This window comes from Coturnix japonica, chromosome 1 (assembly GCF_054131305.1).
Source record: "Coturnix japonica strain WE chromosome 1, WE-NBRP24, whole genome shotgun sequence".
Lineage (NCBI taxonomy): Eukaryota > Metazoa > Chordata > Aves > Galliformes > Phasianidae > Coturnix > Coturnix japonica.
Genome location: NC_140663.1, coordinates 34,003,310 through 34,074,671, shown reverse-complemented (window position 1 = coordinate 34,074,671; position 71,362 = coordinate 34,003,310). Strand labels below are relative to the sequence as shown.

The following is a 71,362-nucleotide window of genomic DNA, read 5'->3' as shown; positions in this document are numbered from 1 at the left end:
TCCTTCCTTCCTTCCTTCCTTCCTTCCTTCCTTCCTTCCTTCCTTCCTTCCTTCCTTCCTTCCTTCCTTCCTTCCTTCCTTCCTTCCTTCCTTCCTTCCTTCCTTCCTTCCTTCCTTCCTTCCTTCCTTCCTTCCTTCCTTCCTTCCTTCCTTCCTTCCTTCCTTCCTTCCTTCCTTCCTTCCTTCCTTCTTTGTTGTTTCTCCAGATAGATGTTACTCCTGCAGCTCATCTTGTCGAAGTTTCCTCCTATAAGAGTGGACAGACTGTGCAAGCTGCTTGCATTGTGGATCCCACACTGGAAGTGGTTTCTCATGTGGGGACATGTGGATATGCAGCTGTAAAAAAAAGGAACATAAACAAAACCTGAAGTCCAATAACTTTCTCTGTACTTAATTTTCAGACACTGTGTGGCTGTGGACAATTATGTAACAGAACATTTTTTCCATTGACAAGGTATAAAAAAGATCTGAAGAAACATGAGTGAATAGCAAAAGCAGTGACCTGTGAGAGTTTAAAGGAAGGACCTGCTCAGTGTGATGATATCCTGACTTTAAGGGCTGAATGCCCATTTTATTTCAGTTGCTCCAGTTTTTTTTCTTGAATAGTTCTATTGCAAATCCTTCTTCTTACCTTTCTTTAGTTCTCACATAAGGCCGTGAATTCCATTATATAATTAAGAGGCTTTGATTTCCTCATCCTTTCCAGGATAGGATGTTCCTTTGAGCAGAAACAGGTACCACATCTCCTTCCCACAACCCCCGTTCCTGTCAACTGTTTTTTAATTAAAAACTGAAATATTTAGAGGCTTGGCTTTCCAAACCCTGCTAAAATCATATTAAATTAAAAATACATATTGAATAGTATCTAAATTCAAAGTGAAGGCAACTCATTCCCTCCTACTCCCCATAAACAAGTTATGTGTTTGCCTTGAATGCCTGGGGGAAGATTCACTCCTAAGGACCCTCTGATCCCTGGGACTTTGGGCTGAGAGAGTCTTCAGGCCATGAACACCCCTTCCCAAAGAGCTGTGTTGTTCTGGGCAGAGGAGAGAGGGTTTGTGGTGTGAGCATTCCTCTGGAATGTCTCTGCTGCTGAATTGGGAATGAAGATAAAACCTTTGCACTGAGGATCCTTCCTGCACCAGCAAGAGTCAACACCTTGTCTGGCTCACCCCACCAGGAGTCCCATCTGCACCAAGGCCTAGTGGCTAAGTGGATCTCATAAAGAGTTTTTACACTGGCAACATCGGGCCCCATTTTTTGCTCATCTGCAGCTTAGTGCTATTCAGTAGCCAAGAAGTAGCCTAAGAAACCCAAATTTAAGCTACTAAAGACAGAATCTGTTTTTTTGTTTGTTAGTTTATCGCTATGTTTGAATTAATTGTAATCCAGCCAGATAAACTAGATATCAGTTTTCTCTTTTATTTTCACCCTCACATTGTTTTCTGGCTTTTCATCTATATTTTCTTCATTCATCTACGTACTACCCCTTTCACCACCTTTTCCTTCCACCATCACGTCTCATTTCACTTGTAACTCAAAAACTTGTAGTTGCTCTCCTTGATCTTTGCTTCTCGCACCAGAAAGAAAACATTTTTGTTCTTCTGAAACTTACTGAATCATAGAATTGCTTGGGTTAGAAGGGACCTCAAGGATCATAAAGCTCCAACCCCCCCGTCACAGGCAGGGCCACCAACCTCCACACTTAATACTGGACCAGGCTGCCCAGGACCCCATCCAACCTGGCCTTGAACACCTCCAGGGACGGGGCATTCACAGCATCACTGGGCAGCCTGTGTCAGCTCCGCACCACTCTCTCTGTAAAGAACTTCTCTCTGGCATCCAACCTAAATCTTAACTCCTTCAACTTAGAACCATTTCCCCTTGTCCTGCTGTTATCTGCCCTTCCAAAGAGTTGACTCCCCTCCTGTTTGTAGGTTCTGTTCAGGCACTAAAAGGCTGCAATGAGGTCACCCCGCAACCTTCTCTTCTCCAGGCTGAACAAGCCCAGCTTCCTCAGCCCATCTTCATAGGGAAGATGCTTCAGCCCAGGTTATGAATCTTGCAAAATGGGACACACGGTTATGAGAAAAATATGACAAAAACTGATAATGTTTCCCTACTGTCTTTTTAAAAGGGTTGGAGTTGTCTTATCTGCTATACATTTTGAGCTCTCCTTGCAGAAAAACATGATACATCTTCCTTATTCCAGAAATTTTTAACTTTTTATGAAGATGGGATCTATTTTCATTCTGAGCGACCAGAGAAGGCAAAACTGGACTTAAAGCTGAGTCAGCCTGAAGAGCACACAGTGCTATGTGTTCCTTAGCCTCCTTTCTGTCACTGTATTTGAATTAACAGGAAGATGACCTGGTTATTGTCAGGTCAAACCCTCCTCGTAGGTGTTAGCCATAGTGAGGCCATGTTAAATCCACAAAGATATTCTCAACAGAAATACATGAAAAATATGGATACACATATTAAAAAGTAGTAATAAATAAAGCACGAAAGCAAAGATCTTGGAGGATTCACATTTTCTAATGAACAGTTGTTTCATTGGAAAATTCCAGATCAGTCATAGCATATGGAAAGACAAGGTCACCATGACCCAGTGTTGTCATCTCCTGCTCTTTGGAGGATTAATATGGATCAGTAATAACTGCAGCAACCAGAACAATTAATAATTGAAAAGGTGCTAATGAGCGCATCAATGAAGTCAGCAGAGTCAGAAATTTCTTACCCATAGCATTTTTGTCTCTTTTTGATCCTTTTCAAACCATGTGTTTAGGAAAAACAAAACAAACAAGTTTTACTGCTTATAAGATCCAGCCATCCTTTAGTTAACGGAATTACGTTTGATGGTACAGTGACTGCAAGTATCTGCCTGGCCATTAAAATCCTGCCTGAGTTTCCCATCTAACTGCAACCTGTGCTTCTCTTTTGAAGTTCCATGCAGTTCATTACACTTAGGGATCTGAGACCATCCGTAGTCTGGGCATTACTTTATCCATGAACTATGCAAGTCATCAAGGAGGAGTAACTGCACTTTCACTGTGCATGGCTTCCTTCTTCCCTCAGGCTGAGCAGTGCTTTAAGCCCTTTACAGTGCTTCTGTGGCACCAGTAAGATCATGAGCAGACAGAAACCCTACTCTATGCTCATTTACTAACTTCACCTCTGATGTGAAGTCAGCTTGAGCTGTAATCCAGAAAATCCTTGCTAGATGCTCAGACAGATGCTCTGTGTGGTCCTTCTCTACTGAAGGCTCTGAGCTGGATGCTGTCCTAATGAAATGACTGTGCTTAATAGGGGATCTCCTGCTTCTCAGATTCATGCTGCAAGGGGACAGAATAAGCTACATGACAAGTACTGAATTGCTATTTAAGGGCATAATAAGGAATGGTAAGGCAAAAGAAAATCAAGAACAAGGAAGCAGTTTCATTTTCACAGCAGCCTCATCCTTTCCCTTCAGAAAACCTTGATAACATTATTCGTTTTACCCAAAATATCTATAGGGTTTAACTGGAGATACCTTAAAATTGAGTTTGCCTCTTGTATATTTTTCACCATCGTGCATTCCATTTATGGCACCAGCAAAACGACCCTTGTTTTTCACAGATAACCTGAATGTAAAGTACACATTAAATGCAGGATCAAGAGACTTCTAGAAACAGAACAGTTCTAGGAAACTGTTGAAAAAGCATGTCATGCTCATTGAGTTAATAAAGGAATACACAGCCTATATACAAAAAATCAGGGTGGCCATTAGTAGCCACTTGTCTACCTGATGACCTTCTGAGGCATACCAGGATACTGAGGAAAGGAGGAGGAGACAGGAGCAGTGTCGGCTGAAGTCAACAGAGCTACAAGCAGGACATTTTATTTCCAGCAGGGAAAAAAAACAATTTATTGAAATAAGCTATTATATAAGGTAACACATAATGTCTCCTGGTAAACAGAAACACTGGAGCAGAGCAGCACTTGTGATCTCCTGCCCACAAAGATAAGTGCATCATCATAGTCAATATGGGAGAGAACTGCGAAGGACTGTGTGTGAGTAGCTGATGCCATTACTTAGTAAGGTGCAGTGCTTTTCTGCTCCAAGTGACCCACTTAATGACTGTGTACTGCCAGCAAACATGACTAAAGCAGATGAGGCAGATAAAACAAACATAACCGTACTAAGGAAGAAAAAACTTCAATTATATTATTCAGTGGCATTAAACAGTGGCTGCATATGGCTGAGCACCACACAGTTGTTCACTCACTCTTCTCCTTCCCAGTGAGATGGGAGAGAGAATGATGCACCACTTTCTCCTTTGCAAGGCATCTTCTGCCTCCTGCTTGCTGTCAGCCTCTGACAAATTAAAGTTCCCTTTAAAAAGTGTTGCTGTCCTGTGCCATGTGTGTTTACCCCACTGTCAGAGTGGGAAAGTGCCATGCTGTATCCCCAGGCTCCTGGGTGAGCTTTAATTCTCGAGGATTTAGTCCCTGTGCAATGGCTGTGTGGGATGTTCGGTGCTGCCTTTTTTGCAGACACCTCTCCTGGCCCATCAGCCAGTCCTGACAGTATCACACCTGGCTGAAAGCAACACGGGAACAACATTTTACAGTTCAGGAGCCAGCTTCATTAATTTTTTTTGCTGAGCAACGTACAAAGAAGGACAGCAAACCTACAATCATCCATCACCGCCTGTGCTTCACCATTTTTTCCAGAACACTCTGAAGGCAAAAGAACAACAAAACAAACAAACAAGTAACCCCACAAAGCGCAGTGATGAGTAAGGCACTGAGAGTAAAGAACGTATTTATATGCACATAGGGTGCAAGTAGTAGTTGCAGCTAGTGAATTAAAATTCAGGAGGCCACACGTTTTTACTTCCAGAGAAGCTCTTCTCCCATTTTAGCTAAGTCTAATGTGCCTTTTATTATGACTACTGAAGAACCAGGCAGTAATTTCCAATGTTTAAATACTTGTGCTGCTGTCTGACAACCTGTGGGAGCTTCAGGATGGGCATTTTCCACTGGAATCATTTCTTGTGAATACCACGTGTGCTGCCTGCTGCCAACTGGGAGTGCTGGGAGGGGCGGTTACTACCTGATTGTGTTGGTGTAGTGGCAGCAGAGGTGCTCTCTGCACTGCCTGCTGCTCTCAGGAGAAAATAATTCATGTACTATGAAGAAGCAAGCACTTCTGTGAGAAGATACCTTGCCTTGCTCCCAAAACAGGAGACAAAAGGGCTAGTAAAGAGATTCAAACAGAGGACGGTTATTGTTCTCATGTTATATAATACTGCACATCTTTGCTCACAGCCCACAAGTCCCTGAAGATGCACTTCAATGCCTCGGCCTTCCCAGCCTCCATCTAGCAGATGTTTTCAGTTTGACTGTAGGACTATAAACTATGTGTAATTGTAATGAGGTAGTCAGACCTTGGAAAACTAATTTGTTATTGATTAGAGGAACTGAAGGCCAACTGTATTTGGAGCTATGTGTCGAGATGGACCAAGCTGCAGTGCAGAACCAAAGCCAGCCCCTTGGGACAAAGGTCTGAGCTGGATCTCAGCTGTGGCCACCCCAAATTCAGTGGCACCACAGATTAAGAGCAAAGCAAGACTGAGCTCAAAGGCCAAACCAAGACCTGGAGTCGCATCAGCCTGTGTTGCACATTTTGTTCCTAGACAAAATGCTGCCAGGGCTGGGCTCAGAGCACTGGTTAGGAGTGGGAATGTGAGCAAAAAGAACAGGAAAGTGGCTGGTGTGCTCACAGCTAATGAGATCCTCAGAGACTGGGAAGCGTCCAGGTGGCGGGCTACAGCCTGGCTGCCTCCTGGGATTCGGGAGCAATAGATGGAGATTCAGATATTTTTGGAGTAAGAAATAGCAGACTCAATTTAATGAAGCAGGATTCCTCCAGTTCATTGAATGTCAAGAATATACATTTGCAAAGCAGTGTTTTGTCAATTTTTACCATTCAGACTGAACTAGGGCTGGGGGCATTCTAGACATCTATAAGTATTTGGAGCAGCGCATGCCTATGAATTTATATCCCATTAACATGTGGTTTATTTATTGTATTGCTATCGCTCTAACACAAATAATTCCACTTTGATGTTGTAAACCATTCTGTAATGTGACACATCTGCAATATTCATAACTAAATATCAATAGGGAACAAGGTAAAAAAAATAAAGTACTGTAAGGCGGCATGATAACATGTACAGCATATAGAAGTTTGTAGCAGTGCATGTTTATGTTACTATTTTATTGTATCTAATATATCAATCTATGGAATGCCACTGCTTGCATAGTTACAGATAACATTAAAATAAGACGTTAGTTTAAGTATCACAGCTCAGGAATGCAATTTATTTCATAAAACAGATAAATAGATTAGAAACTAAAAGAAAAAATCTCTATATTTCTGGAATTTACTGAAGACTCGTCACATAATTCATTTCTATAATCCTGCATTTACAGAGAACATCTCACTTTTATAGAACAAATTTCATTATGCCTGTCCCTTCCTAAATCGAAGGTGGGAATCATTCTTAACTACGGCTGTATTGTTAGTGATGGCTGGTGCTTATAAATTATGTATGTTGAAATCAGATTATTATTCGCTGTGCATTAGCAGTGAATTCATGACCGGCTGATCAGCTATTAGGGAGTAATCAGAGAATTGGTACTCAGGCTTTTGACACAAAGGAAAAGTTTCTTTCAGAATCCCTTTAGGGATTTACAGAAAATCACTTTTCACCACTTTGGAGTTCCTTGTTATTTTACCCACAATCGCTTATTCCTTTGGAGTTGGAAAACAAGCCTTTGCAAAATGATTTTTTCTTTCAATAAGTTTTTGTAACAAGTACCTATTTGGATTATCAGGTCTGGCTGATGTCTTTTCTCTCTGCATAGCTTCACTGCTGGATCAGACCACCTGTTGGCCTCTGTGGCACCTCATTTGGATGAATTCTCCATGCTTTAATGATGCTATATAACAAAGTTTTCCTAGCTAACTACAGCATGCTCCCCCCCAAATCACATACTCTCTACAGCAGCCAAAGGCTGTCTTCTAACCCTTTTGGGAACCTTGGCCATCTTTCTTGCCTTGTCCAAACCCGAGCCAAACAATTGGATGCCATATATTCTCCTAGCATTTCAGATCCAGGCACCACTTTAGAAGATACAAAGGAACAAACAGCACTAGCAAATAGCATGCAAAATACAAATAGTGGGTGACCTGAAACAACTGCGTTCCAGATGCTGTGTGGCACCACACTGTAGGCACGAGCTCTGACAAGTACAAACCACCCAGCCTGTTCCTGCTGTTTGGCTTCCTTTTCTTTTCAGGTGTTCAAAACACTGCTAGAAGATTTGTGTAGATTCAGTAAATGTGCATACATCTATTTGAGCCGGTCTTCTGTATTGTTAGTAGGCAGAAGGAGGCATTTCTAGTGCACAAGTCATCTCACTTTCAAGAGGAAAACTAGAACAGGTCAGGTGAATGGCACTGTATGAGAGCTTATCTTCATCCACTATTAAGACCAGCCAAGGAAGCTGCAATACTGTACCTGAGGACATCTGAAATTAGCTGGAATTAATTCCACTCCTTATTTTTCAAGGCATTTCTTACTGTGGGTAGCAAATCCCAGAGAACTCATCAAACTTCCTCTCCTTTGCTCTTCATCCATCCTGCGCAACTTCCCTGTATTTTGCTGCCTCATTTCTGCCCTTCATCTTTTTTCATCTGATGTAGCAATACCGCGGAGTTTTTAAGACTGGCAGGTCTGTTTATCAGACTGGAAGACGCAGAAAGATGAAAAGTAAAAGCAGCAACATTAGGCAACAAAGCAAGACCACACATAAACCAGTTTCATCCATACTTTTAGATGGTTATGCTTTGTAAGAAAACTGCCGAAATGAGCCTATGTATATGACACAAAATGCACAGAGATGATAAGATTAAATGGCGCAGAAGCAATCTGCTCTTTTGCAGAACACAGAAGTGCTGTATTTATAACTAGAAGCCAGCACTTCTTTAAAATAAATAAATATGCAGCAGACAATGTGGCCAACTTTCACTTCCCCAGATAGGAAGACTTTTTGTCTCCATGCAAATCTGCCATGCAAATCATGGGGAATAATTTAGGTCTGCCTTCTATGTGAACATTTTGTAATTACTCAGGCAGATGTGTGAGTGCTGTTTATGTTATACGTGCTGTGTCACTGTTGTAGCAGTTTAATCTTAATGGCATTACATTGCATTTTTCATTGCAATTTAACTGGGGTGTTTTCCATAGCTTCTTAACCTTACCTTCCCAAACAGCAAATGCAACAAAGCTTTTCTGTAAATATCACAGAAAAGTCAGGTCTGGAAGGGAACTTGGAAGAGTTTCCTTGAAGCTGGTACAGCCAGAAAAAGCTGCTGCAGGCTGTGTCCAATTGGGATATCAATGTTTTCACAATTGGAGACTCCATAATCCCTCTGGTCAACCTCTTCTAGTGTTGGATCACTCTTAGAGTGAAGAAGTTCTTCAGATGTTTAAGTGGAATTTCCCTTTCTTCAATTGGCGTCCATTACCTCTCTTCTTTTTACTGAGTGCTTTTGAGAAGAGTCTGGTCTATTTCCATCTTACATTCACAGACTTCGATAAGATTACTCCCAAGCCTTCTCTAGGCTACACAAACTGAACGTTCAGCCTTTCCTCCCAGGAGAGACACTTCAGTCCCTAGCCTTCTTTGTGGCTCTTTACTGGACCTGATCCACTATGTCTATGTCCTTCTTGTACTGGAGACGCCAGAACTGGACTCACCACTCCAGCCAAGACAGGCTAAGCAGAGAGGAAGAACCACTTCCCTTCCCCTGCTGGCCATATTTTCCCTAATGCCATGCAGAGGCTGCTGGCCGTTTTTGTGGTAAGGGCCCACCAGGACCCCCAGTTCCTTTCCTGCAAAGCTGCTTTCCAGCCTGCTGTCCCCAGGCTTGCCCTTGCACATAGGGTTATTCCTTCCCAGAGACAGGACTTTACATCTCCCTCTATTGAACTTCACAAGGTTCCTGCCAACCCATTTTTTCCAGCTTCCCAAGGTCTCTCTTAATGGCAGTATTACCATCTGGTTCAACAGCCGGCACTCTGAGTTTTGTATTAAGATCTGCACATTTGCCAAGGCTGCATTCTGTCCTACCACCCAGGTCATTAATGAAGACATTAAACAGTATTGGACACGGTGTTGACCCCTGAGGTTCACCACTAGTGACTGGCTCCTAGTAGGACTTTGTGCTGTTTGCAGTCTTCCGGGTCCAGCCATTCAGCTCATTTTCAGCAAATATCGGTGCCTATGTGTTTGATCATCAGTCATCAGCTGTCAACTGTGTTTTCAAAATACTAAGTAAAAATAGATAACATAGACTACTCTCCCTACATTCTCCGAGTCAGTCATTTCATCATAGAAGGCTACTGGGATGGGAAGGTACAACACCTTTGTAAATTCATTCTGGTTACTTCCAACCACCTTCTTGTCTCATAAGTTTGCAAATGGTTCCCAAGAGGATTTGCTCCATTAGCTTCCCAGGAAACAAGGTGAGGCTATAGTTCCCTGCATCTTCCTCCTTGCCTTTACTGACCATGAATGATGTATGCCTTCTTTCAGTCCCGAGAAACCTTTCCCAATTGCCACATCCCTTCAAAGATGATTGAGAGTGAGCTCACAACACTCCACTAAGGTCTTCATGTCCTTATTAAGCAATGCTTAATAAACTCCAGGTCTCCCCAGTAACATCATTGGTGAGCAACAGAAAATAGTTTGACTGTCAGACCTCAATAGCATCCTGGATCTGAGAATCACCAAGCAGCAAACCTCCCTAGACATGAGGTCAGGTCACTACACTGGGCCTTTTCTGCCCAAGGATTGAAGCAACAGGGTGGGATGGATCAAGCAGAGAGAATGCCAGATACTGCAATGTTGACAAAAACTCTTAGACCTTTAGCTGAATACTCTTCCCTTTCCTCTTTCTACCATCCAACTCCAGCCTAAGGTCAATGATATAGAGGAAGCCAAGCAAGATTAAAGATAGAAAATGATGTTACAAAGATTTAAATATCTACCTCCTCTTACAAATATACTTCAACATAATGGAGCTGGTTCATATCTTTTCTTTGACATTCTTCAGACAGCTTTAGGTATGTGAGTGATCAGTCTTTGAATGTCAGCCACCTGAAGTGCGGCAGCGTTTCCAACTATAATTTTGAGACACTAAATTATATAAAGCCTTAAGATTTTTGCTGACTGAAGTTGAGTAGCTGCAATCCTTTCAACCTGTACTCTGTGATGTTTTGTGATGTTTAGTCTTCGGGCATAAATATTGTCTGTGTTGATGAAAACAAACCCAAAGTCTTAGAAAAATATACTGGGAAAAGAAAGTAGCCTGTTTTTGTGTCTGTGTTTACTAAAATTCACCATCTTCTGAGAAATCAAGTTGCCAGGGAGAAAGGAACCAACTCTCCTGTGTCAGATCGTGCTGACTAGAGCTGCTGAGAATCTTCTTATTGAAGGGCAAGGTCAGAGATTAAACTGGTAATTGCCAATTCATTGAAAATGAAATTGCTCATCCAAAAGAGTTGGTCTTGGTGAGTGTTTCAACTATATTAAAAAAGCAGCGTGGGACAAAGTGTCCTAAAATTGTCAGGCTGACATTTTGACTTTTAAAAATAATAAAATGCAAGATTTGGGATTTATCTTGATGTTTAATTGCTAAGACTGAATTAATGCAAGCAAAGGCACATTGAAGTGGTAAAAAATCAAAATAAAGCAATCAAAGTTGATATAAATAGAATGTTTAGATTTGTACCATCTGTGATTTTGTGGAGGGAAAGGGAAGGGAAGGATCACAGTCCACAGATTGGGATATTGTCTTCTCCTCCCTTCTTGGAACGCTACTTTTCCCATAGGGCTCAGAACTGTTCATGGCACAGGAAAGCCATTTCTTGCCCAAACCGGAGCTGAATATATATATCTCATTCCTGCCAGGGGTTGCTTCTGTGGGCATTTTTAGCAGTAACAGAGAGTTCTGGCAGTGGAAAGCACACTCTGCTACCCTGGAAAAAAAGAAAAAAAAAGAAAGAAAAAAAAGAACTCCAAACCATCAAATCTACAGACACCAAAGAACCAGAGAACTTTAAGGGAGTGACCTTGAGCTTTTCATTTATAAGGTAACCACGGGGAAGTTGTGCAGCCTTTGGGCAATATATCACATCTTTACAAGACCACGGCAAAACAATCACTATGTGAGACTTCATGGCATTTTATCAAGTGAAGTAACCAATGACACTGGAAAAAATCAGCTGTCTGAACAGAGTTTCGCTGTCATGTTATAGTTAGATACGTTAAGGCTGGCCACAAGAACTATAAGAGACTACATTCTTATACTTAATGTCTTTTATGTAATGATTTAACTAATTTATATGCATTATGAAAAGATTTGCTCCAATATAATAAATTAATAATTTATCAGCTTCCACATACAACTTATTAAATAAAAAGTCAATTCTACAGTAATATTTCATTGAGTAGCACTGTGTATTTTTCTCCTCTCCTCTCCTCTCCTCTCCTCTCCTCTCCTCTCCTCTCCTCTCCTCTCCTCTCCTCTCCTCTCCTCTCCTCTCCTCTCCTCTCCTCTCCTCTCCTCTCCTCTCCTCTCCTCTCCTCTCCTCTCCTCTCCTCTCCTCTCCTCTCCTCTCCTCTCCTCTCCTCTCCTCTCCTCTCCTCTCCTCCCCTCTCCTCCCTTCTCCTCCCCTCCCCTCCCCTCCCCTCCCCTCCCCTCCCCTCCCCTCCCCTCCCCTCCCCTCCCCTCCCCTCCCCTCCCCTCCTTTCTTCTGTCAGAATTATTTCATGGTGACCAAAATTAATAATAATAATAGCAGTAATTCTCAGCCCCCAGCAATGGCCCTAAAAACACCAGGTACGCTGTACTTGACATTTTAACTTCTGTAGTAGCTCTGAAGTACTTGTCCATCCACATTGTCACTGATTTCAATATATCTCTACCATTTACCCTTTTCCCACAGTTTATCACTGCACACTGTACCCCTATTTCATCGGCTGTCTTGTGGGTTTTTTTTCCTGCTACTTTTGATTTATACCCACTGGATCTATGAGCAATCCCTATAATGTAAGACAAGAGTCACGATTTAATCCCTGGAGAGTTAAAAATATTAAGGAATGAAAGGTGCTCAAGGTTTATTATGTCAAAAAGCGCATCATCACATTTCAGCACTTGATTTTTTTCCAAACCGTGTCATTTTTATTTGCCATTTATTACAGCATCTCAGACGTTACCTACAATGGATTTCTTCAGTAGTGCATGGGGATAGGAATAAGGGTAATGGGATGAAAGTACAGCATGGGAAGTTCCGCACAAATGTGCGGAAGAACTTCTTTACAGTGAGGGTGACGGAGCACTGGAACAGGCTGCCCTGGGAGGTGGTGGAGTCTCCTTCTCTGGAGATATTTAAGACCCGCCTGGACGCCTACCTGTGTGACGTGGTGTAGGGAGCCTGCTTTGGCAGGGGGGTTGGACTCGATGATCTCTAGAGGTCCCTTCCAACCCCTACAGTTCTGTGATTCTGTGATTCAGTTTGCCGCTACCCTGCTGGAAAATACATTCCCTAGGGAAAAAAAACTTGCTCTCGTTTCACAAAAGCAGAAGTGAGTGCAAAACAGAACTCAGTGAGAGGTGTTCGCTCAGCTCTGCGCGGGGATTTGCATGACTCGCAATGTGACAGCTCAGCAGAACTTTCTATGCTGGCTGTGGCACTGTTTAAAAGCTATCACTTGCTTTCTGGGCTTACGTATTTTCCTTTACAAAACAAGTAGTTCCTCAAAGAAATGAAAGATACATGGAAGAGATAACAACAGCTTTGTACCGTGTCATTTATTGGTTAGCCATGTAATTTGGAATTGTCATACTCTAAGAGCTGAAAAAAATGCTTCTTGCAATCCAGTGTTTTATAAGTACTATTTTGGATTCACTGTTCTCATTGTGCACTGATAAATCTAGTACTTCTGCACCACATTTGTGTGTTGGGTTTGAAATGGTACTGAGGAAAAGGCATTTCTTTGTGGCACTTGGGGAACCTTAGGCTTTTTGCTCTGTAAATAGTTCAGTGAGCGCATTCTCATTTCCAGTGGCTGCTGATAAATTCCATGGCCATCATAACTAAACCAGATGCCACAGACAGAAGCAGAAAAGGAGCACTCCCACCGTCCCTCACTGTAACTCCGTACTCACATGAGGTGCACTGCCAGCTGGTTTCCAGAGAGGGTAACCTTGGGCAATCTGTGCTGTGTAGAACTGTTGGGGTGAGCTGATCTGAAATCAGCTAAGGTCAGAAGTGAACATGTGCTCACAGCCTTTCCTGCATCTCAAGTTTTCAGTGCTGAGCAGGGCCCCAGTCCTGCAAAACTGAGCCTTCATTGGGTGCCCCAACGTATCCATGTAATCAGATCCGGGTCCATGCTAAAGAACTTCGCGTATTTCTAATATGAGGGGCTGAAAACAGGTTAAATGATAAACAGGCCCCTGTCACAAGGGAGTTATTGATAAGAAGCACACCGAGCTCCATGACCTGCACATTTTCCCTAGCCAAAGCAGTGTAGCTTTAGCTTTGCTATAGCCTAGTATAGCCTGCTATAGTTCAAGGACACAGGATGCATGCTGTGCTCAGGAGGACTGAGCCTGGATGTGTCAAACCCATTTCTAGTGACAGACTGTTACACAAATGCTGATGGCCTTCTGCAAAAGCTTCAGAGCTTGATATTCTCCAGGCCCCTCCAGGTACAAACCCACACTCACGCTCTGTCCCCAAGAGTTCTCATGGTCTCCGCCTAGAGACAAGTGCTGCTCTAAGCCTCTACCCACAGCAAACGTGCAAGTCAGCGATGCAAGCTGCAGAGGGAAGAGCTCAAAAGTGAGCACAACTGATAAGGTCTGTGTACTCAAGGGACAGATCAGATTCCCTGCTATTTAATAGCTCCATGAGTAAGATACTCAAGCAGTGTGTGGATGAGACAGCTCAAACTCCTCTTCTGATTGGCACCAGAGATTTCACCTCCAGTCACTATCCCCAGGAGTCCTGCTCTAGCAGCCACACTGTGGGGAGTGTCTCTCACCAAAGCTTTTTGAGTCTGTGAAAATCGCTGTGTCTTTGTTCATCCAATGCGTGTTTCCTACTGATATGTATTAAAGCTTTAAAAAAAGTTTACTTACAAGACATAAGAAAACCCTCACTGGCATCTCAGGTGATTTGAATTCCTTTCCCTTTTTTGTCTTTTAGTGCAATACTAAGACAATACTCAGCTTTGAATTTTGGATGAAAAGGCCTTTCCCTCCAGCCTAGAGGTAAGTTTGAATCTCTTTTGAGGGCTCAGACTTGTCCTTACTCCTTGACCTCTGCTGTCAGCTAAGCTTAACCTCCTCTCAATGCTTCTGGCTTTTGTGCATCTCATCTCTAATTCACCCCACTCCTTAGAGGGGTCACTGGGGCTCACCTCAGTGCTCTGCAAGTCACGAGGTGCAGGCTGCTGGAAAACAAGCCAGGCTGGCCTTCCTGTGAATCTAACCCTTCCTGCATCGCTTGTTTGCAGCTGATTGCCACTTTAGCTGATTGCATAAAGGCAATGTCTGCAATGAAACATAATCAGTGTTGCAATAAATACCAATCAATTGCTTGTTTTTTATTAAATGCCTTCCGTTCGTCTCTGTTCTCTTCATATTAATAAGCACTGGACACCTCAGACAAGCAAATTAGCAACTGGCATGGTTTTAACACTGGAGATACAAGAGGCTACAGGTACTTTTATATTAGAACCACGTGTTATCTGAATCTCTTGCTTAGACTATGCTGCACAACCTTTTGCCTGGATCCTTCCTCTGACTCCTTCCCTTTCTGTGGTTTCTTCCTATGGCAAACTGTGCGCTGTTACTGTCTCCCCTCAGACTCACTGCGCCAGGGAGCAGCACCTTCTGCACGACCTTGCCCTTGAAGATTAGATATATATATTTTTATTTTAACCACAGAGACGTCTGCTTTTGGGGCCTGAGATTTCACTGGAATACACTTCAGCAAAACTGGTGTGGCAGTGAAGAAAGGATTCCTCATCTTTTGCAATGGTTACCACAGATGGCACTGTAGCTATCAGGCACATCCAGGACTTTCTCTTCTTTTGCTGTCTGTTGCAACTTCCAGTATTTCCAAATCTCTGCTTAGACTGCAAACCAGACAGGTGCCAGAATTCAGTACAGCATAGGGACAACACGTTAAGCATCTGATAAGTGATTTATCCTTACAGTTCTTGTGCCATCGCCCTGTGCGTTCATCCATCCTGACTTCTAGTAATTACTTCTAGTAATTACAGAATGACCCGGGTTGGAAGGGACCTCAAGGATCATGTAGTTCCAACCCCCCTGCCTGGCAGGGCCACCAAACATACACCTTTACTAGATCAGGTTGCCCAGGGCCCCGTCCAACCTGGTCTTGAACACCTCCAAGGACGGGGCATCCGCAACCTCCCTGGGCAGCCTGTTCCAGGGCCTAACCACTCTCCTAGTGAAGAACTTCCCCCTAACATCCAACCTAAATCTTCCCTTTTTTAACTTAAAACCATTTCCCCGTGTCCTGCTGTTGTCAGCCCTTTCAAAGAGTTTACTCCCCTCCTGGGAGTAACTTCCCTTCAGGTATTGAAAGGCTGCAATGAGGTCACCCCTGCAACTGTGCCAAGAGATGCTGTTGCTCAAATCCACACACGTGGAAGAGAAGCCCCAGAAACAATCGGTTTCCATCGAGACTCCACTCGGGGTCAGACATTGTAGGATATGCAGGGCAATACAGGGCAATGCCGTGCAGGGTAGGCCCGGCCACAACCGCCTCGTCCAGCGGCCTGCGCGCACCCGTCGCGCGTTGCCAGGAGACCGTGGCTGTCGGAGGAGGGGGAGGGGGGTGACGTGGTGACGTTAATTCTATATGAGCGCGAGCGGCGGGAGCTCGGGTCTTTTTACCGCCAGCCGCGCGGCGCCTCCGCCTCGATCCTGAGTCACCGCCGGTCCCGGCCCGCGCAGGTACCGCGTGTGGGGTTGCGGGGAGGCCGAGGGCCCGGTTCGGGCCGCGGCGGGAGGCGGGACAGCGGCGGCACGTGGGGTTCGGAGCGGGCCGGGAGGGATGGAGGCCGGGAGGGAGGAAGGGAGGCAGGCAGGGCGGAGAGCGCACATGGCGGCGGCGGGAGCCAGGCCCCGCGTCGGGGCGGGATCCGGGGCCTCTCCCGCCGCTCGTCTGCAGGCCGAGTGCTGCCCGGCCGCCTCGGCTCGGTGCGGGCGGGTGGTGGCCGAGTGGCTGCCTCTGGGAGCTGGGAGCTGCGGCTGGGCTGCGTTTAGCGTTCATATCTATCCACCTGTGTGCGTTAAATGTTCGCTCGTGAGGCTTTCAGCATCTCAGCTTTTTTTAGTCTGCTGCCCAAATTGAGTGCGGAGTTTCTGCGCAGCCCCTCTGCACGCTGATACACTGATAACATGGCAGCGTCTGCACGGTTCATCCCCTGGCTCGCTGCAGTTCTGAGCGTGTCCGTTTGGTGTTTGGAGCACCGTGCGCTGTGCCAGCGGCCCCTGCTCTGCCTTCCCTTGAGGAAGGTAAGAGCAGAACGCAGCTATGTGATGGGCTGGAGTTCGGTGTGACAGCGGTGCCGTATCAGTTGGACAAGAGGTAGTGCCTGACTAGTTCTCACTGCAGTCATGAAATTAAGCTGGAGACAAGAGCAAAGGCTGGAGGCTGTGTACAGCCATAGGTGTGTTCTAAGAGGAACGTTAGCAGCTTCTGCTGTAACCTTCTTAGTGACCTGCTTAATAGGTGAAAATGAGCTTGAATGGTTTCTATGCTGTTGTAAATCTTCCAATTGTTCTAACTTTTAGGGCAAAATAAAATTTGGAGCTTACACACGCTGGAATTGGGTGATGTAGATGCTTCTACCAGGCATAAACTTAAGACTCAAGGCTTGGGCTACCTGGGAATGCTGTTACCAGCGCTTAGAACAAGCCCCAGTTAAACCTGTGCTTGTGTGCCCTCCCTGCTGTGTGGGAGGTACTTAGCAGCACTCTCCCTTCCTGTATCGTGCACACTGTGTGCTTTGGCTTCTGCTGATCAGGGACTGTTTATCTGCTCATGCAGGAGGGCCTTGTGCACGCTGCTTCTTAAAGCTCCGCTCCTCTTAACGTTTTCAGGGCAGCAAAGGGTTGGGACTCCTGTACACGTGCGGAAGTAGCGTGCTGCGGTTGTGCCGTCAGCCTTGTGCTCCAGGAAGCGCTTAGCAGCCATGGGCTGGTCGTGCTGTTGCTCTCAGACCGTGGGCTCCTGGGAGCAGGCAGGGGAATTGTTATGGAGATCTGCTTAGCGAGCGCATTCAAGTGGGTGGTCTGGTTTTTCTTGGCTTCTACCTCACATTCTCATTGTCAGCTGTGCGCAAGTGAAACTGAAAGCGGAGTATTGTAGGCATTTATTGACACTGGGAAGCTTTTTGTAAGGATTTCCACGACACTGAGGGAGATCCGGGCCTTCCAGGCACACACTGTTAAAGTTACAACAGAGCTGCAGTTTTTTAAGCAAACTTTGGCTTACTCTTGGTGTAAATCATTCACTTAGCTCCCAGAAACTGAAGTACTTGCAACGTGGAGGATTTAATTCATTGTGACAGAGATTATATCCCTTCAGGGGAGTGAAATAGCTTCAGGGTTTGAGTTTCAGTAGGGGAAAATCTCCGGGGAAGTAAGACAAGTATCTTCTGTCTGCAATTCTTGTTCAGAACTTTAGTTGAAAGGCGGTTTGTTCCAGGGGGCCAACAGGTATTATGAAGATGTCTATAGTATCTATTTGTTTTTGTTCTTATGATGGTAACCCAGTTCATCTTAAGAGTCCTTTTATCCAGCTGCAAACATGGCGTGTCTCAAACAGAACTGTCAAAGGCCTGATACTTGTTTGTAAAGCTTCAGGAGTTGGACAGATTACTGAAAATGGAGATGAACTTCAACTATGTTTTTTACTTCCATGAATTAATACTGCTTTTGTATTTGTGGTATAGCAGGCACTCGTACAGAAGATGCTACTTTGCAGCTGGAAACAAGACTCCTCAATGGTGACTGTTTTACTAGAGCTGTGGGGTCTTCCGAGTTGGTTTCTGGCTGGGGACTGCCTTCCATCTAGTTCTCTTTAGGAACCAGTTAGTAAGTAATAGAGCAGAGCTGTGTAGTACAGGAGGTGTTTAATCTGAGAAACCGGTGACTAATGTTTGCAGGTCACTTTTCATTTGTGAATTACTTTGAGCTCAGAAGTGATTATAACATAGTTAATGTAGTTAATGTAATCTATCTGATCCTTGCTCCACTCAGAGGTCAGTGCACTGCACCACCTGACTTTGTTAACCTGGATGGTAGGGTCAGTGTCTTGATGTGTTTGTCTAGAAAACCAGGTGTGCCTGGAAGGTGTCCCAGAAGTTGGTATAATTAGAATCATGAATATTTGTCTCTTCTGAATCTGCAGTAAGATGTGTTTCAGTCCACGGCTTTGTTCTAGATGGCCTTTAATAGTAGCTCTTTCAAAACAGCCGTGGTTTTCCTATGCTTCTTGGGGGATGATTTTGTCCTTCCTTTTAGTTATGCCCCTAGTTTGAAAAGCTGGCTTAAGCACTGAGAGATTAAGTTTGGGGGTGGGGATGGAGGAATAAAAACTCCATCAAGAAGACAAAAAAAAAACAGCAAACCACCAAAGACATACCCACAATACTTAGTTACAGCCACAACAGTTTTCAGTCTGTTTGCTTTTAGCTTCCACGTGTATTTTTATGTCACTTTTCATTGCTCACCTCTGAAATGCTATTAATGCCAGATTCAAACTATTTCTCTTCTTGAGATGTTCATGTTGCTGGGCCCTGAGTCTGCCACGGTGTTCAGCAGCAAATGCAGTATTTTTATGAAGGATGTATTGCTGTAAGTCTGGAACGATTGTGGTTTTTATTGTTTCTGTCACCAGGCATCCAGCTCAGATCTTGACTGCTTTTGCATGTTGAATAGAAATCTTTAGTGGGCCGCATGCCATTATCCTTGCGTCTTTGCAGAGCAGTTTGTTAGCTTGTTGAATAATACCATCGTTTGAATTGCTTCTAATGCACGGTACTTTAGATTTTAGTACTATTTCTTGTAACTACCTTACGTTGCCTTTTTTAAACAGTTGTTAATTCTGTGTTACACAATCACAGAATTATCAAGGTTGGAAAAGACCTAGAAGATCATCTTGCCCAACCATCACCAATACTTCCTGGCTAAATCATATTCATCAACACAACATCCAAATGTTTCTTGAACACTCCCATGGTCGGTGACTCCCCCACCTCCCTGGGCAGTGCATTCCAATGCCTGACTACCCTTTCCGAGAAGTAATACTTCCTAATGTCCAGCCTGAATCTCCCCTGGTGCAGCTTAAAACCATTCCCTCTAGTTCTATCGCTAGAGGTATACACTACCTTTGTGTCTCAATACTGATTGTAACATCTGTAGCCACTAAGTGTATCCAAGTTAGATTGTTGTTCTCTTTCTTCACTGTGTGTCTGCTTGATCCTCTCAAACTGGTTGTTTGGGGGGTTTGCAATGTAGCAATGGCTTCATTTGCACGGGGAAAAAAAATGGAGCTGGAGGTAGCAAGGATGTTGCTAAATATATTTTATGAATTCCGACGGCTTCTCAGAGGGAATGAATTTCCTACATTGCATTCATCAGATGTTCCAGCAAAAAACCAACAATGAAGCCATAAGTAGTTCCTTTTTAACTTCTTGGATAAGGCTGTAAGAATGTTTTCTAAATCAAATTTGTTAAAAACCCTAATGCTGTAGTGGGGAGTCTTGGAGATAGCGGAACCGCCAATATGGTTGTGCTTGATTATGTGGCGGTTTCAGTCGTCAGCTGACCCTCTCCATTAGTTGATGCTTTGATGTATGCAGGTTGATCTTAGCTGTTAAAATGCTCTCTGCCACCAAAATACTTCGCTAAAACCCTATTTGTGTATTACTTGTTTGGCATAGTTAAGAAATTGGTATTTGTACCAACATAAACTGCATAGAGAAATACTCCATTTGGAATCACAGAACAGTTTGGGTTGGAAGGGACCCCCTGCTATAGGCAGGGACACCTCCCTCTAGACCAGGTTGCTCACAGCCCCATCCAGGCTGGCCTTAAATGCCTCCAGGGAGGGGCATCCACAAACTCTCTGGGCGACCTGTTCCAGTGTCTCACCACCATCACAGTAAAGAATTTCTTCCTGATATCTAGTCTACCTCTTCCAGTTTAAAGCCATTTCCCCTCATCCTGTTGCTACCTGTACTTGTAAATAGTCCCTCTTGAGCTTCCCTGTAGGCACCCTTCAGGTACTGGAAGGTCGCTATAACGTCCCCCCGGAGCCTTCTCCTCCCTAGGCTGAAGAGCCCCAACTTTAATAAGCTTCAGATCTTTTCATATATAAAGATTCCAGTTTTTGCCCTTAGCAGTGATGGAATACAGGATACTGCAACAGGCCACACTGGTTAGTTTGTTTAGAGTAAATTCACCTTTTGGTTTTTGAGATATGAATTTAAACATCTGGGTTACTTTTCCAATAAGGGAAGATTATCCTAAACAGAAATTGGTATTTTTTCTGCTACAGAATCTTGGCATCCAGAACAAAGACCTCATTGTGTGTTAATCTCCTTTTTGAACGTGATCAGGGAGTTCAGATTGGTAGCAGAGACAAACATGAGATCTAGTTCAGTTCTGATTTCAAATTGTATTTCTGTATTTTATTCTTCTTGTGTAAACTTTTTGGTTACCCGTATATCAGTACTTTAAATAACAAAATGTTACAGAACTAAAGGATTTCAGTATTTGTTTGCTCTTATTTCCTGATTTAAAGACTAGTTAAGGTGAAAGCTCTGAGAAGTGTTGCACACAAATGAAGGGAAGCCCTGCAGTTACTATTAACAAATTAAATGAGTTACGTATGTGAGCATTCTGCTTTATTTTGAGGAATTAATTTTCTCATCATGTAACGAGTTCACATTGAGAACTTAGAGTGGAAATCTGCTTGCATGCTGCAACATGTATTGTGCAGAGGCTTGTAAGCACTAGTGAAATAGTTGCAGTGGCAAATGGCTGCAACTGGTGCCTTCAGTCGAGTAGTTATTAGAGCAAAAATGGCAGGTTGAAGGGCTGCAAGCAAGCCGTCACAGTTAATTGGTTAATAATGCTGTGCTGCTTGGTTCAGCAGTATCATGAGTATTCTTTTCTCTTGTACAGAGTTCCAAATCTTGCAATGTTAGTCTATCAGGAGGGAAGATGCTGTAGTGTCTGCTTTCATAGTAAATCCTAACTTGTCTTACTTGATTCCTGAGTTGTTTTTAAAGGTATCTCACTTGTGGTGTCCTCCTCCTGACCCTGCTCATGCACATCCAGCTGTAAAGGAGAAATACCTGTCACTTCTAATCTCCCAGTTACTCACACACTGCTCATGAAGGGAAAGGGGGGTATGAGTAGCTGAAGAAGAACCAGAGCCAGCTTTTCTGGCAATATTTGCCAACTGTGTAGCTTTAGGTGACTGGAAGATTCCATAGTCAGCAAAGAAACTCGTTTCTGCCATTGACAAAGATGTGCATCTCCCTTGGGACAACCTGAATATTTACCGTGTTAGTTACAGCAGTTACAAGTTAGAAGATGTAAGTCTGTTTTGTGAAACACAACTGCTCATTTGAATTTTTTGCCCTTTAATTCTGTCTGGTCTTATTTAAGGTTCTGCTAACAGTTCCTGTCTATCCCTGTGGCAGTGAGAGCTTCTGGCTGTTGAATACGTGGCTGTTTGGACGTAGTGGGTGAGCTATTGCATGATAAAATGGAACAGAACAGATGGGTTTGGTCTGACTGCAAGGGTCCAGTGGCATCTTGTTTCTCTGAGGAACCTAGATGCCTTGCTTGCACTGATTGCTGTCTCCTTGGGTCCCTCCATCACACCTTGACAGTCTCTGTGATATGCTAGTGCTTCCTTGAGTGTTCTCCCATACTCTTTGTTTTTCTCTGCTCGCATTTGGGTAGGCAATCTTAATTATCTACTCTAGCTTTTAGATTAAATTAAATGTCTTAATTGTTATTCTCCTACAATAACAGAAATATTCCCTAGAGAGCTCAGTGGCTAGTAATGTCTTTCATCAAACAGATGGGTTGTCTTGATGTTCTAATTCAGGGTTCCCCATCTCAGTTGAAAGTGGTATTTTTTTGACCTTCAGCTTTCCCAGGAAGGCATTTTTCTGTAACATGAATAACAAACCTCTTGTAGCAATGAAATCAAGCTACCTGAAACCATTATTTTAAACATCTAACAGTCTTGTGGAACTCTATGCTCCTTTAGGTTTTTGGGGGATACTAGTTGGTTCTGGTTTAAGTAAGGAATAACGCTCAGGTTGTTCTGGGCAAGAACAGAGGCCTGAAAGAACCACCAGGGAACATATTCCTTTCGAGTTTCCCAGTCTTTAGTGAGTTGAACTTGGCTGGTATGATGTAATTTGTCTGGCACCTTTGGTTTTTGCACACACTGCAAATAGCAGCTTATAGGACTTAATCCTGACTTTTTTTTAAATACAACTAGCTGTCTTCCAGCTGGACCTCTTTTCTTTACTGACATCTGACCTAGTCCACTCGATTTATTATTTTTCTATTGCACCTCCTTCATTGCACACAGAGTTCACTTGTTTGAGGTTTTCTGTTAATGCGTTGCTTTCAGTTGCCCAAGGCTCACCAGAGACAGAAAGAGGCTGTGGCTGCTGTACTATGGCTGGACTAACTGACTTGTAGTACTCATGAGTTATTGACTGTTGAGGAAATGAGTTGTGACAAAACAGTAGGCTTCTTCTAAAGATGTGAGTAAACAAGGCTTGTTTGTAGCGTGGATTCAGTACCCTCAAAAAGCCTACTTGTGTCCCATGAACTACTTGAGAAACTCCTCGTTGCTGTTGCAAGCTAATTGAGTAATTCCTCTAGAGGGGGGAAATGAGGTTCCCTAAAAGGGACAGAGTGGGTACCGTGCACAGTCCGGTACCCACAAGGATGCTGGCACACCGGCAGCCTTCAGGGCTATGCCCTGTCAGCTGGCTCCCAGCTCACCTTGCTGGTTCTCACTTCCCTGAGCCTGAATGGATGTCAGGTAATACAATAGCTACGTGCTCTCTTTGGGTGCCCAGAACCGACCTTCAGAAAGGAAGGGCTTCTCACCAGGACATTCACTCCTAGCTGTAACGTGGCTGGTGCTGTTGTGCAAGCTCAGGCTTTCTGTGAGGGTAAAGGGAGGCTGGGGCAGAGAAAAGTTCACATGGTTTGCATGGGAAGGACTCAGTGTTTGCTGAAGCCTCGCTTGTGCAAAATCACTTTCTGAAGAAACAACTTCGATTTTTAGGTTACTAATGTGGACAAATGCATGACGATGCCATTGTTAGTTTGTACATGTATAGGACTCTTTTTTTAAAAGAAATAATGTTATAACAGAGGTTAAAAGTAGAGTGTACTTCAAACATTATGACAAACAGTGAACTTTGATGGTGTTTTGATAAGATTTGAGGTTTAAGGAGGTTCTGACTTCGAGTACATCCTATAGAGTTACTAAAACTGGCCAAGCTTGTGGTTGATTATCAGTCTCCTGACCTTTCAGTTTTGAGAAAGAGTACACTGTGAAGGCAGCTCAAGCCATCTGTATGGAAGTTTGAAACCTTACCCTTTAGAAAGCTTCTACTGTAGTTTATTTTTGTGTTTTCTTGCTTCCTTTTTGCAAGGTTAACTTCCCATGTGCTGCATTTAAAGTCCTGTGGAGATAAGATCAGCATTTCTTATCCCCATTTTTATTTTTATAGTAGGCAAGTGGAGCCAGGGAGCACCTCCATATTTGTTGGTAATTCAGTGTTTCTGGCAACAGCATTTCAGATAACAGGGAAATAACCTTCTGATTTGTATTTTAGAAAAGTGTGTATGTATATATATACATATATATATGCCATCTGGATTGTGAGAAGTGGAAGCTGTGCTGTTAGTGCTCATAAACCTTCCAGTGCATCTCCCAAGGGCAGCCTCAAGCAGTGATAGCAGTGAATGCCTCTTGCCACACATGTCAAGGTGCAGCTGCTGTTCACAGTCTTAAATGTACCCAAGAAAAAAGGTAGAAAGGAGGGCTGTGTTGACATTCCTGTGGAGAGACAAGTGATAGGAGTACTACATCCATAGAGTTCTATGTCTGAGATGTCTGCCTCTACAGTTTTTAACCAGTAGAGCTGTGTTTGTAGAGAAGCTTAATGCTCGTTTAAGTAAATGACAATAAACTAAATGTGATGCAGCTATATATCCATGCTGCTGGGATGCAGAGATTAGTCTAAGTGTCTGCCAACATAGTTCTGTTGGCATAGTGCCTGGTAGCCTCATAACACAAGCACAGTTGTCTAGAGCTGACAGATGACAGTGTCATGGCAAGCAGTAGTACCTCCTCAGTTTGGGGAAGAAATCTCCAACTGCAACTGTGTTTTGATACGGAGTTGTGTAAGCAGAGGGCACGTTAAAACATGAGGTATGACAAAAGCCAGTGCCAAGACAGCGGAAAGAAAAACAGGTGAAGAAGATATGAGCACATTGAAGGGAAGTTCTGAAGTTGATAGCTGTTATATATCAATCTATTTGAGTCTGCAAACAAACTTGAGAACATTTTGAGAAGTCTTGGAGTAAACTAGTCTGTTGTTGGTAAAGGTACCTGCATACAAACTAGGGAGTATTGTATGTGCTAGTGCTCTTGTCTAGTATTGGAAAATCATTGAATCACTAAGGTTGGAAAAGACCAAGATCTTTCAGCCCAGCTGTCCATTTACCACCATTGGTTCCCACTAAACCATATCCCTTAGTACAACATCCAAATGCTTCTTGAACACCTCTGGGGATGGTGATTCCACTACCTCCCTGAGCAGTGCATTCCAGCACCTCACCCTTCTGAGAAGAAATTCCTCTTAACATCCAACCTGAATCTTCCCTGCTGCAACTTGAGGCCATTCCTTCTCATTCTATTGCTAGTTATGCATGAGAAGAGACTGATTCCCCACCTCACTGCAGCCTTGTAGAGAATGATAGGGTCTCCCCCAAGTCTTCTCCAGACTAAACAATTGCAGCTCCCCATAAGACTTGTGCTCCAGACCCTTCACCAGCTTCACTGCCATTCTCTGGACATGCTCCAGAGAATTAAATGTAAGAGCTCTGAGATGACTGTTGCAACAGAAAACCAGGATTTTAGTGTTTTATGTGAATGATAACATCAGCTCTGCTGCTTGATTTTAGGGGAGGATGAGGGCTGGTTTATGAAATAGAATAATTATAGGGTTGTTAAGTATGTGTATTTCTGAAGCCTACATGCTTGTTTTCTGATCATAGCTGAAGGCTGGAAGAATGGGGGAATTTTTGCCATGTCATTCTTAAATAGATATCATCCCAAACAGCGACTACTAGCAGATATGGATACTTAGTATAAGGTTTACTTAGCCTGATGTGTTCATAGCTAATCTCATGATATCTCTTTAAAAAAAAATAAAATAAAAAGCTTAATTGAACTGTAGAAGTCAGTCTGTTTCAGCAAATGTGTCTAAGGTGCTCGTACTGCTGTTTTACCTACCCTGCTGGCATGGAGAGACCAAATGGGCTGTGTGGTATATGGTACACCTTTGAAAGATAGAAGGTGAGGCTATGTCTTTATGGAGATGGGAAACATCTATGTGGAACAGCAATAGTTAATGTGATTGTCTGTCACCTTTGGATGAAAATGCATAGAAGTCAAGTTCACTGGACACTTTGTGCTCTTTTACAAAGTGAAGCCACTGGTCTTCTTGAAAAGGTTTTGAATGAAGGACAAGTAAAGAATATATAAGGAAAAGGTTGTATATTTGATATAGCAAAAATGTTTAGCAAGTCAGAAACAACGCTAACTGTGGTACTGCTCAAGAAATGTGGAGGCATCTAAATTGTAATTGTTGTTTCTTCCCAGTTTCTGTAGGTCTTTGGTCCATGCTATCATTCTTCTGAGAATGATACGCGAAGGCGCCCATTTGGAACTAATATAGGCAGCTTGTGTCTGTGTGTAAAGCTGAAGTTACAGAATGGGCAGACTTGAAAACACACGAAAATTAAAAATGAATCAGAAATGTTACAGGAACTCCTTGATTTATTGCTGAATTGTTTTGTGCTTGGCTTATGGTTGTGCTGCCATTCTGTTAGGTAGCAAATAATACAGTATTTATCTGAAGTGGACTGATAGATAGTTGGTTCTCCAGCTTTTCCACAAACTAGAGAATTGAATTGCTGAGATTATGTGCAACTTCCTAAATGCTTCATTGTCAGGAAGACATCAGGTGATTTCTTTTTGTGTAACTGTTGAGAAGTAGGAAAGTGTATTTGGATTTTGTTTAGGATGTAGGTGTTTAAATGTGGGCGAGTGGAGATTCCCGTATCTCTTCATATTGAGCCTTAATATCCAAGTTGGGAGGATATCATTCTCATGTTTCACTTCTTGTCAGTTCAAACAAAGCAGATCCAACCTACTTCAATTAACATTCTCATTGGAATACATGATAAGGAGCTGAATTTCTAGGAAAAAAAAGTTGCAATTCTCTGGGTGTTTTGAAGAACTAATTGGATTGGTTTTGTAAAGTTGGGATTAAAAATGAGTTTACAAAAAGACATACTTAGTGTTAAAAGATAGCATTAAGAGTTGTCTACAATTAAGTGCTGAAAGTGAGTAAAGAGTTGCCGAAGGGTTTCTAGCATCCTTGTTGCTTCACTTCTTTCCTCAGATTCTGTTCCATAATTCTGTTACTTCCAATTAGAAAAGACTAGCTCTCAATCTGTGATATTAATACTGATGCAAGATGCAGTCTGTCGTTTTGCTGGCATTTAAGTTAGTAGATCCATTGGTTCTAAACCACAGTGGCATTTTCAGAACTTCTGTATACGCTAGACTGAGCTCCAAACATTTACATGCGAGGTATGCCACTCTTTAGGCTACAATACTTATGTTATTTCTAAAAGCTAACATGGTTTGTTTCTTTTTCCAGTGTTATGGCACTTGCCTGTGGGCTGTGTGATATCTAATAATGTTTCTGTATTTTTTTCCTCTAGGGTTTGAAATCTGAGAATGGCAGACATTGACAAGTAAGTAAAATCTGTAGGTCACCGAGTCTGTGACTGTATGTCCCTTCCTATGCTTCAGGTAGCCACAATCTCCAGATACATGATGGGTAGAGTCTACAATAGTGGGATCTTGACATTGTGGCAAAATGTGTAGTTTAGAGCACAGGGAAAGAGCTTGGATTCCTCGTACCAATTAACTTATTAATTAGTTGGAATTCTGGAAGGAAAATATATCATGCTATTTGTTAATGTGATTTCAATGTAGCTTTGTCTGTACTTTGCTTTTATTTTATGGTGTTTGAAGTATTGTTTGGGTGAACCTAATCTCTGTTCTCAAAACCTGCACCGCTTGACAAAGAGGATGTTTAGGGCAGAAGAAGGGGGGGAGTCTTGAACTTGTTCATGCTGATAGGAACAGAAGGAATTATTTTGTGAAAAGGAATCTTCAAACACCTGAGAAGTTGTTAGTTCATATGGAGTCTGAAAGTGACACTGAATTTATAAAGACAAATTTGTCTTTAGCTATTAAACCTTTCCCAAGTGTGTCAGCTGTTTGCTTCTACCAACGCGATCTGTAACTTGTACTTTTAAAGCTTATTGTAGATTAAAAAAAGCCACAAACTTTTCAATCCTATTATTGAATATTCCTAACAGCAAAGAACAGTCTGAACTTGATCAACAAGATATGGAAGATGTTGAAGATGTGGAAGAAGAGGAAACTGGTGAAGATGCCAACTGCAAAGGTAACATTGAAAAGAAAGCTTTTTCAGTTGCTGCGGAACTGGTTTCTAATCAATGTTAAAAGGATTTTATATTTTAAAGGGAAGTGCTGAATCATAACTACTGATACATGACTCTGTTTGAATTCTGAAGCAATGGGTTTTTTCAGTTTTGTGATTTCTGTTGTCTCAGTTGCATTTTAGTCATTGTCAGTAATGGTGCAAGCAGTGCTGGCCACCTATAAGGGCATATAACTGGAAAAGAGAAGATCATTATCGGATGGTTTCAAATCTAATGGCAGTTAAACACTTTCCAAAAAAAAAAAATCAATTGCATATATGTATTATTTTGATCTTTTCTTAGTAATTGGCTGCTAAATTGTTTGAGAGCAGAATTAAAGTGTTGTTGCTGATCTTATAAATAATAAATCCTTCATCCTTCCCCTGAAGAGCAAGTACTCGAAAGAGAAAAAACCATTTGTTAGGAGATGATGATAGTCTGGATCATTGATAATACCCCTTTCCGTGATTGCTCAAGCAGAATAGTAACACTAAAACAGTTTTCTTCAGGATTAGGTTTAGGGCTTTGTATCTGCTGAAAGTGCTTTCAAAACTGGATTGCAAAACTTTGAATAACACAGGGCGGCTAAAGAAAAGCTTTCACTAATTAAATGGTAAGTACTCAAGTGTCCCAAAGGAATCTAGAGATGAGTAATGTGTATTTTTAGTAATTAATCCCAGCAATTGTATGTGAGGATCTGAGGGGAATAATTACACTATATGAGTCTTGGAGAGAAGTTGGGTTTTGTAAGTAAGACGCATGTTTCAGTGTTAGGGAACTTAAATGACTTGCAAAATGATGTTATCAAGCAGTTATTTTGCTAGTTTTCTAGTAATTTTTTTTGTATGCATAGAATAATATTCATGTGGTTACTCTAGCAAAGGGCTTAGAAATAGAGAATCAAATGCCAAAAAAATGTAACTTAGAGTCATAGAATGATAGAATTATCCAGGCTGGAAAAGACCTTGAAGATCATCAAGTCCAACCGCAGCCTATCCAGTACCCTAACTCTAAAAGCCCTCCACTAAATCATATCCCTGAGCACCACATCCAAACGGCTCTTAAACACAACCAGGGATGGCAATTCAACCACCTCCCTGGGGAGCCTATTCCAGTACCTAACTACCCTTTTTTTTGTTTGTGTACCTGAAAATGTTGAGGATGAGGGCAGAAGCAAAATATGATTATAAATGATTGAATTCTAATTAAAGATGAATTTAAGTTGCTTTCTGCAGGCTACTGAGGTGTGGACTTTGAGCTGAAATGCAAGGGTTGATGTTAATTTGGGCAATGGAAATACTTAGGCTAGCAATTTGTGTTCTCCAAAATGTATTTCTACCACATGATTTGAAACAGATTTACTGTTTGGGCAAATTACATTTGGAATATGTAGATAATAGAGATCAAGAATTTAGCACTGATGTTCTGTAATCAAGAATATGTCAGGCTGAGCTGACTGGATTGCTTTGCTGTTCGTTTTGGTGGTGGTGGGTGGGGGGGTTGGGGGGGAAGTAGCTCTAATGAGCAATTATTATTTTTCAAGACAAAAGTATATAAGCATAGACTTGTAAACCAGTTCAGTACCCAGGTCTGAAGCAGTCTTGTTTATCTAAAATGGAATGAAAATTGCAACTTTTGTTTGTATTGTTTGTAGTAAGGGGGCATGGTTTAGTGGCAGGGTATTGGTGGTAGGTGGATGGTTGGACTGGATGATCTTGGAGATCTTTTCCAACCTCTGTGATTCTGTGTGATCAGCACATCTGAAATGGAGACACTTTAAAAAAAAATTCTGCCTGTGTTTCTTCTTAGAATAACAGGAAATTCACTTCATATTTTTTCTTAGTATTTAGATCTCTTTCAAGCCTTGTCTAGAAGATATGCTCTGCACTTACAGAATTTTCATTTTAATTTTAGCTCGACAGTTGACTGTGCAGATGATGCAAAATCCTCAGATTCTTGCAGCTCTTCAGGAAAGACTTGATGGTCTGGTAGGAACATCTACAGGATATATAGAGAGGTAAAATATTTGTTCTAATTCATTATGAGCAGAGTGATATAAATGTGCTTTTGCTTCCTGAACAATATTGTCTTTAAGATTAATCATAAACCACCGCTCTGCCTAGGTAGCAGGAAAGTAATATAATCAGGAATTAATGCATTTCAAAACTGAAGGCTTTCTGTTTGAGCCTTTTTGAAGTAAAGAATGCAGAAATATTTAGTGGCAGATAATGTCACGTGCAATTGCAAAATGTCATTCTGTCCTGCTTTTATCAGTATGTTCCTTATCATGACATCATGCGGCAGGCTGTTGGGCGCAGATGCAGCACTGCATTGCGGAGCTGTATTTCCTGGTTCACTATAGTAGTCTCATGTGAGTTTTTACACTCCAAGGGGAAGATACTGAGATGTACTGCATTTTCCCAAGGGCCTCCACATGATTTCCAACTCTCGGTGATGAGGAAGAACTCTCTTGTCTTTTCTAGGAGGACAGCTGTGAGGTTCTGCTGATAAGGACTCTGATTCTCTCTCTCCTCTAGTTTTATTTTTTTGTTTGATTTACTGCTCTTAGTTATTCTGTATTATCTCATGCTCCTTTTAATAAATTTATTTCTCTTATGTCAATCAGATGTTTTTTCCCTCTTCCTCCCTCTGCATTTTGCCCAAGGGGAGGGAGAGGAGTCACGTGGTTAACTCTTCAAACCATAACAGATAGGCACAGATATTTTCCCAGAATGTTTTCTCAGCTTTGCTTTAATTTGAAACATGGGCAAGTACGTGGTCACTTGTGGTCATACTGTAACCACAAATTGAGAATGTTGTATCAATACTTAATGTAGTCTCCTTATGCAATTTGAAACAATCTGTTGCTTACTAAAGTTTTCTTTACTGCATCTGCTCTAACAGATTTATCTATCTCCTTTGTGTAATTTCTAATTGTGTGAACTTCTCACCATATGCACAAGTTGTAAAGCACAGAACTATCTGACTGTGATAGGATCCTGTGTTGCTATTGATGTTATCTGAGATGGCTACTGAATGACAGGATTTGTTGCTGCTACTCCTACCATTTTCCTGTATTACAGGCAGTAGCATAGAAGAAAATACAGGTAACTAATAGTCTACCTAATAACTACAGGCCCAGGAAGAGCACGGAGTCAAAGAAGTACACAAGTTCTCTCTTCACTGTGTTCTATATGCTGTACACTAAGGCTTTCTATATCTAATACGTTGGTTTTTTGACAGATATTAATTCATCCCTACTAATCTTTCAGGTCCTAGCTGTAAGAATTGAACAGAAGTCATAACATGGATTTACTTGGCATTTTCCCTGTCAGCTGCTCTCAGAGATATTGTGCTTCCTTAACATATACATGCTGATTTAAGCATGCTTTACAGGGACCTCTTACATGTCTTACCAAATATCCTACTTAAGTGGGGACTGGTGGCATTAGTAATTAATATGAACTTGCAGTATTTAGTTAACACCTTTTTGGTTGCTTCCACTAACCTGAAGCTAGTCCTAACAGTTTTTCACTTTTTTGCAGCTGTTTGCCATTGTGCTCTTAATGATGTGACCCAGTTCCTTAAATAAAGAAGGTTAACATGGTAATCTGCTGTAGCTATATGCTGGGGACTGGCTCACATCATCAGTGATAGAGGCTGTCACCAGTCTACCCTATGAATTTCACTAACAGCCTTGGTGCAGGTTAATTTCTGCCCCAGCTCTAACTTTGTTAGTGTGGTCTTCTAAAAGTCAGATACAACTTTAATAAAAGTTTCACAACAGCTTATAATGAAGGCTGCACTAATTGTTTGCCTGTAATATGTGTATAATATGGTTTTGGCTTATTCTGGGAGATTGTTAAGGGACAGCAGTGATAGCTTCATTCCTAAATAAACAAAAATAATGGTTGTGAAGCTTCACTTCCTTAGTGAAGTAATAACTCAATTGTCTTGAATGTTCATAAAAACAAATAAGTAGTTATTTGCATCCTTGTTTGTGCTCCATGTTATGAATTTTCCATGCTGCTTTGTGGTAAGGTAAAACTTGCTGTCAGTGTGAAGCTTTACACAAGTTTGCATATTCAGAGACTTGACTTTTTTTTTTTTATTCTAAGTCAGGTTATACCTGTTTTAAGAGTCTGTGTTAAGTTTATTCCACATGGTACAGTGGGTCATAACTTTGACTTTCTTGCTCAGTTTTCTAGTTTTTAAAGCAGTGTGAAATCCGTTTTGATACGTGTTGGTGAAAGGAGCTGGTTGATGAGAGGTCAACATGTGCATAGAATGCAATGCTCGTAACAGTTCTGTCACTGTATTTTTCAGCTTGCCTAAAGTTGTTAAAAGACGTGTGAATGCTCTCAAGAATCTTCAAGTTCAGTGTGCACAGATAGAAGCAAAGTTCTATGAGGAAGTTCATGAGCTGGAAAGAAAATACGCTGCTCTCTATCAGCCCTTATTTGACAAGGTATTTTAATGCTTTTCTTATTTGTATTTAAAAGCTTTAGTTAAACCAAAAGGGAATATAAACTGAAGCTTATTTATGTGTTCTGAATTACCTTGGTCTCTAATGTGCCCATTCAGCTGAATTTACACTATTTTGCTGTCCATGTGACTATCAGCTAAGATGAAGTGTTGTCTATTCCATGGCTAACAAAGTCACCTTAGTATATTAGGCCTCATCGTGTTAACTGAGCACATGTTAGGTTATGTGGTAACAGTTCTTGCATGTTGGTTCTTCAGTGTATTGAAACACTGGTAACTGCTGAATCTTTCTAGAGCAAGAAATTGTTTGGTTAAGTAGACAGTACTTTGTGATAGCAGAATCAGCAATTTATTGGTTAGAGTACGGCTAATTGCAATAACTAGAACATATGAAAGTATCCTTGGTTCAATTTTTCAGCGAAGCGAGATCATCAATGCAATCTATGAACCTACAGAGGAAGAATGTGAATGGAAAGCAGATACTGAAGAAGAGATTTCAGTGAGTATCATAATCAATTCTTATCAATATTCCCACCTTAAGCATGAAATTAGATTCAATAGAGTAAATACATTTTTCTCAGGAGAATTTTCTTAATGATTGGTTGTGTATTATTAATTGCATCCTTAAATCACATGCGTGAAACTTCATGTGCACTATAATCAGCTGAAGATGGTTAAACTTGATGGAGGATGGTTATTAAAGTTTAGAGAAACTAACATTTTTATTCTATCAAGGAGGAAATGAAAGAGAAAGCCAAGATTGAAGAAGAAAAAAAAGATGAAGAAAAAGAAGACCCTAAAGGAATTCCTGAATTTTGGCTGACGGTATTTAAGAATGTGGACTTGCTCAGTGATATGGTTCAGGTAGGTAGTAGTCCAGATTGCTTTGATGTTGCTTTAGTATTTAATCCAAATGTGCTCTACCAGGTAAGAGAAGGAATGGTTATAGTACTTGATGTCTTTTAGAGAGTAAAAATTAAGCTGGCACTTGGATGTTATCTGGTCATTTATTCTACTCAGAGCACAGAGCACACTGAAATATCTTATTTTGTTCTTACTTGTTGAAGTTGTAACTTTACACAGAAAGTCCATTAGTAAGATATATATAGAAATGTTTGCATGAAATATGTACTAGCACTGAAATTTGTATTTAGTTTGCATGAGATTTAAGCTGTGAACCACAGTGAAAATTGAGCTGCTGTTATTGCCATCTGCTGGTTGTATTTGTGGAAGAAAGTGTTTCAGTGCTTGGACAAGGTTCTTGATGAGATTCACTGGTTCTTCTAAATACACCTTTTTATCTCTGTGTCTTAAATCTGTGTACAATTTAACCTTATGAAAATTTCATTAACTTTTCTATTTACAGGAACACGATGAACCTATCCTGAAACACTTAAAAGATATAAAAGTGAAGTTTTCAGATGTTGGACAGCCTATGGTTAGTTTAACCTTTTAAACAAGTTTTTCTGTGTTATCTGAAGGCTTGTATTTGTATATCGATAATACCATCTGTAATAAGCAGTTGTCTTAAGGCAATCCTGAGAAACGCATGGCTAGTTTCTTGTCCCCTGAAGAGCAGGACAAAGACTAATCCTGAAGTACTGTATGAATGAATTACACTTAATTTAACTTTCAGATTCTATTGAGTTAATAACTTGACCATAGTATTTGATTACTTGGTTTTATCTTCATATTTTGACAGTTTGAGGCACTTTTTGTATAGCTACTATAAAAGAATATCATTTCATTTCTAGAGACCAAGTAACTTCCAAAGATATATTTGTTTTATCTCTATAACGTAGCACCAGGAAATCTGTACATAATGTGAAGTCTTGTGCTCATTTCTTAATATACTGCTTGAATCAATAACACAAGGTCAGCATAGTAAATGTAAACATTGAATACTGACTGTTCAGTTTAGGCAGCAGATTCTTGGATAAGTTGTGCATGCACCACTTCAGTGTCGGTAGAGATGGATATGTTCATTTGCATGTTTGTTTTTGATTTTGATCTTCAAGTATTTAGAAATTAAAGGTATGTTTTGCTAGATTGCTTATGTTGTCTCTTTGCAATTCTCTCTTAAGAGCTTTGCATTAGAATTTCACTTTGAACCAAATGACTACTTCACAAATGAAGTGTTGACAAAGACATATAGAATGAGATCAGAGCCAGATGATTCTGATCCCTTTTCCTTTGATGGACCGGAAATCATGGGCTGTACAGGGTAAGTGCTGCTGAATAGCCATAAGGTAATATAACTGTTTCTTCCTTATTATCCAAGTGTAAGCTTTTAGTTACCTAGTGACTTGGAAATAGCTAGGCTCAAGTTTGAGGTTAAAACTTAACTGTTTTGAAAACTGTTATAACTTCGTATTAGTTTGAAACATTGAGGACTCTGTTCCTCATGTATCCAGCTAGTGTTACTTTCAATTTGTTGTCATGTAATATATACATATAAGAACTATATACCGTGTGATCTAAACATTGATGCAATTTATAAGTACATAGATAGTATCTATACATGCATACAGTTAAATTTAATACACTTTGTAAGTTGTGTTCTGCAGCGACTGAAGCTGTGTAGTATTTAGTGGGCCTTGATAACTTTTTAAAAACCTTGTTTGATCACATTTTGGAAGCCTTTTATATTTCTGACATTCAGTTATTTGAGAAGGCAAGTCCGTTTTTATGTTCTGTATTGCTGTTGTCCAGTTTATAATAGTTGAATGTTTGCCTCTCTGAGCATCTTTCAGTTAATCTATTTGAGAAGTAGAGAACAGTTATATCTAACTCCAGTTTTCTCGTGATTTTGAAGATGTCACATTTGGTGATCTCTTCTGTTCTAAATTAGCTATAATTCCTTAGCTGGTTTTACCCATGCACTACTGTACACTTACTGATTCTGACTGATGCTTGCTCTTTCATTTCCCAGTCACATAATGTAATACATTGCTACAAAAGTTCTGTAGGAATTAGTCTGCTTGAGTACAATAGATCAAACTGTATTGTCTCCCATAATTTGGACTGTTACTGAAAAGCATGTCTCCTGGCAGAGATACCTGTGAGATGACTCTGCCTTTATGAACATGGTTTATGCAAAGCAATGACTGGGAGTGTTAAGACAGCAGCTTTTTATCCTTAAACATCTCACCTCTTTCCTTTGAATCTATAAAGGATCTAGTCAAGAAACTTCTTCAGCCTTATTTTTGTGACTTCATTTACATTTACCCCAGAATACTTTGTGAGTGTCAGTCAGGTCTGTGGTTAAGATTCTTTTTTATTTCCTCTGTAAGCAGCAAATAACCTTGATATTTCATGTTCAGTATATTTCTTAAAACTGGGATAGCCTCTCTAAATACTGGTAGTGATAGCAGGTATTCTAAGCTACAACTTCTTTCCGTTCTTCCCCAGCTGCCAAATAGACTGGAAAAAAGGAAAGAATGTTACTTTGAAAACAATTAAAAAGAAGCAGAAGCACAAGGGTCGTGGAACAGTTAGAACAGTGACAAAAACTGTTTCCAATGATTCCTTCTTCAACTTCTTTACTCCCCCTGAAGGTAAACAAAATCTTTGTGTATTTGCATCAACATTAAATCTTGTATATAATTCATTCACTTGTTTTCTTCTTTTTTTTCCTTCACAGTTCCTGAAAGTGGAGAACTGGTAAGTTGTCTTATTGGGAGTTAACAGTTTGGGGGTGAGGGAATTGCCAGTGAAAGGCAGTTGTGTACAATGTGCTTTCTGGGATTTGTTTGGGAATTTAAATTGTTTCAGTTTTAACTTGGGAGTGTTTGTGATGAATAGTTTTTCTTTGGTAGAAGGATGGCAAAGTTCATTTCACTTTAATAGTGTTTTGTGACTTAGAGCATTTTTCAGGTGTGCAAGTGCTTTACATTAGGTTGATTAATGAGAATCGTGAAGATGCTTACTTAGAAAGCTTCACCTGGTTAGTATTTAGTTCTCAATGCTGTGCATGCAAAGTGAAAATCTAGGGATAATACTATGTTTAAGAAGAAAAATAGTTTTAAGTGACTATGTAGAGGAAGAAGGAAATTTAAACTCCAAAACTTTGTATGGCTAAGTTTGCTGAAGCAGCAAACCCTGAACTCTATAATGTGCGGAAAACTTGATCTCATAATCTCAATTCTATAATTGTCCTGAACCAAAAACTGATGGGGATTTGTGTAAATCTGGCAATGTCAATATTTGTGCAACTTGTGTTTTGGTGTCAAATGTAGTTACCAACTTATGGTTTAGAACATAAAATTGTTTTATGCAGGACGATGATGCTGAGGCAATCCTTGCTGCAGACTTTGAAATAGGTCATTTCTTACGTGAACGTATAGTCCCCCGATCAGTATTGTACTTCACAGGAGAAGCTATTGAAGATGATGATGATGATGTAAGTAATGTTCTTTTGGAGTGTTAAAAGCCTCTGTAGAAAATTGCTTAAAGTTTTTTGTTAACTTCTGATTCCTGTAGTTACTGTTAGTAACCTTAGAGTTGGAGGTATCAGCATCAGTTTATGGTGGATTTCCTAGGATATTAATTACCTTCATGCTGCTCCTTATTTAACCTTCCAAGTATTGAATTCAGAGTTCTGTGGCAAAAGCACTGATTGGTGACCACTTAGAGTGATGTCTGAATAAAAGTGTGTGTACAAGTCATTCCCAGAGTGATGTGCACAATGCTTTGATAGAAAAATGAGCTGCCAGAAAACAAATTAGTCCACATATGTAGCTGGTCAGCCTGTTCATTATACTTGCATGGCTACTGAGTTCTTGAAGTTCAGGCTTGATCATTTCAGGAGAGCTCTCTTTAGAAAATGGGAGATAAATTCATTCTAAGCGTGCAAATTTCTTTTCAAAACATGTTCTTCAGAAGCTTGAATTCAATACATTAAAGATGCTAAAGCTGAAAAACAAACTGCAAAACCCAAGAAATATAAAGTACTTTTTTTCCTGTCTCCTCACAAGTTAGGATTGCTTGACAAATGTAGCAAATCTATTGAGTTGATTTAGCTAAGCTAAGTCCAGTTTAGAATGTGGAATAGTAACCTTTAGTCCAGAACTGTGGCAGTCGATGGGTAGAAGACAGAAGTGACTGTATGGACTGCTTTATACTTCAAGACACTTTGTTGGACAGATATATTACCATTTAAATAATCTCTTCCAGTGTTGCACATAAGGAATGCAAGGCAGGAAGTGCTCTCTGCCAGAGCATAGTTTGAGATTGAATGTTTTTCATGCTGATTCATAGAGCTATTTCTAATCTGTCAAATATAGGATGTTCTCTTAAAGCATAGTACCATGTGTATGGCTCCTGGCATCAACTTCAGTTATCTTGAATGAACTAATGCCTGTAATGACTATGTTTATGACAGTCAAAACTATTTATTTCTTTCCTAGTATGATGAAGAAGGTGAAGAGGCAGATGACGAGGTAAGTTGACAGATTGTCTTGATTTAAATAGCTTCCCTCCTGTAGTCTGCATGGAGTAAGTTCCTCTAGTTTATAAATGCTGTAAAAGCTAAGTTTAAGTTGTACGTATTAATGTGAGATGCAACAGCTTGTTGTATTCTGTGATCTGGAGTGAATATTTAATTGCAAACAATATAACAACTGAAGTAATACTACAAATCAAATTGCAACTGATGTCAAAAGATGTGCTTTGTAGATGGCCCACAGTATGCATTAATTGAAGTGACAGTGAAAGTATTTTGGAGTGGAACTTTATCAGTGTTCTTGAGGATGGTTTGGGAAGCTGATTGTGGATAAGTTAGTGAAATATAAACAACTGTTGTCTTTCAGGAGGGGGAAGAAGAAGCAGATGAAGAAAATGATCCTGATTATGACCCAAAAGTAAGAAATTAAAAGAATATTTCAATGTGCACATGCATTCATATTCCTGATATTTAATGAAGGCGAAACATCAAGTTTTAGTTGAAGTATTTAGTAGCTCTTACAGTAAGTGTTTTTTGGCTGAAACTGTTTTAGTTCCAGTTTTTTTTTTAGTTTTTTTATCAACTTGTCTTAAAGCAAGTTTCTGGTTTAGTTCAGTGATATAAGCGTTCTATAGTAATAATCAGAAGAGTACAAGTAATGAATACTCAGGTTTGGGGAACTTGCCACAGTTTGGTTCTTGTACTTTGTTGGGGTGTTATTTCTTGAGGCAGCAGATGTCAAGCTTCAGGATTGCATCTACAGCCAAGAACTTGAATGTGGGCAACTAAGAGCAACGTGCAGCTTTGTTTCATGTTTAATGGTCAGAGCAAATGAGTAGTTAAGCTCAGTTCGCTGGAGAAGTGATTGTGAGCAACTAAGTCCTTAGCTTTCAATTAGCTGAGGGAAATACATCCTTAAGTAAGATTAAGCCATAGTCAGAAAGTGAAGCTGTCGAAGTTGAAAGTGTGCTGCAAAGTATCTTCCCCATTTTTAATCTGGAGGCAGTATATTTTTCAGTAGCAACATTTTGATCTAAAAGAAGTAGTACCATAATTCTAGTGTTGTCCTGGAAAAGATGTGGGCTATGGAACTGCTAATAACAACGTATGACTTCTTGGGGATGTTTCCTCTGCAGTAGAGTATTCCAGTTGTTCAAGAAAGTGCTGGAATCAAAATGAAACAGCTGCAAATTGGGTTTATGATTTCCACCACTTTAGTTGTTTTTGCAAGTTAAATGACTAAGGGCAAGATCATATGCTCAGTTTCAGAGAGGCAGACAATAGTGGTACTACAGTGCTTTGAAAAGAATAGATAATCATAAGTTAATTACAGACTAGAAACTAGATAAACTTATGAAAGCACTGCAGTCTGAGAATAGTGGAACAAAACTTGCAGTTTTCACCCTCAAAGGCCTTTTCCATAAATTCTCATGTTACTGTGATGTATTGTTGATTGCCTGCTTCAATACAGAGCAGTTGGTAATATCTACTTGGAAATTTTCTAGCAACTAGAATTTATTTCAAAACAAATCTTTCCAGAGTGTTAAGAACATACCTTGACTTGTTTCATTGCACTGCTGTACACTGGTTCTGAAGTAAGGCTGAGCCCTTGTCAATCAAAATGAAGGCTGTGTGTTTTTTTTTGTATCAAACTGTTTAGAAGGTGTGGTTGCCCCTGTGCCAGTGATTGATACTGATTATTATTGCCCTTCTCCTTTGTCTAGTTTTGGTGTCATTCAGAGTGTACCATTTTACTTGATTCTGAACAGACTTCTCTCTCAATGTATATATGCTAAGAAAGAAAAAAGCATTGTGAATGTTACCACATGTAAAGGCATTAGTAATACTGGGCAGTTAGCTCAGTTGAAGAGAAGAAAGAAAAACCTGACTGTTGGAAGTTGACAAAATATGTTAATAATCTGAGTACTTCCTGAAGTATTGATATCTGTAAGCTGATATTTCTTTATTTTTTCCCTCAACAGAAGGATCAAAACCCAGCAGAATGCAAGCAGCAGTGAAGCAGTGTGTATGTGGCCTTGAGGATTACCTGCACTGTAATAGCCTAAACACAACTATTAGTTACTTACAGCCTTATGTTTTGTATCTTGGTAGAATTAAGTAACCAATTTGTTAAAAAATGGAATCAAACACATAAGAACCAGTTTAAAATGTAGGTTCAATCTACCTAACATTTTAACAGTCTAATTTTCTGCCAATATGTAGAATGCAGTAAATCCCCTAAAGCATGAATGTTAATTCATTGCTACATAGTTTGGTTCTTGTGAAGTCTTTGTCATGTAGCTATTAGACTGCAGCTGTGAAGATTATCAGAACTGTTAACTGAGACCAATATTTGTTTAGAGAAAGCTCTCTCCTGAAGAACCAACCAAAGTATTTTTCAGCCCAGTAGTCTGAACGGGTTTAAGTCTGCTTGCACTAGCTGTGCCTTCATTACTTTGTTATAGGAATGGCAGTGACTTGTACTAACTAGGAGATGATGATGCATTTTGAATTTGACTACTTGAGGAGACTAGTATAACTTGTTTAATTTCCAATGAGACCACATTAAACATTCATAACTGTCAGCTTGTTTATGCTATGGGTTTTGTATTTTATGTGACATAGTGATCTACAAAAGAAACCTAGCCATCATATTAAGGTTATTGTTTACCACGGGGTGTGAATAAAACCTAGTATTTTCAGAAGCTAGTCTTGTTTTATTATGGTGTGTATCTGCATGTGTAAACTGGTAAGGTGTATTTCATGCTGCAGTTCACTATGCTAAAACAAAAATTGGGAATTATTGAAAAGAAAGGTCTACAGCATCTTAAAAGCAGTAGTTTGGACAGATTTTGATCCATTCTTTATAATTGCAGTGTGTCACCTGTGAATCTGAGCTACATGTTTCAGTGTTTGGTCACCTTTGCCATTTTGAGAAGACAATTGTTTTTAGGAGTGGAGCTAGATCTGATAAAGGACTTGGATATTGCTATACCTGATTCTAATAGAGAACTGGATTATTAGCATGAAATCTGTTGCAAAGAGAGGAGTGTGGATTTCAAGTCTGCACAGACAAAGTTACATTGTCCTGAACAAAATCTTCTGTGTAACTTAAGGGACTGTTAGAACATTCTCATTTCTAATTTGTTCTCGGTGTTAAGAATCTAAAGAGGAGGAACCAAACCCCAAGGAATTTTTCCTTCCTCATCTGATGTCCCGTTCACTGTGTGTGTTTGCATTATTTGGCTCATTTGTTGTCTATACTGGATGCTCTCTGTCAGCTGAGCCATGGGCTAGACCTTTCTCATTAGTTTTGTCTCTAGGTGTTCTCAATGTGAATTTGAATGCATTCAGCTTGAGGAGGTTATGAACTGATGTCTTTCATGCAAGTTTTTCCCAGTCAGTAGAACAGTCTAATAGAACCTAGATTCTTGTTTCAGACAGAACTCCTACAATTATGTAATTAATAAGTATGCACATAACTTTTTGAGGAATGGAAGGGTCCTCAGGCCAGTGGAGCAGTGTCCAGCTAGCTGCGGATGTGCTTGTACAGTAGCTACTCTTTGCTGCTAATATACTGAGGTAGGCATAAGGGGTTACGGGACTGAAAAGACCAGGGCAAGTAAGAGGCAAACAGCTATGTGAGAATGAGGTTGTGGAGGCCAAGTTAATCTGGCAAGTTTCTTGCTTGGAGTATAGGTAATATATAATGCTATAATGCAGCTTATCCCAAGTGCTCTTCTTAATCCTCAGCCCCTCTGAAAGGAGGAAGGTCTAGTGTACTCAAAACTGTTTATCTTATTCTTTGGTGTCTTGAATACTATAGTGATTAATTACTGAATTCTTGTCAGATGTCATCTTACTCCTCACCAGATACCTATGGATTTGGGAAAAGGAATCCTTGTTATCTATAGCTGTATAGAAAATGTCAAAGCTGTGCTCTTAAATGTTTTTCAAATAACCTACATGTCATAGCATAGAAAAATGTAATAATAGGAGGTGAACAACACTATCTCCAGTAGTTGTGTCTTAAAGTAGATGTGGTTGTTGTCTTGTGATAACATTAATCCTGATAGAATATACTTATCCATTGAGACACTGATGCTGCCAGGTGTTATCTCTTTGAATGTCCCCCAGGATCTAGTTAAAACCAAGTACTGATTGTTTCAATTTGAACTTCAGAGTGTGCAGGGACCAAACTGATATTTAGCAGTTATCAAGGCAGGGCTTTGGGATTCATGCTTCTGGGCCTAACTATCTGAAGTCCTTACTTTAATCTAGCCCATTTTTCTAACAGTATCTATCAACAGAGTCACCCAGAAGGAGAAAGTGCTGTAGGAAGTCCTCTGACACACTTCAAGCTGCTCATGAAATATGGCTTTTATTTAAATTACTTTTTTATTTGATCTTTTATACAATGTGATACAGTATTTGTCTGAAAAGAGGAGTTGATAAGTGTTAAAGATCATCTGTGGACTGCAAAATCCAGATGCATGAATCCATCTCTGGGGCAGGTTTTGGTAAGCTGCTCTCTAGACTGACTAGCCAGTTCTTGGGCTCAAATTGAGGTGCCAGTCCCTGAGGTATTGATTTAATAACTGGGTGCTTCACAGCATTTCATGCTCAACAAACGCTCCTGTTAGCAATTCTGAAAGGCAGTATGGAGCAGGAGCATTAAACTTTCCACAGTGCATTGTGACTCATTCTTGTTACTTCCTGTGGATTTATACTAGCTATAATCTGGTTATTTAGCATTTCAGGAGATTACCTTGTTACCTAACTAGTTCAGGTTATGAAAATGCATCACCAGAAATTAAATTTCTTGATGAGTTGTTGCAGTACTACACTAGAACTTCATGTAAATAAGCATTTTCTGTCTAGTTCTGGTTGCTAAGCAGGCTGCTGCTCATTATTTCTACACTTCTGGTAACTGTAAGTTAGACTGTTAACACTGAAGGATCTGACTTTTCTTACTGAATTCTTCTATGACTAGCTTGGTAAGCTTAGATTTCTTAGTCGGATTATTGGAACCAATGCTTTTCAAGCTATGTGGCAAATAGCTTAACTTTTTAAGGTTAAGTGAAAGAAGCGCAGCAGAATGTAGAAAACTGCAGGAATGTAATGCATTCATCATTGCCTTCCAGCTAATATTTAAGCTTTCCCTCTGTTTTAAGTCCCGCTTTTGTAGGCTTTGTTCATAAATTAGTAGAGCGTGAGAGCTAGTTTGTATGTCTTCCAGTAGTTTTTCTATTGATAAATGTCTGTGCAATGGTTGCTTCTCAGATACCTTGTGTTAGGTGGGAAAACTGCACTGTGTTCTTCTCAGTGATGAAAATACTGTCTTGGTACTTGTTGGACAGTCTGATAATGAAGACATATATATAATATAATGGCTTTGGCCAGTTGGTTGGAGCTTGAGCTGTGTGTGCTTCTGAGGAGGTGGATTCAGCTCTACAGCAGTTCCTGCTTCATTTTGTGCTAATGTAGCTACTTTCAGTTAACGTACAGCCCTGTCAAAATCCTTTCTTGCACGGTCTAGTTAAATAATTGCTTCCCACCCAGCCTTCACTTTCACTTCTGAACTGCTCAGTTCTATTTAGGATGCACAGATTCTCAAATTTTCAAGCGGATGTCAAAGTAGTGACTTCTACTCTCTAATGCTTTACCCAGAGCAAATAAATCCATTCGTTGGAGTGGTAACTCCCACCTTTGTGCACTCTTAGATCAGGAATGCTTGTCTGCATAACCATGTCCAAGTGCTGGTGGTCTGTGTCTAGGTGCTACCGTGGGTTGCAGGGAATTGCCTGGGGCAATACAGTTGATGGCTTTGGTCAATATTTCATCAGTGTGTGAGCTCTATAAGGCATGCATAGGTATCAGCAAGGTGTAATTCATAAAAAGAAAAGACTGCCTCCAGATTCCACGCTCAGTGCTTCGATGTTCCGTCAGCAGGAAGTTCCTGGAAAGTAACTTGGAGATGGTAAGGGTCAGAAAAAAAATGCAAGTAACCACTTATTGTCTCATTGTTTTAGTGGCGTACCACAACGCTTCCATCCGTCGTGTGTTTCTCAACAGCTGGCTGTTCTGGCTTCCTTCTATTTAGCAGTGACTGGCCCGTGCTTCTTTTAGGTTTCCCTTTTTGCTGTTATAGCTATTTACTTCTCTATAATAGAAGGAATGATGTTGAGGGTTATCACTCCGTGTACGTTTAACATCCTTCCAAGATTAAAAGTTGATGGTTGATGCTGAGCTGCTGCTGTCTGCAGTTCTGTTATCCAGGAGAACACTAAAATTACAGGCTGCTTAGTCTTTCACAGTGGCTTCCCAAAACAGTTTTCATCTTGCCCAAGGGTTTAAAAAAACAACCACCGCGCTTTAAAGAATAATTACGGTGAGAGTCATTAAAGTTCACACACACAATTTATTCTGCTTGAGCCTTTAAGTCAGGAAGTTCATGATGCAGGAGACCAAGTATACCTAACAGCCAAGCGTCCTGTTACCACTGCTTAACTTTGTATGTAAACAAAGAAACGATCGGGAATAAGTGGCTGTTAGGTGTAGATTCTTTCAAGGAGAAGTGGTTTGTTTCCTTTTTTTCCCTTCTCAGATGGTAGTACTTCAGGTTTGGCAGTAGGAGGCACCTGTGCATCAGCTGTTCTCTAACAGGCAGAGACAGCATTTCAGGAAGATCTGTTTTGAATTCCATCTAGGAAAAAGACTTTTGTCGTGCTCTGGTAAATGCTGCATGGTAAAACTGCGATATTGTGTCCTTTTTGCCACAGAACTCTGTCAGTGTTTCCTCCAACTCAAAGCCCTTAAGTTCTGACTGTTCTGGTGTTTGTGGTCAAATGTAGCATATTTGCAATGGCTGTTAATATTTGTTGGCATAGAGAATACGAGTTGAAATGGATGTTTTGCATGTTTACTTCTGATCACATGCTGAGGTGAATTTCATCAGGAATAAAGGGTTGTGAGTCTCTATCAGCAGAGTATGTCCTTCAGTGTTTAGAGCTGGGTTAAAAAGCTGACACTCAACACTTACAGCAGTGAAACTGAACTTTATACTATGGAGGGACGAGATGGAATGAGCGTAGTCCCATTCTACACAGCTGATGAAATTCTTCAGCCTTCTTCACCCATCTCATTCTTTTTCCCCTTTGATTAATTATGGATTACTGCTGAGAACAAGTGATACCGCTCACATAGAAATTAGAGAGATTGTGTTATTGTGCTTGAATACTGTGGTGCAGTGTTACAGGGGAGGAAAAGTTCCTGAATGGCTGCTGCAGAAATAATAATATAATTTATATATATATATATATAATAATATACGTGGGGCTCTGACCCTTGTTTCTGTACTACTGGCTTGGGCATTTACTAGGAAGCAAATGACCATCACTTGAAGTAATGGAGAAGCAGCCAGAAGCATGTAGGGGGATTGTTAGGAACTTGTGCTTTGTGGGTTTAGTTTGGTGTCCCGTGCCTTTATATAAACTCAGTATGAAATTATAAGGATGTAGATGAATAAATTTTTAACTTGATGTAAGACTGTGTGTTAAGGTCTGACAGTTTCAAACCTAAGTCCATGTTCATGTAGCAGTCGGGAGAGAAGTAGATGCAGAGCATATGAGAAACCTGGAAACTTATAGTCCATGCAGGCTGTGTGTGTGAGCAGCAGGAGCTGAAGGTGCAGATCCTTGCTTGGGGCATTTGGGTTCAGTTGGCAATTGCAAATGATGTTTGGTTCTTCTGAACAAGTGTGTGCCTCTGTTACAGTAGCCATAAGGCGGTTGTGAGGACAAACTCCATTCTTTAGTGTACATACTGAGCTGCAAGGAGGGAGCACTGCTGTCCAGTTAAGCAGACCTTTACAGCACACATCCCCTTTTCTTGCTTGAATTGTGGCCACTATGTTATCTTTGTTCCTAACTTGACTTTCTTCCTAGTTACCACAGGAAAGATAAAAACAGCTAGAAGAGTTGGTTTTAATTGCCTTTACTACCTTAATTGTTTACCTCTCAACTCTTTATCAAAATTGACTTTGAACTTCAAGAGGAAATGACTATAATTTGCAAGATATGCAGGAGAAAACTGTAAAGAGCCTTATCAGAGAGAAACTCCATTAAAACAACCATTAATAGCGAGGGTTTATTTTTTCCCACTGTGCTCCTACTGACCTGTGCTGCATGGAACCTGCTTTCTGCCTCAGATCGGTGTGAGGAGGTGGTGTTTGCTATTGCTTTTGTGTATTATTGTGACAGCCTTATGTTCAGTAGCACACCATATCCAGCATTCAGTTTGTGGTGGTGTTCTCAACTAACTTCATTTACACGGGCTTTTGATTTATGCCTAATACCGAAGGCTTTTAAAATAGGTCATTGCTTGCTGTAGGTCACTTGGCTTTTCTACTCACATGGTTCTGAGGAGCCGAGAGGCAATTCAATACTGTGGCGATCTGTGCTAACAGCAATCAGACAAAATTAATCTTCTCGTTGTGCATTTGGACTTCTTTGTTGTCTGTTGGGAAAGTTTACAAGGACGGGGCTTCCCTTGTTCCTTGGGGGCAGTGCGAGGGATGCGTGCATGCCATATGAATCATATATATATATAATATATCTGCACGTACCTGCTGTAAAGCTGCTTCTCGCACCCCCACGTTACTAAACCAACACTAAAGGCAGTGGTGAGGCTCTCTCTGCTTTCCTAACTAGTTACGGGGCTGTAGCTGCCGGGGTGCTGCTCACAGCCGGCTCCGCTGCTCCTGCCTCCAATCAGCGCCGTCCGCCCGCGGCAGTGGGCAGGCAGCAGCCCCGCTCCCCCGGGGCAGGGCTCGGCCGTCGCTCTCAGCCGGTGGTAGCGGGTCGGCACGGCACGGTCCGTCTGGCCGTGGGGCTCCCGGGCGGCGGCTGCGGGTCGGGGCGGTGCCGGGCTCGTCTCCTGCCGGCGGGGCCGCCTTTTCCGCTGGGTGTCACTCTGGGGTGGGAAAGGCGCTCTCAAAAGCCGAGGGGCGGGAGAAGCCCTCCGCCACAGCTCCGCTCCGCTCCGACCGCGCTCCCAACACGCCGCACCACGGGCGGCCGCCGCTGCGCTCGCTGCGGGCCGGGGCGCTGCGCCTCGGGGCCGGCGCCGGGCGGAGGGTGCTGGGCTGGTGCCGGCTGCGCCCCGAGCGCTGCCCCCGCGGGAGGATGCTGGAGAGCGGCTGCAAGGCGGTGAAGGAGGGCGTGCTGGAGAAACGGAGCGACGGGCTGCTGCAGCTCTGGAAGAAGAAGCGCTGCATCCTCACCGAGGAGGGGCTGCTCCTCGCGCCCCCCAAACAACCGCCCCCACCGCAGCAACAGCAGCAGCAGCCGCCGCCGCCCGCGGCGCCCAGCACCGAGCCCACGGCCAAGATTAAGGAGCTACACTTCTCCAACATGAAGACGGTGGACTGCGTGGAGAGGAAGGGCAAGTACGTGTACTTCACGGTGGTGATGGCCGAGGGCAAGGAGATCGACTTTCGGTGCGCGCAGGAGCAGGGCTGGAACGCGGCGATCACGCTGCAGATGGTGCAGTACAAGAACCGCCAGGCCATCCTGGCCGTGCGATCCACCCGGCAGAAGCAGCAGCACCTGGCGCAGCAGCCCCACGGCCCGCGGCTCCGCAGCGCATCCAACTCCGCCTAACGCCGATCCCAACCCATCCGCGCTGCGACCGCACTGACAACGCGGGGCACACAGCGCGGAGGGACCCGAAGAGCATCATCCTTTTTATTTATGGACCTCGGGACGGAGCCTCGGGTGTGACGGGACTTCGGGGAGACGTGATGTACTGTAACTTTATTTTAATGTCTTTTATTTATTAGGTTGTGGGGTTTTTTTGTTTTTTTTTTCTTTTTGTTTGTTTGTTTTTTCTGAGGCTTGTTTGTAAGGCATTTCTGAATGTAGGCCGTGGCCAAAAAGCAAAGGAAGGCGTGATGTGTGTGTGCTGGCTGCCTAAGGAAGCGCTGTGTAGTTTGGCCGCACGCAACGTGATAAAAGATTTCTTCATTTGTGCCCCAAATACATTGCATTGAACATGGGGCATGCGGTGTGTGGTTGGAACATGGCTGGGTCCTGCGCTGCCTGTGGCAACTCTTCTCTCCAAGGAGAACAATTAGAATTTAATCATTTTCTTTCAAAACATGTAAACACGCAGTGGCAAATGACAGTGTTCAGTGAGAGTCATGGGTGGTGGTTGCCGGGAGATGAAACCCATCTGATGGGTGTGTGAGCCATTGGGGCCCAGCCCCATCTCCATGGTGTGGGCTCACAGCTGGGCTCTACCTCAGGCTGAGCACTGGGAGCGTCCCTCAGCTCTTGGGGCTCCCCATGAGTGTGCTGCAGGCTCTGCACCTCGGTTGGGTTCTCATGGCAATGTTTAAATGTCTCGTGTTAAAGCAGCAGCCCCTAGTTTAAAATTCATCCTCTGTTTGTCATAGTGATCAAATGGATTATTTCAGTCACCGTTCCGTAAGGTGGAAGTTGCTCTATTGGTATTTAGAGCTGCCAGGGGCGTGTGACCTAAAAGTGCTGACGAAGCCATGAAGTTGGGGAATAAAGGCACATCCCATAGGGTCTGTTGTCAGCTGGCTGTGGGGAGTTGCTGGCCCTGGGTGCTGTGCAGGATGGGGCTGAGCTGGGGAGCAGGGCGCAGCATGACCTGGCCTTGTTGTGGGCTCAAGGCTGTTGGTAACTGATGTGTGAGGAGAACAGCAGCGATCTCCTTTACGAGTGTAGTAAACGTAAACAAGAACTCTTAAAGCCATGCATCCATGACTTCTCTGTTTGTGTAACTGAGACACGGTCTGTGTGTAAAACCCCGCAGTCTCATGGTGAAAGCTGTTCTCTGAGCGCTCAAAGGCAAAACTCTGAGGTGACATTCACAGGGAGAAATCAGAACCCGCTGCTGCACAAGGTGGTCCTTTAGGGCCCACTGCACACCCTCAGCTTCAGCTCAGCCCCATAAGGAGCAAATGGCTATCTCTTATTGTCCTCCTCCTCTACCCCTTGCCACAGGTGTGCACATTGCATCCCTGAACAGAGACCTGGTTCTGAGTCCTGCCCGCTCATCTGTGCTTGGCCCTGCGATGGCCTTGAAAACACTACCAAGTTTTGGGGGCAGGTTACAGCTGTCTTAACAGAGCTGTCACTTCGGGACTAATTGAAGTCGAAGGTGCCCTGCATCTTCTAGGATTAGAATCGCTGTCTTGGCAGTCACAATAGCCAATTTCCACATCTCTGTACATCTGCCATTATCATTCTGCTAATGCTTGGATGTTAGAGCTGCGAGGGGATTCTCTAATGAGCTACTCAGAGACTTAAAAATAGGCTGTAATTTGTAATTTGGCTCCTCTCTTCAGTCGTTAATTACGGTGTACTGAGCAACTAATCCACCTTTCCAGATAGACGTATTGCTGGTAGCTCACTTACTAAAATGTGTTAGACTCCTGAAGAATAAATGTACATGATGAAGAAGGTTCCTACGTGATCAGAGATATGCATATTTCTCTGGCGGAGGCAGGTAGCCATGTCCTGGGTGGACACAGACCACCTGAGTTCCACCAGAGGCCATAGATCTGCTGTAAAGCTGAAATGTCACTGCTCTTCTGGAAATGTTTGTAGTTTGAAAACGAAAGATGACAATTTCAGTGATGTAATTGAGACTGAAGGTTGAAAAAGCAAATGAAATTGAAAATGTCGAGGTTGATGGTTCAAGGTCAATGTTGTATTTCACCTCAGGCTTCCTGTTTGAAGTTGCTTTGAAGGATGTTCTCCGAGATCCATTTGGACTGACGAGTTCACTGATAGACTTTTGCCTGTTGCCGTTGCCCACTGCGCTGCCTTTGTGAAACTCCGGAGTCAGACAGTCACGTCACAGCACCCACCTCGAGCTGTGCCCATGTCTCAGCCTGAACCAATGGGCCAAGGACACCGAGTGTCTCCTGGCAACTCCACTCCTGCTGCAAACCAAAGGAAAGCGGATCAGCCAGGGTCCCTTGGGGACAGCTGCACTGTGTGGCCGTGTCAGCATTAAGGAGGCTGCATGGTCTGACGTGGTCAGCCTCATTGCTTTCTCATGCTCTTAAACTCCCCAGTGTCCGTGGCTGATGGCCGTTTTAGACCCAGAACTGGTTTGATGTTATTGCAGTGAGATAGTTCTGTTTTTTCGGCTTCCCTCTGTTCCACTGCACAGTCTTCATTGGAGCTGCACAGTTAAGTACTGCCTGTCATGCCTCATAGGAAAAGGCTGTGACAGCCATCTGAGAAGGTTCTTCACAAGAAAAGGAGTCATTATCCCCTTGTGCAAAGGAAAACAAACTAATGCACACAGACGGTGTATGGTTGGTGTAAATTTATCAGAGATTGAACAACGATGCTTGTAAAACACATATGGCGGAATGCTTGGTATAGGTAACAAAATTGTTGACAATTGTCAATCAGAAGGTTGAAACTGTATGTCTTTACTTAAAAAAGAAAAGAGTGATCAAGGGGCAAGATTCAGCAAGAAAATTCAAGCTGTGGTGACTGTTTTGTACCAAGAAAATATAGAAATTGGGGGGGGAGAAAGAACGATCAAATGGATGTTGTCCTTGGGACACCCTGAAGTGATTCCTCTCTTACGGCTCGCGGTACGCACATGCCAGCTTCGGGGTTATAGCTGCGGCCATGTACCAAACGTTTTCTGGCATAACCTATTGTGAGCAGAAATGTCGGCGTCATCAAAAAACCTGTGTGTAAATATGACTCATAAATGATTTCCGGGAGATGTGATTTATTTTTCATATTTTTCAAGATGCATTCCATTTCAAATAAAGAGGTATCTATTGAAAGAATTCTCGCTGTGTTGGACGAGTGGTTGTTTGGGCTATTTGCTTGCTTAAAAATGATTGCGGTCTGATCTAGGCTTTTCCTATGTCTCAGGACCCATGAGGAATGCTTTTAACCTGTGTAGATCTCTTCTGAAGAAAGAAGACCCATTTAGCTGCTATACATAGCTAGATTATGAGGTTCTGAGCCCTCGATGTACTTCTTGCTGTGTGAGATGTGATCACCTATACCCAGTCCCACCAATGTAAGTAATGCTCTATCTACTTGGCCTCAGAGTCAATCCACACACAACAGACCTGGCTTGGGGCTCGTAATCTTGACCCATGAGTGCCTCATCTCATAGGACAGCAGGAATCTAAAGTAAAGCATTACATGTTCTGCGCTGCCCTTTTCTTATGCATCTGAAGTGTTGTGATTGAATATGAAGTAATCTGAAGATAGTCCAGAAGACCGCTTCCAACTTTTGGTATACCTTCCTACCAGCGACCCATTCTCTTACAGCTTAGTGTGAAAAGAAACGAGGGACAAAATGAAAACTGTGGGGTGGCTGCTGCTCCTTCAGGCTCTCAGCAGTACTGTGGCTGTCCTGATGCCTCAGACCCTCATGTGGTGTGTTTGAATTGCAATAGGTTTTGGTTTCCGAGCCTTATCTGAAAGCACATTAATTTCAGTCACGCAGTGAGCACGCAGACCTGGGCTCATTGGTGCTGCTTGCCTTCCCTGGAGATGTTTCAGCATCATCTGCCATAAGAAGGTTATTGTAATGAGTAGAAGATTCTCTTTTTCCTTAGTAAGCATCTGAACTAAAGGTATTTTAACTTCAAGCACTGTTTATGCATCAAATATTAAAGAACAAGCCTCTCACAAACACTGATTGTCAGCAGCTTTGTAAAGCTTGCAGTTAAGTATCTCTAGCTTCATTGTCTCCTTGAGTGCCCACTATGGCTTTTAAAGATGTCCCTTATGAGCTTTTTACAACAGTAAATAAGCATCTCTAAAAGGACATAAATACAGTGGAAAAAGAATTTCGCTACTTGACACAGTTTCTCTTCCTGTATCAACCGTGATGCCTTTACAAAGGGGTATAGAAGGTGTGTTTCTCTATTATAAGTTCTGTCAAGGAGGATGTAAACTAAGGTTGCCCACACCTTCATTGTACGTGTGACCTAGAAAAGGGGCCATTATTTTCCTACTGGAGAGTATTGTTTTGAAAAGATTTTTCTTGAGACTTTGTTTTTCCTAATCCAAAACAAGATAACATGAAATCTCCATTGATTTGTAAATTTCATGGCTCAGCAATTAAAATCTGTGGGTCTGATTCAGAATTCACTAAAATCAACAGGATTTTCTTCCAGACTAAGACAGATTTTGGCCTAGAGTAGGAATAGAGGCAATTTCCCTCTTCTGTCTAGAAAACAAATGAACGCAACCTCAGAAGTCAGAGCTCTGCCCATAATCTGTGCCAACAGTGACATGCAGTGATTAGTGTTACACTAACGTTCTGGCCTTTCATCTTTTCTAATGCACTGGGGGAGAGAGCAGTAAGAAGATGGAATAATGCCCGTGTTTTCAAAACAGAATAAAATATTACAGAAGACACATTTGAACTGCTTTTTTTTCCCTCTCAGACTAAATCTACACTGGAATGATTTCTTGCAGTTTCTTCCAGATCCATTGAATTCACAGCAGTGCTAAAATTAAACAATTTTCTTTTTAATTGAACCCAAATCATTACTAAACCCAAAGCTTCACTTGCCTGGTTGCCTATTTCCAAGCAGCAACATCTCAGCTCTTTTCTAGCAAATGCCTAAATGACTTTCCTCACCTACCTAATTTATTTACTTTTAGAACAGCCTTTGCAAAGACTGGAGCCTTTATTTCTAAGTTACAAAGCTACTTACAGTACTGTGGAGCTCTGGCGTTCTTGCTAAGTTTTTTTTCTCTTTCAGTCTTTCTACTGAGAGATTTTTGCCTTGTAAGATTGTCCTTCAAAGTCATCCTGATAGATGTCCCTGCCAATGCCACACGCTGGCTGCATGGAAAATGGTTGTTTGAGTGGTGGTTTAGGTTTATCTGTTGTGCAAAATGGTGATGTGACAACATTGGATTTCACATAAATAAGTTCTTTATTGACCCTACTTCATCGTCTTTGTCTTGCAGTAGTTTGTAATCAGCCATAATAAATGAAGCGCCCCAGTAAATACATATAGGGTGACTAACAATTACAATGAGACATACTGTACTCTGTGGTTAGTAGAATATTTTAAATGAGACAATTTACCACACGTTTTGTAATGCTTCCAGCAAGATGAGGAAATCACTGCTTTTGTTTTGAAGATCTTGTCAGCGTTTTGTAAATATTTCTGATATTTATGACTCTACATATGGTTTTGATTATAACTTGCAAGAGCCTCAAGTATTGTGTCATATACTGTTTGGGAGGTGATTATTTCATTAACTGTCATTTTTGACCACTTATTTCTTGTCCCTTGGTGCATCTTTTGCACTACTGCCACCTGCAAAGCTGAAAACACAGCGTTGAGCAAGCCAGGGCTCTCTCAAAGCACTGACACAGCCTGTCTTTGGCTGTGGTGCCAGGTCAAGACCCCCTGAGGGAACAGCTCTCCTCCATGCTGTTGCATGCTCTGGGCGCCTGGGCCTGCAGGCCATAGCTGCCCATGCTCATGACAGTTCTTCCCCATAGGGCCCTCAGTCTGCTTGTCCATCATATCTCCAATCTGGGGAAGGGGGAACTTGGGACTGAGACCCAAGGTCATGCAAGAGCAGGCCAGGCCAGGTGCTCAGGGCCACCAGGAAGAGACAATGCCTTGGTCATTGGGCCAAGTGCAACCACAGCATCATGGCTACACCAGCACCAGAGCTGGCTGGGGTTTGTGCAAGGGCTTGGCCCACTGTGTGGGATCTATTGGTGACTATGGAAGGCTGCAGCAAGTCTGCATGGGTGTCTTCCAGGAGGGGTTTGGAATCAGTTTGGATGGCTTCTGCTGCCGATTGTTGACAGCCCCAGTTGCTGAGCAAGCACCCTCACAGAAGAGAAGAGAACTGAAGTTATTACCCATATTACCTAACAGCCTGAGCTATTCAGCCCCTCTGTTTACCACAGATTGCAAGGGCAAAGAGAGGTTATCAACCTGTGACAACGTGGAGGGACGGTACAGGTAGAAATCCAACATTAGAGCACCTTTTCTAGCACCGGAATTGCCTTAGCTAAAGCACACAAACAAGAGAGGAGACTGATTTTCTTCTTATTGCTTGTTTTATTACCATTCTACTATCACTTGACCGTTCCATTCCAAAGTCAGGAGTTGTAAGGGAGATTCTTTGAGTCAGAAACACACAGCCCAACAAACGATTTTCCACCAGAAAGAAAAACAAAAACAAAAACACATGAAAACCAACAAAACAGAGCAAAACTTGAATGATGTGGAAGGCTGTAGTTACACACTCTTCTAGCTCTCCATTGCAGGGCACATGCTGTGCTTGTACAACTGCCTCGTGAGTCCTCCATGGGGCTAAAGCTTACTTTTACCCTCTTGTGCCAGCAGTTGCTGCAACATGCAGATGGCCTTGCTAGGGGCTTTATCTGTGTGTGCAAAGTAGGATGAGGAGGAGAAAAATCAGCCTTGAACTGGAGGAGCTATTTCTTTATTTGCTTTTTTGGGGGCTGCTACACTCTTTGCCAAGCAAGGAGTGATGCCTTGAAGTGGGTTGGTTGTGTACTGGCAGCTTTCTTCATTTTATCATGTGTAGCTAATATTTCCTGTTCCACTAAGCCACATCTCCCTGGTTCCCATTCCCAGTGCTTGGCTCCTAAGCAGAGTCACAGTTCCTGTCACAAGGCAGAGGCTGCGTGGTGATCGGTGTGGAAGTGATGATTGGGGCATCAGCAGCAGGGAAGTCATGCTGACAGCCTCACTCCCTGGCGAAGCGTGGTCTGCATTCCTCACCAGGGCACACAGTGAGCCTGGGAAAAGGCTGCAGGGTCTCCAAATAAGTCCCACTGTCCTTCCGGAGCTGAGGGGGCAGGGAGGAGCAGTTTCTGATTGCTTCCCAAGCTTTGAGCGAGCATCTCTTTCCATCTCTTATGTAGCAGAGCCCAGAGCATTGGTTGCAGTGCTGTGAGAGCAAGTGGATTGTTTGGTCGCAAAGACCGTCTAATGGCTGAGAGGGCAATAAGACATTATCAGTGATGACAGTTGTAACAATAAGTCATTTCTTATCCCATTCTTAGTGCTAGGGAAAAGCCACAAGGCAGAAGAGAATGGGTGAGTGCATGGATGTATCTGGGATGAAATTATGACTATTTCTGCAGCTAATCTGCAAGCCAGCTCCGGGTTTCAGGAATTACCCTACGGGCAGTTGAGAGGAGCAGATGAGAGGAGTGGGAGCTGCTGCCACTGCAATCAACTTTCAGCAACTTGGAGATTGTTCCTCTGTTTTCCTGAGTGCTTAAGCAGCTTGTCCTGGTTCACAGACATCTGGCATTGTGAAACTGTGGTGAAGGGAGGGACTGGTGCCCTGCTCTCCCCTAGTCCTGAGCCAGCTGGGCAGGAGGCTTCAGTCACTGAGTGTAGGAGCTCATGATAGAAGCCTTCCTCCATGTCACTGCTGCAAAAGCATTGGTGCAGATGGAAGAAAAAAGGCCTTGTTTGCTGTGGTTGAAAGCCTTTCCCTGGAAATGTGGACCGGTCATGAACAGTAGGGAAAGGTGCTTGTTGAGCAGCAAGCAACATCATGGTTAAATATGATATGAAACAGAGGAGTGAATGACACACCAGAAGGTTAGTGCTGGTGAGACCTGGGCAGTCTGGAGAGTTTGGCAGAGAGGAACCTTATGAGGTTCAACAAGGGCAAGTGCAGAGCCCTATCCAAGGGGAAAAATAACTGCACACATTAGTACAGGTTAGGGGCTGACCTGCTAGAGAGGAGCTCTGCTGAGAAGGAGCTAGGTGTCCATGGTTGTCCATGAGCCAGCAGTGTACTCCTGTAGCCAAGAAGGCCAGTGGTATCCTGGAGGGCACTAAAAGGAGCCTGGCCAGCAGAACAAGGGAGGTGATCTTCCCCTGTTACTCTGCCCTGGTGAGGCCGCATCTAAGGTGCTGTATCCAGTTATGGGCTCCCCAGTTCCAGAAAAACAGGGAACTTCTAGAGAGAGTTCAGTGGAGGGCCACTGAGCTGATGGGGGGCCTGGAGCATCTCCTTTATGAACAAAGGCTGAGAGACCTGGAACTGTTCAGCCTTGGTGAAGAGAACACTGAGGAGGAATCTTATCAATGCTTGTGAACGTCCAATGAGCAGGAGTCAAGCAGACTAGGCCAGGCTCTTTTCAACAGTGCCCAGCAACAGGATATGCAGTAATGGGCACAAACTGGAAAATGGAAATTCCATACAAATATGAGGAAGAGCTTCTTTACAGTAAGGTTGACAGAGCACTGGAATAGGCTGCCCAGGGATGTTGTGGGGACTCTTCCTCTGCAGATATTCCAACAGGCCCAGACTCTTTCCTTTGCAGCCTACTGCAGGGGTTTGGACTAGACAATCTCCAGAGGTCCCCTCCAACTCCTACGACTCTGTGATTCTGTAAAGCTAAATTATCTTAACAGGAAATAGTTTTTCTCCCCCAGGCTTTCCTTAATTCTCCTTGTTTCAGACACCCACAACAAAGGTATTTTCTTTCCAAAACAAAATCCTAAACAATTTGATTGTCTTCCCATTAGCTGAAGTTCTGCAGCAATCTCTTCTGTTTCTGAAGCTCAGAACACAATGGTAAGTTCTTATGCAGGTATCCTCCTCAGTGCAGTATTTAATTGTTATTCTGGGCAATGACATGACTCTAACAAAATGTGAAGCTTGCATAAAAGGAAAGATTACATATCCTCAGAGCTGGCAAGGCTACAAAGATCATTTTGTCAGCTTTAATTTTGTAATGTTTAACGTACTGAATCTTCGGAAGATGTAATGGTTTATTTTCAGAGCATTCGCTTCAGGATTTTTCTCAATGTACTCACTCAGATGAAGTCAAAATCTTAAATCAAGCTGAATTCTGGACAAGTAATGTAGTTCTGCTGAGCTCCAGCTATGCGTAATTTTTCTCCAGCCCTCTTCTCTCTCATCTCTGTGTTTAACACACAGCTGGGAGAGAGCTCTGCACACTGTGATGCAGGCAGCTGCCGCATGCCTTACTGATGGGGGCTGTGTTCTGTATGAGTGCTGCAGCCCTCGGTCAGCCACAGGTACACAGCCATTGTCTGTGAGATCTGACTGTTAATCAGGTGTTCCTGAGCCTCTGTGGCCAGGCAGCCTTCTGACAGAAAATCAAACCCAGATTTGTTCTGCCTATCATTGCTGTCTTTGTGCTGCAGGCAGGAGTGAGTTTAGGTTCACTAAAAGCAAGGATGGGTCTAAAAGCCCTGCTTATTTATGTGATACTCTAATGATTCTTCTGATCTTGTGCCTTGAGGCCTTTTTTAAACTTGACTATATGCAGCTGCTGTTACGCACAGCAGCTCCCCAATCCCTGCCTGGAAGAGGCTGGCTCATAGTGTCAAGGGCTGGTTCTGGAAAGAAAAATGCTTTTATAACCTAAAGAATTCCCAGTTCACGGAGCAATGCATGCCAAAGTACCAGGAACTCACTCAGTGTGATACACGTGCTGGTGCCTTGCTCCAAGAAGCATGTGGTGGCTTTCACACCCTCAGACGTGTGTGCAAATAAAGCACCAGGGCTGAGGAAAAATGAGTGCACTGAGCAGCCAGAGATGTTAATAACTGCTTCTCTGAGAAGCTTCCACGTCCTACATTTTCATGCAACTTAGGATGTGAGGAATGTTTGTTGCTGAATTTTTCCTGCTGGAAGATCGCAGAGGAGAATGGGGCAGAGCCCACTTCTTGATGCTTGCTGAAATTCTGAAGAAAGAGCTCATTTGACAAATGGTCCCCAGTTGTGTGCATGGGCCCCATGAAGAGACAGCTGTACTGGGCTCCAGCCTGTAGCAGCCATTCCTACCTAATCCCCCTTTCCTTTGTGAAGTCAGAATTGGTCAGCGGCAACAAAATTGCCGCTGCTCATTAGTGATTGCATTCTGTTCTCATTGCTTATTTCCCTGCAGCAGGAACAGGCATTAGCCTCTTCTCCATTAGCCTCTTCTCAACAACGTCTAAATTGCTGTTAACAGAGTTCTGTGAGTTGTTTGCCTGTGATAATAAAAACATGAGAAAAGCAAACATGGCAGTGGCAGCACCGGAGGGCATCCCAGGAGACAGCATGCAATAATGGGAACATGCAGTCTGCAGTGACAGCTTCAGCTTGCTCCTGTCAGTGAAACCTGTATGCATCCTGATGTGCCAGTGCCTGCTCAAAATGTTCCCACAGCATGGGTGCCCCATGAAGTCTTCCCAGTGCCCCAGCTTCCACTCAGGAGGGTAGAAGACACCCAATGGTGTCTAAGCCAAGGAGCCCAGCTAATTTTGGTAGCTCTGCAGCAGCCTGCTGTACTTGGAGCTAGCCAGGTCCTAATGTTTTAGTCCAAAGATAATTCCCAGATATAAACACTTCAGAAAAATGACTTTGCTAGAATATTTATCTGATCTAATGGAGCTTGGACTCACTTTAAATCTTGTTTGGAAACTTGAAATATGGACATGGTCCTGGGCACCCTGGCCCCAGGTGTCCCTGCTTGAGCAGAGGGTTGGACCAAATGGACCCAGGGGTCCCTTCCCACATCAACCACTCTGTGATTTTGTGAAACCTGGCAGTCCTGAAAGGTGTGAGGGATTTGTGTTTCTCCACATCACTGCTCATAAACAGTACCTGTGTTGAGCTGGTGCTCCACATGGGCTATGACCTTGGGGCCCAGTTGTGGTAACTGGACAAGGAGATCTCTTGTGTCTGGAAACAAGGAGTAGCATGTAGCTGGCAGCTGCCATTAGTGCCACTTTCATTAAAGAATTCTGAAGGGTTTGCTACCATTATATTTCCCTATGGCAGCTCATCATACTATAGACTTAAAACTGAGGAGGTCACGCTTGCCAGCTCCTGGGAATGGCTCTTCTAGTTTAATTAGCTGTCCCTGATCATAGCTGTGCTCATCTTGCTGCAAGCCCTGGGAATGTCTCTCTGTTGTGGCAGAGGTCGAGCCCGACAGGACATAAAAAAGGAATGGAAATCTTGTCTCATGTTGGTTTCTTTCGTATTTCCACATAAATCAGTTTGTGGATGTTTAAATTGGGAAGCGCTGGTGGGAGGTCTGTCTGGAGGTGCTTCCCTGGGAATACAAGGAAGACATACTCTTTCCTCACCAGAGCCAGGAGAGTGGCAGGCAGCACTCGGGGGCAGAACCCCTTATCTTGTGTCTGCATGGCATGGCTACAGTAGGATGGTTCACCAGGGCTGGGTGTTCTACACCTTTAGCATGTTGCAAGTAATAACAAGGAAGGCAGTGTTATTCTTTAATGACTGCTATGCTGTGAATCCCACAGACTGGTTGTGGTGTAAAGGATATTGTTATTAGCCATTACTGTGTCTACCCTTCTAAGAAGAGTTACAGACTTCATAACATTTTGCAAAGCAGAGAGCAACGGACCTTCTTCTCCCCTGTTCTGACTCCCCTTCTCCTTGTCCAATTGCTTTGTTTTGCCCCAAATTCATTCTTCTGTGAGCATGCCCAGCTCACTGCAAACATCTCCACCATCAGCACAGGCAGGGAAGTGTGTGCGTGACGCTGTTGTCAGTGGATGGTTTATCTAGTTTTAATTCCCATGGCTCCAGTTCTGTGAGTGCTTACACACAGACCTTGTTTTGCTGGGGTGGCAAGGGTGAAAGCCAGTGCTATGAATCATTTCCTCCTGGCTGTGGCAATGAGGTTGGTTTGCAGAGTGAGTCATGGAGGAGCATCACAGAGTGGAGACATTCCCCAAGAAAAAGACCTTCAGGTCAGCAAGAAACTCTCAGAGGTAGCAGCTGTGTTGCCATCACCTTCTGCCATCCTTGGCCACTAAAATATTTGTTTACTTAAAACTGTGAGTACAGTAGGTACCATATACCTGGTATGTAAAAAACTGTGCTTCTCCCAGAAGCATTGCAAAGTCTTGCACACATGGCAAATCAGTGTCACATAGCTCTGCTCCTTGCAGAGTGCCCTGGAGCAGAACTGCAGAAGTAGCATGGCTGCGGGTTTTAGTGAACCTCTTAGCTTTGAAGAGCTACGAGTGTACTGGTGATGTCCAACAAACCCATCTCTGTGGTAGAGAGGATAAGACTAAAGTGCCTGAGAGGCTGTGCATGACCCAGGGTGACACTTTTACCATTTTGAGGTTGCATCCTCTCACTCAGGAGACCCACTTTATGACAAAATTTCAGGGAAAACAACCAATTCTGTGAGCACTCCTGATGAAGCTTTCATACATCTCCATGCTCACCAAGACATGCTGGGCTTTTTGTAGTGGACACTGAGGATGCTGCTGGGGCTGCTTGAGAAAGCCATGTGCTTGTGCAGTCTTCACACTGCCCCAGGTCCAAGCAGAAGTCTCTTCTGCAGCATCTCCTGCAAATCCCCTCAGGTCCTGTACAGGGACAGTGCTGTGCTTCAGCAGGGAGAGGAGGCTGTGTGAAAGGAAGGAAACACGGGATGAAATGCCCATCTGTGATCTCCTGTGAGAGCAGAGGGCAAGGCCAGCGGAGTTCCATCAGCGGAGCGGATTTCACTGCTGCCCGCTCACGGTGATGGACACTTCCTTATTTTTAAAATAACCAGCATCATGAATTCTTAGCGTTTCACGCCTTCGAAGGACATATTGTTTCCTCTGCGAGTAATCCGTAGCCATCTCCAGTTACTGCAGAAAGACAATGCTTGCCTTAATAATATAACGTCCTGTGTCAGATGCTTTCAATGCTGATGACTTCACTGCGATTAACAGAGTCCCTCCAAATCACAACAGTAATTGTCACATTTGTGTGAAGGTATCGTTCATCCTCGGGGATTTAGAGCTCTGTGGCATAGTATTAATGTACATAATCCCTCCATTCAGTTTAGGACTTCTAAACTTTCTCACGTATCTTCAGTATCTTCAAAACAGTTATCCATAATTCTCAGGAAAAGCCTGAATGTGAAGCACATGTTGCAGCGGGATTTTGAATTCTCACAGGCAATGTTTTGCTGGAGACTCTTCTCATTTTCCTCCCCCAGGAGCTCATGGATATCATTGTTCAAATGCATAGTAACTCTGGAGCTTTGGCCTCCTGTGCCTACTAAAAGGTGCCAGATTTGTCTTCTTGAACACATCAGCAATAATTGGAGAAGGAATGCTTTTCTTTACATAGTTTGTTAGCAAATCCTCCTATTTGGAGACACTGTCGAAGACCTTGTAATTTAAGTATGTTAATAGCATGAGGTATACTTGTATGCATAGTTGTAGCACTGGGTTATTTTTCCTTTATGATAGCTTTTGGATCAACCATCTTGTGTGCAGGTCAGTGATGATTATTTCCAGCATTCCTTTTCAGCTTTTTGTCTTCCTTTGTTTGAAATCTCTTGCTATAAATCTCTTTGGAGAAGGCAGGGTGAAATGTCCCACCTGTCTTTAAAACTACACAGCTCCCAGGGAAGGCTGACCTTTTCTGAATGGAGCGAGAGGATTCCTCTGTGGGCTCCTACGCACTTGGCGTTGGCCATGCGGGAGGCAGGAGATGGAGAGATGTGCTCAGGAGGGAGATTCTGCTTGCAAAGGGTTTTGAGCCTTCAGATTCAGCTTCAGGTGAGAAGCTCAGCATCCTTCTCCCATAGCTCTGGTGCTGTTTTCTACGCATTGAATTTCCCCTGTGAAATGGCTGTTTTTCTTGCTGTCCCTATTTTCTACCTTCCAACACATTGCCAGCATAAAGCATGCAGATAAGTGCTCAGGCATTTCCTAAGCTCATAAATCTGGTCCCTTGAGTGACAGTTAATCTGATACAGTCAAAATCTTGAGTACCAACTGTCAGCGTGTCTGTTTTATACATACTGTATGCAACTGTGAATGTTTATTCCCTGCACTGAATAAACCACTCAAAGCGTTCCTCTTTCTGCAACTGCTAGGCAGCAGGGGCATTTGTCCTATAATATTATGTATCACATGTCTAAATATAAAAGAATTCTACATTATACATAGGCTGCCTTTTTATATATACGTGCTATATATATACAACATATATTGAAAACTGTTAGTAAGTATTTTTGGCTTCTGGGGGATGCAAAGAACTCTGGTCAGCAGTCGGGCTTATTTGGCTGGAGCAGTTTGTGGGTCTGTCAGGGGGTCTTCAGAAGGAACTAATAGATGCAAAAGCCAGTAGGCTTAAGAATCTCTGTTCAAAGGCCTACACATCATACATTAGAGAAGTCTCAGAGTTCTAAACATTACAAGAGTTTGAAACACATTAATTGGTGTCCTTCTGTTGTTTTGGAAATGTCTGAATAGTTGGACCAAGAAAACTGATAAGCATGTAATTTAAAAGAAGATTTTTTCCAGTTATCATCTTTCTACTAAGACTTGTCCCAAGGTTGTCACTTCTTCAAGTGTAGACTGCTTGACTAATTTCACCCATATGCTTCCATGCAAGCCATTTAGATTTCCTGTAACAGAAAGAGAAAGCCTCAGCTCTTAAGCTGAAGTTGCGCCAAGCCTAATCTCCAGCCAGCAAATGTTTTCTTCTTCTTTTAATTTGATTTATTTTTTTTATCCCAGCCCAGTATATTATTTCCTTGCATGGAGAAAATGTTAGTGCTGTGGGTTGGTAGAACACCTGTTGTGTAAATCTTTGTGATTTTATAATGTGAGCTCCTGCTGGCAGAGATAGCTGTGTCTCACATTTAAACAGAGAGTATAAGGTATCAGAGGAGGAAGGAGAGAAAAAAAAAGGCTTAACATAAGAAAACAATACATCAGTGGCCAGAATCTGCTGTCAAGCTTTATAAGCTAAATGAGTTAGAGTTGAAGGGGATATTAAAAGAAAACCATTCTGTTCCTAGAAGACAAAGTGTGTTTTCTTACAGAGATTCCCAGAGGATTTTTCATTTCTGACAACGGACAGAGCAGACAGCTGGTCCACACAAAAATGTACGTGCTAATTAACTTAACCCTCATGTTACACCCAGACAATATTTAACAAGCAGAAACATTGCTGAGGAATACCAGAAAAACTTGGGGGCTTCCTTGCACAGCACCAGATTCTCCCAGCCATCTACACAAGTTTCTCAGTCCTGCTGGTTCAGCAGGATCTTTGGCATGAGTGAGGAAAGCAGGGCTGTTCCCTTCATCAGAAGCACTTTGAAACATGTAGGGCATTTTCTTTTCCATTGCAGTTCTACCCCCTCCTCATTATTGCCACAAATGTCTGTGCCCAGCAGCAGCAGCAGAACCACAAAGTCATACTTATGCTGGCCCCTGGACATCCCACTCCATGTGGATTAACCCATTGAGGAGGTGGCATGACCATGATAGCTTCAGCAATGGCTTGAGATGACTGCGCTAAACATGTGCTGGTCCTCTCCAGCCAAAGCAGGAGGCAATGGCTCACACCTTTCTGGAATCCAGGTGGAAGATAGAAATAAGTCTGCCCACCCCTGCTGAGATATCCATTTTTTGGCCTGTCCATGTTGGTTTGGTGACAGCAGCCCCTTCCTTTGCTGAGAGAAGTAGAAATTTTGTCAATGTATGCAAAGGGGGATTAAGTCTTTGAGGAATGGCCCTACAGGCAGATTGTAATAACACTGTGCGGGAAAGGTGATGAATGAAAGAGGTCAACATTTGCAACCAAATTAGAGTGGACGTTCTTCTTCCATGTTAGATGTATTCTGCTTTTGCTTAGATCACATCAAGTTTACTCATAATCAGACAGTGTTTTCTGAAAGCTTCTTCTGAATGTTTTAATTCATTTATTTCTCTCATCCGCTTCCCTTTCCTCTTCCATTTCACTGTTACAGATGTCAGTTCAACAAATAAAGTGTATGGGCAGAACAACGGAACTATTCTCTTGTTACAAAAAAAAAAGTAAATAAATAAATAAAAGGAGATTATTTCATTCTCCTGCTATTAACTTTGTAAGAAATGGCCTTTTGTACCTTTCATAAAAGTGGGTGTAATGATATGATTGTGTACCTCGGCCCCTTAGCTTCTGAGGAAACAACTCATGAAGGAGAGCATCAGGTTTGAAAGACTATCAGTGTCTCCTGACATTTCTTTTATCTAGTGTTGTGGTTTAACCCAGCAGATGTCTCAGCACCACGCAGTCATTCACTTTCTCCTCGCCTTCCCATGGCACTGAAAATATGGGTGGTGTCTTCTAAGTTAGAATGTGCTGTGACTTTTTCATGCCTTGAATAATTTTCTTTCCACACATGGTGTGATATACAGGCTATGAGCACGCAGTGTTTCAGCATCACTCTATCTTTTTGTGGAGAAATATTTTGCACCAGACCAGACGGACTTAGTGTATGGTCATGCATGCACCTCAATGGGACAAGGACAGCAAGGTCCTGTTGGATGTGGCTTTCACCTTTCCAGCTGTGTACTCCCTTCTCCATGTGCCTCTTGTCTCTGACCTCTTCCTTTGCAGTAATTCATACTATGTACTTGGCCACCTTGGCAGTGTGGAAGAGCTGACATTTCTCTATAGTAGAAGGACTTTAATTTTGCACAGAATTTCTGTTCAGATGCTGTGGCAGTGTCAGTGGAGCCCATCATCCCTGGGACTCTGCTAAGAGAAAGGGCTGCACAGCGCCGGGCATGAATCACACGGCGCATTGATAAGGATGGATATTACTCATCGGATACCATGGAGCCAATGTGGCAGAGTCGTCATGGTCTATTTCGAATTTGTTATCTCACGCTCACTTCCTCGTACATCATGCATTAGTCTCAACAATAACCCACTAAAATACCCCACATCTCTTGTTTCTAGGAAAAATCTGCTGCTGCTTACCATCATTCAGTGTGTTTACTTGTGAACAAATCTGTAAGCAACTACAAAATGGAGTTTTAATTAAGCCATTAGTAATTTGTCCTCACGTGCATCTGTGACCTGCTGAGTCTTGCCTATACTCTTCCATGCTTGACCTTCAGAGGAGTCTAAAATTTCTGTCTAGGTTTTACTCAGAAGATGATTTAACTAGCCACAGTTCATTTCTTCTCTTATCTCAGATCCTTGTGCCATTTGGGTCATGACCAGTCAAATTAGCACAATAAGAGGATTTTAATTAAAAACTGGCCAGCACGACTAAGCATAGTTTTTCAAATAATATCATAAGATGAATAAGAGTAAGAAACAGAACTGACCTTATTTGAGACCAGATTTTTTGCATCCTTCTGGCGAAGAATAATGAAGTCTTTAAGTAATTCTCTTACTTTCATTTTATTCATTTCTGTGGATCCACTTCCAGGGTAGGACTCAGCGCAGCATAATCTAGGCCTTTATGATTTCATATCATTTGGAGATGAGACAGTTTTCCTGCTCCAACTCTTCAAGTATTTTGAATATTTCGTAGCTTGTTTCTTGTCTTGATCTCTTCATTTTCCTTTAAAACATAGCTAGAATTTGTTTGCTTGGATCTATCATTTTTAAACTTTCTCCTGCTTTCTTGAAAAGATCACTGATTATGTGTGATGCATCTTCTGGAGATATCAGTTTTCCACTATTTTAGTCCAATATTTAAGAACAGAACTACATCTGCATGCAGTCTGATGAATAGTTAGGTGTTTTGCTTGGATCTATGACCACATCTGAATTTATTCCAATATTTTTGTAATCAGGAAATCACAACCAATAAACTTTTACATCTCTATCCATTGGGAAATAGAAGGTTATTTCCTTTCTGGTGGTAAGCCCTATTTTTCTTGCCCCTTCAAGCCTAGATGAGGGCTGTACCCAATCCTATGTTTGCACCATGCATTCAGGCCTGTCCTAGCTCTGGTCACACATGGCCCCCCCTGTGCTATGTATGCTGTATGTCTTTGTGATGGCACTGTGGAACACCTTTTCTGAAAGGCAACAGTCTTTCACTGGTACGATGTTACAGGGGGATGATGAGTGCCAGCCAAGGAGAAGAAAGCAGGAGCACACCTGAGGGGGTTGGTGGGATGTGGACAAGACAAGCAGCAGATATCCACAAGGGAGAATACAAATGCAAGCAGAAGAGTCAGAAAACACAGCAAGGTTAGGTCTCCCCCATGCTTAGAAATACAGACATACAGGGGCCTGCTAACTTTTTCATGAACGTTTTCTGCTGGGAGCTTTGTGCATATTTTATCTCACACCTTACAGATAAGAATTTCCTCAGTTTTTCACATTCAGATCCTTTGAGAATGTCAGAAGTCTCGCAATAAAATGTATTACCATAAAAAAAGTTGCGGGCCAAACCACACAGGAAATGTAGATCTATATTAGCATCTGAAACAGCTGAAAAGCTTTAGTCTTAAGAGCTGACCTTAGAAATCATTTGTGAATGTCTGAATATGAGTGCAAATTCAGCCCTTGGAAGCAAAAAATTTGCAAGAGGAACTCTCAGCTGTACTGCTCTCCATGCTTAGGAACCTCTCATGCGCTCTCTTTAGGAAAAAGTAGATTCTTCCCTTCCTTTTTTCCTTGTAGTAAGGGAACAAGGTCAAGCAATAGCTTGTTGGAAACCTTGGCTACAACGGGCTTTGTTTCTATTAATCTATATATCCATTACAAATTGCAGGAACTGCAACCAATTGAATCAATGATATGTGTCTTCACTTTTATTTACCGTAGTAATAACTTCCATGGAGGTCAGAGGGGGTTATCTGTATAAAACATTGAGGGAATTATCTTTCTAACCCATAAACAGCAAGTCTTAAACTATTAGAAAGCATAATTGTTTTAAATCCAGTTCATGCGAAGCATGTCATTCTGGACATGTTCTTCCTGAGTGCAGGAGTCTTGATGCTGGGCCAGAAAACACATATGAAGGAGTCCTGCAATTATATTATTCTAAGCTGAACAAAATTAGTCATTTTTTAGTGTCCCCTAAATGTCCATTCCCCTTTTTTGCTTAGATACATCCTGCTTCTTTTCCTCGCCTGCTCTGGCTTCATATTTGTTCCTATGGTAGAAGTCCTTGGCAGACTGTAAGGTGTTGAGTAGATGCAGGCAGACTCAGTGCTCTCTGAGCCCAAAGGGATACATCCATCCTTGGCCAGATGCCATAGCCTAAAGTATTCTGCACACTAACTTCTGCTGCCCTGGGTATTTGATGCAGCCCATGGCACCAAATCCTATTTCTAGAACTCTAACTGTAAATTAGTGCTCCTATATATTTTTTACCAGGGAAGAAATCATCAGGTTTATGTGCATTGATGAAGTATGCCGTCACTTGGTATTGCTGACAGGGCGCAGGGTGGTGGCCCATTTGGGTCACCTCCCAGACAGGTCTGCCTGCACGCAATGCTGCCATGCATCGCCCTGATTCTGTGGCACAGATGTGGGGGATTTCCCTGGTCTTTGCACATTCCTCAGGAGTGGCAGCGCAGTGCTCATCTTGCTGGTAGCCATGCTCTGTGCTGTGTACCAGGAACACCTCCAGAAGCACAACATCCACTGCCCTTCACAAGTTCATTACAATGCACAAAAACGTTCTTAATCTGGGGACTTGGTACTGTGTTATTCACCTCAGGTTGGAAGTATTGTTCATGGGAATATAGAAGAGACAAATCCTTTCTGTCTTTTAAGCCATGAGCAGCAACACATCAGGATAAGCAGTGCCGACTTGCACACTAGGCCGGCAGCAGACAGGCATGCCTGTGTGACAGCGCAGTGTCCCCATCTCACACACACACGAACACAACGCTCACCCGCAGTCATTCCTGACCTATTACAGAATGTGTTTGTGTGTCGGCTCTTGTATTTTTAGCATTTATTTTTGTGGTACTGATTTTATATCCCGCTGAGCAGAGGAGACTTGAAAGCAGAAGCCTTGCGGCAGCGCAGAACTATTTCCTTGTCTTCCCTCCCATATGAAATTCTGTTTTGAAAATAGCAACTATCAGATATTTCTTCCCTCTCGGACCTGCTGTTTGGGTTTTCCGGCACATACATAACTTGCAGGGAACAAAACTAAGGCTCTATATGTTCCTCCAGATTGCAATTTTTATTTTTTTTTTTGTAATTAAAAAATCACCCCCTTGCTGTTTCTCTCCTTCAGGATAATTATTTAATGTAAATGAGTCCTTTTTGCACAGACACTGCCTCTCTTTCTCAGCCTTTTCATCTCTGCCAGAGCTGATTAAAAAGCCTGCCTATGGTCGAGAGCTCGACTCATGTTTGGGAATAAAACTGCAATCTAATGTTGCAATTGCAGTGGGATAAAAGGCCTCTTTGTGCTCCTTCCCGCATGTCTGGATGCTGAAACCTGCCTGCCCTGGCGGCTTAGCCCCCAGTGGGGAAGCAGTGCAGGATACAGCCCTTTCCTGCTGTAGATGGGGTGCTGGGCACTGCCCTGCCCATAGCACCCAGGGAAGACCAGCCTGCAGCACCTGCCTGCCTGGCCCAATGCACCTCCTCAAGTTTTCCCACTCAAACAACAGGCCGGAGGAGCTGTTAAGTGCTTAATTGTATGGTTTGGTTTGTTTCCTTTGTTTTGATACAAGGGAAACAGGGAGAGCTGCCTTTAGTCAACATTTGGACATCGGAGTTTACAATTTAAGGAATTCTAAAGTTAAGATTGTGTGGCGCTGGTGGTTAAACGGCAGAGCATCCTTGCAGCAAGATAGTAATAGAAGACACATCCCCACGTCCCTCTGTGGTTCCTCATGCTCCCACAGCACCTCTGGCTCTCCTCTTTCACAGACAAATTGCTTTCTGAGCCACATCTCTCCTTTTCCAGGTTCACTGAGCTTCCTGCCCTTTGCATCGCCTCACCAGGGGCCTGAGGGCTGGCTCGATGCTCTGTCCCTATCTCTGAGTTGAGCCTCTCTCCTTGTGGGACTTGTGCTCTTGGGACTCAGGTCCCCATGTCCATGGGAAAGGAAGAGATGTTTTGACCACATAGGCCCCAGCCCACAAGAGAAGGGATCAGGCTTACAGCATCTTTAAGTTATAGAATATATTGGTCTTCCTGCAAAATTTACTGTGCTCATTTAAATTGTTTCTGTTTCTCTTTATCTCTGGACTTCTTAGACGCACTCTGTTCCACCAGAGAGCACACATGATGTACAGTTGACTGCTGATTGGCAAGGTGAGCGTTTCATGGTGCAGCCATTTGTGGTGACATACGTGAAATCTGCTTTTTGTAAATACTCTCCAGCAGTTTCATAGAACATGAATGCTTAATGAACAACCCTGCCAGAAAGCAAATTCAACAAATGTCTGGGGAAGAGGAAATGAAGAAGACACAATAACAGCAAAAGTGAATTCAGCTGCTACCCTGAGTGAATATTCATAAACATTTTGTGTTTAAATTATCAGGCTGGTTTTTAAACTCCCTTTTGAGGAGATGACTGGAATTGTGCGCTTATCAGCAGATGGAGATTAACTAATTCTGTAGGCAGAAGCCAACATCACCTTCTTGCAACTTAGGCTATCATGCTGAGAGCAGTCAGTGTCCAATTACTCAGGTCGGTACATAAATCAATATGCACATCTGCTGCTGAGTGACTTTCTGAAACACCTTTGTAAGCTCTGTGGCTAAATCCTCTTGGATTCAGTAGGAGAATAATGGCACAGGACTTGGGTATCTGTGGATGTCTTCACAAGGTCACAGTCTTCCTTTTGGTCTTTACACAGAAATTTTCACTTTCCACAGTCAAGACCTTTTCTTGCTGGTTTATGTGATGCCTCGTCACCTTTCAAGTCCAGTCAGCACAGCAGCCTTGCTTTGTAAGAAGGTATGGGGGAAGTGTTTTCCCCAGTGCCTCTCTCCAGCTATAGCATAGCCTCTGGGGCTGCAATTAGGACCCCTTACATCCATTATGGACTTGGGGGAGGAAGTCAAACTCAGGCATTTCACTTGCCTGATGAATATTCCAATTCTGAGGGGAAAAGAGAGGCATTACTCCATCTTTCAACAACACTTCCCATGGCAGCATTTTTTTATTAGCTATTTTATTATATATTTGTTTTACTTGATATTCATTTATTAACAGACCAAACACTGTAGAAACTCTGTGTTAGAAACATTGCTGGAAGTCCGCTAATTTTATTATCAATCTTTTGTCTTTCTAATGTCCCCAGATAGCTCACCTCCTAATATAAGACTGATGTGGTCTCTATTTGCAGGGGAAATGGAGTCACTGATCTCCAACTTGTTCATCCTTGGAAGGGGATTTTTGCTGTGACTCAGTACCTCACAGGGATTCTACCTCTCAGAAAGCAGCAGGAGCTGGCCCATTTAGCATCCTCTTCGATAGCTACACAGCGGCTGCTTAGGATTCTGCTTTGAGGTGGTAAATTCTTCTAGATTATGTGGAAGCATTCATTCTTAGCCTCAGTTCATGAATTCTCCTGGTAGAGCCACATATTTCCTTAGTGGGTACAAGAATACAACATTAAGGTCTGGCAGGAGTCTTACTAACTGAAACTTCATGGAAAATCCCACTGGACTCTGCTACAAGCCCTTAGTTAACTGGCTCTAGATGTTCTCCAGGTGCCAGAATGACTTGATTCACCTGTGTATCTTCTCTAAGCTTGGTGACACAAATGTTTAATAAGTCAACAAGACCAAGTATTTCATGCTTTTTTTCCATCGATGGAGGATGACACTTGAACAAAACAACAGCTGGTGTATATACATACACACACATATAAACATAAATACAGAGTGTGCTTTTATGTCCCTTGTCATTCTTCATCTTTCCTTGGTACTTGGAAATGAGGTACTTGTCTTTTTAATTTTTATTTCTGACTCATATTAGACCCACTGAAAGAATCTGCACACCCTCTGCGATTGCTTAAGGCACTGCTTTTTTCTTTCCATTGCAGTAACTTTTCTTGTTCGGATGACTATAAAAAATGGATCAGAGGGACAACTGATCGAATGGAGGCTGTTGGAAATCAGCCAGTTTGATTAATTAGCCGGCCATTTCCTAGCAGAGTTTTAATCTGACAAACACTAGTCAGCCAGTGGCAGAACAGCTTGTGGTATAACTTAATACATGTAATTATACTCTGCGTAGATTGGATTTTTTTCAAACAGGTCACCATTCAAGGCTGAAGGCATGTCATAATTGATCAGATTTTAATCCTTCTGCAGTGTGGCCTCATAAACAGACTGTTAGTATACATTTATTACAACATCTGAGAAAGCTTCACGAAATCACTTTTAATATTAATTATTTAGGTAACTTGCCAGAAACAAATCTTCAGGGGATGATGAATAACATTAATGCAGTCATCAGTTCTGATTGATTCCTTCTCTGCTGACAAAAATGAACTTTAATTGCTGGTAGCCCCAGGCAAAGTCAGAACACTGTGACTGATCCCAGAACAGCTAATTTCAGCTGAGTGCTCAGTGATGGATGTTTAGCAGACGTACCAACGTGGTCTTATTCT

At 42.4% G+C, this 71,362-nt stretch overlaps 2 protein-coding genes across 7 annotated transcripts; both read left to right on the top strand.

The window, feature by feature from the left end:
- The first annotated feature begins 16,005 nt into the window (after positions 1–16,005).
- Positions 16,006–40,666, top strand: NAP1L1 (nucleosome assembly protein 1 like 1). 6 transcript variants are annotated; one of them, XM_015856883.3, is made up of 15 exons: positions 16,006–16,114; positions 27,242–27,274; positions 27,908–27,996; positions 29,948–30,050; positions 32,360–32,501; positions 32,937–33,017; positions 33,257–33,382; positions 33,885–33,956; positions 34,603–34,742; positions 35,930–36,075; positions 36,162–36,181; positions 36,798–36,920; positions 37,927–37,959; positions 38,329–38,379; positions 39,944–40,666. In XM_015856883.3, the coding sequence occupies exons 2-15, from the start codon at positions 27,258–27,260 to the stop codon at positions 39,977–39,979; spliced, it is 1,179 nt and encodes a 392-aa protein (XP_015712369.1). In that variant the 5' UTR covers positions 16,006–16,114; positions 27,242–27,257; the 3' UTR covers positions 39,980–40,666. The 6 variants fall into 6 exon arrangements, with proteins under 6 accessions (XP_015712369.1, XP_015712351.1, XP_015712362.1 ...); XM_015856865.3 differs by having other exon boundaries at positions 33,254–33,382; XM_015856876.3 differs by lacking the exon at positions 16,006–16,114 and adding an exon at positions 17,338–17,449 and having other exon boundaries at positions 33,254–33,382.
- Positions 40,667–46,647: 5,981 nt separating this feature from the next.
- On the top strand, positions 46,648–50,811 carry PHLDA1 (pleckstrin homology like domain family A member 1). The gene has a single exon (XM_015856850.3). The coding sequence runs from the start codon at positions 47,147–47,149 to the stop codon at positions 47,621–47,623; it is 477 nt and encodes a 158-aa protein (XP_015712336.2). The 5' UTR covers positions 46,648–47,146; the 3' UTR covers positions 47,624–50,811.
- Positions 50,812–71,362: the final 20,551 nt, after the last annotated feature.

Bases quoted from the DNA above. Each gene is read 5' to 3' on its own strand.
- PHLDA1 (XM_015856850.3), top strand. From the start codon at position 47,147: ATGCTGGAGAGCGGCTGCAAGGCGGTGAAGGAGGGCGTGCTGGAGAAA.
- NAP1L1 (XM_015856865.3), top strand. The intron at 30,051-32,359 runs GTAAAATATTTG...TGTATTTTTCAG, and splicing joins TCTACAGGATATATAGAGAG to CTTGCCTAAAGTTGTTAAAA. The intron at 38,380-39,943 runs GTAAGAAATTAA...TTCCCTCAACAG, and splicing joins ATCCTGATTATGACCCAAAA to AAGGATCAAAACCCAGCAGA.